The 72089-nt window shown below is 39.8% G+C and overlaps 1 protein-coding gene across 29 annotated transcripts; it reads left to right on the forward strand.

Moving 5' to 3' along the window:
• The first annotated feature begins 32473 nt into the window (after positions 1-32473).
• LOC107774044 (uncharacterized) lies at positions 32474-41905 on the forward strand. 29 transcript variants are annotated; one of them, XM_075254972.1, is made up of 10 exons: positions 32474-33048; positions 36070-36151; positions 36810-36955; positions 37044-37329; positions 37490-37580; positions 38139-38281; positions 38398-38514; positions 38620-38743; positions 39144-39430; positions 41694-41905. In XM_075254972.1, the coding sequence occupies exons 3-7, from the start codon at positions 36815-36817 to the stop codon at positions 38505-38507; spliced, it is 771 nt and encodes a 256-aa protein (XP_075111073.1). In that variant the 5' UTR covers positions 32474-33048; positions 36070-36151; positions 36810-36814; the 3' UTR covers positions 38508-38514; positions 38620-38743; positions 39144-39430; positions 41694-41905. The 29 variants fall into 29 exon arrangements, 26 of the variants coding, with proteins under 26 accessions (XP_075111073.1, XP_075111076.1, XP_075111081.1 ...); XR_012710498.1 differs by lacking the exons at positions 32474-33048; positions 36070-36151 and adding exons at positions 34703-35098; positions 37694-37838; positions 37979-38057 and having other exon boundaries at positions 36810-37329; positions 38139-38277; positions 38633-38743; XM_075254980.1 differs by lacking the exon at positions 32474-33048 and adding exons at positions 37694-37838; positions 37979-38057 and having other exon boundaries at positions 34703-36955; positions 38139-38277.
• The last annotated feature ends 30184 nt before the right edge of the window (positions 41906-72089 follow it).

Raw genomic sequence — 72089 nt, forward strand, 5'->3', positions numbered from 1 at the left:
ACATATTTAAAACATCTTTTAGCAGTTTAAATGAGTGAATGAAAATAGGGAGAAAAGATAGATACATAAATCAGCCCCTCAGGCAAGATACCAACAGAATCAGCCCCTCGGGCTATCTTACAATCACTCGTATCAGCCCCTCAGGCAATAACATGGAACAACATTAGCCCCTCGAGCTATAGCATATCTCACACGGGCTCACTGGGGGTGTACAGACTCCGGGACGAGCTCTTTACAGCCCAAGCGCAATAACAAGTCATCTCGTGGCATAACAAATCAGGCACTCGGCCTTATAACAAGCCACCTCGTGGCGTAACAAATCAGGCCCTCGGCCTCATAGTCATGAATCAGTACAATACCATTGCGGTGCATAACCCGATCCTATAATAACCTCACAACACAGGCCCTTGGCCTTACTCAGTCAGAATCTCACAAGCCACTCGGGTAGCAGTAAAACATGATGCTCAGCCCCAAAATATTATTAAAAATATCAAAAACGAGTAATGATGGTTGAGTTGTGAAAACAGTAGAGTGTAGCACGACTAAGTAAAAATACAAAGTCAAAACAGTAAGGAATAGTAGTAAAAATCCCATAAGGGTCCAAAATAGTCGGCACGAGGCACAAATATGGCATTCGGCCCAAAACATGATGATAGCAAATAGTTTTCAATTAAATATACGATTAAACAGTCGTACGGGACGGACTAAGTCACTATCCCCAATGGTGCACGACCCCACACTCGTCATCAAGCATGTGCGCCACCTCAAAGTAGCACAACGATGTGAAATCCGGGGTTTCATACCCTCAGGACAGCATTTACAATCATTACTTACCTCTATCCGGTCCAGACTCTAGCCTGCGATGCCCTTGCCTCTCGCTTCGGCCTCAACTCACGTCGAATCTATCCAAAATCAGAATCATGACATCAAAATATGCTAAGGGAACGAAGCCCATGCACAAAAAATCAATTACAACACAAATCCCGAAATTTATCAAACTCGACCCCCGGGCCCATGTCTCGGAATTTGATAAAAATTATATCAATAAACTTCTTATCCTTCCAAGAGTCCATACATATCAAGAATGCCAAAATCTGACAACAAATGACCCCTCAAATCCCTAATCAAAGGTCTCCAATCTCAAGCCCTAGTTTCTTCAATATTTATCCACAAATTCCCATATATTTCAAGCCTAATCAAAGAAATAACACCATAGAACGAGTTTTATGTTCAAAAATCTTACCTCAATGAAGTTCCCTTAGATTCCCTCTTCAAAATCCCCCAAAAAGCTCCAAAATCGATTTTAAAATGGTGAAGAAAGCTGAAAATCACGAAGGAGGGTATATATACTTTCTGGACCAGGGTTTCCGCACCGGTGGTCCATTTTCCGCACCTGCGGAGCTGCTTCTGCGTTCAACCAAACCGCTCCTGCGGTTTTCACTTAAACCTTGGGACTGCACCTGTGCATACCCTTCCGCACATGCGGTCTTGCAGGTGCGTTGAAACTTCCACACCTACGCCTCCAGACCATCTCGCCCATTACCGCATCTGTGATCCGTTGGGCGCTTCTGCAAGCCCACACCTGCGGTCCCCAAGCCGCAGGTGCGGTTATGACATACTTCATGAGCTTCAGCTGCAACTCCCCAACTCCAACTTTTCCGTCAACCATCCAAAATCACCCCGAGGCCCCCTGGGCCCCAACCAAAAGCACGAACAAGTCATATACCACTATCCAAACTTATACCAATCTTCAAAACACCTCAAACAACATCGAATCAACCAAATAACATCGGATTCAAGCCCAAGGTTCCAAAATCTTGCACCTATTTTAAGTTTTCAAACAAAGAACAATTGTTAGTTTGAAATGGTGGTTGATTTTATGGCCTTGGTTGTTTTTGGTTACTTGATCTCGGCCCAACTCTTTTGATGAGAACCTCTGCTGCTTGCTGGATTTCTGAAGCTTGATCTCTCTTCTGAAACCGAGGAACTCAACTTTCCAAAATTTCATATGACGGTTCACCCCTGTGGGATTTTGGCCTTTTCATCTTATTCTGCCTCTAGGGGCGTTTGAATTTGGATTTCTTCCACTTTTGATAATTTTGACTTCGGAGCATCGGCCATCATAGCCAGTCGTGATCGACCTGATGCACCCGCTGAGGCTGGGTGCTTTCTTTGGATTTGGCCTTTATTAAGCATAACCCTGTAAAACCAGTCTTGCCACCTTTTCTTTATATTAGTTTCGGAATAGAGTTAGATCGAAAGGGATTCAAAGAAAAGTAAACAAAGGACAAGAAAGTGAATTTAAGGAAAAAGTCCCTTTCGGGGAAGAAAGGAGGACTTATCTGGATTGCATGCAGACTTCAATAGACATGACATGCTTCTTGGACTGGATATCCGATCTGCACAACTATCCAACTTCTCATAAACCCATTACGACCCGTGTTTTAAAACCGTGAAACCTTGCCAGGACTCTTTCAGTGCCAATGGTGGTGAGGGATTTCTTCTTTTCGATCAACGACACCCTTTGCGGGTTTTCGCCAGTCGACAATTCCGTTTTTGATCAAAAAGTCTATCAAACATCGTCCGAATGACCTGAAATTTTGCACACACGTCACAAATGACATAACGGACCTACTTCAACTTCTGGAATCCCATTCCGACCCCTATATAAAAATCTCACATATCAACTAGAAAACGCCAAAATTCCAATTTCGCCAATTCAAGCCTAAATCTACTCCGAACCTCAAAAACATACTCCGATCACGCTCCTAAGTCCCAAATAACCTCTTGAAGCTATCCAAATAATTAAAACCAAATTCTGGGATCGAATGATCGCAAGTCAACTTTCGGTTGACTTTCCAACTCAATGGCCAACTTTAGAGACTAATAGCCTCTTTGGCTAAGCTTCTCAAGAGGTCAAAAGTGTTTTTTTTTTTCAAAAGCACTTTTTTTTTCTAATTTGAGGTGTTTGGCCAAGCTTATTTGGGGAAAAAAAGTTCTTTTGGAAAGAAGTAGAAGGAGTTTCAGAGAAGCAGAAAAAAGTAGTTTCTTTCCAATAGCAGAAGCAGAAGCAGTTTTGGCTTTTCTTCTTACCTAAAATACCCTTAATAAAATATAGTATATACCAAAATTACCCTTAAACCTAATACTTAGGAAATTAATTTATAAATATTTCTTTTTATTTTCGTAAAACTTTCTAATATATAGTGACTTTAGGGGTTAATGCTTTTATATTTGTTGAAGGAATTTTAATATATTTAACTTATATTAAAAGAATTAAGTACTTTTTAATTTTATTTTCATATTTTACATAAATAAAATGAATTTTTTTAATTATTTCATGTAATAACAAAATTTTGAGATTATTTATTTACTTATAATATTAATTATTAAGTACATCTATTCATATCCTTATTCGTAATTTGACACTGAAAAGCACTTTCTAAAAAGCTTGGCCAAACACAAATTATTTCTCAAAAGTGCTTTTCAGACTGATTAGCCAAACACAAACTGCTTCTCTCCAAAAGTAATTTTTTCAAAAGCACTTTTGAAAAAAGTACTTCTCAAAATAAGCTGATTTCTCTAGCTTGGCCAAACAGGCTATAAGTGTCTCAAACCTTACCAAAACCTCTCTGAACCCGAGACAACCAACCCGACAACACATAATACAGCTGAGCAAGACAATAAGAAGCAGAAATGTGGGAAACAGAGCGATAACTCATGAAACGACTGGTCGGGTCGTTACATCCTCCTCCTCTTAAACAAACTCCGTCCTCGAATGAGTCAAGAAACATACCTGAAGCCTCAAATAGGTGAGGATATCTGCTCCGCATCTCCCGCTCGGTCTCCCAGGTCGCCTCCTCCACGGGCCGACCTCTCCATTGCACTTTCACTAAAGCAATATCCTTTGACCTCAACTTTCGAACGTGACACTCCAAAATAGCTACTGGATCCACATCATAAGTCAAATCATCATCTAACTAAACCGTGCTGAAGTCCAAAACATGAGACGGATCACCAATGCACTTTCGAAGCATAGAAACATGAAATACCTGATGCACACTCGATAAGCTGGGTGGCAAAGCAAGCTCATAAGCCACCTCCCCAATCCTCTGAAGTACCTCAAAAGGCCCAATGAACCGAGGACTCAATTTACCCTTCTTCCCAAATCTCATAACATCCTTCATCGGTGAAACCTTCAACAGAACCTTCTCACCAACCATGTAGGACACATCCCGAACCTTCTTGTTAGAATAACTCTTTTGTCTCGACTGCGCCGTACGAAGCCTCTTCTGAATCACCTTCACTTTGTCTAAAGCATCCTGCACCACGTCTGTACCCAATAGCCTAACCTCACACATCTCAAACCAACCAACTAGAGATCTACATCGCCTCCCTCACAAAGCCTCATATGGAGCCATCTGAATACTCGAACGGTAACTGTTGTTATAAGCAAACTCTGTGAGCGGTAGAAACTAATCCCATGACCCTCCAAAATCAATGACACAAGCACGCAACATGTCCTCCAGTATCTGAATAGTGCACTCGTACTGCCCGTCCGTCTGAGGGTGGAAAGTTGTGCTCAACTCAACCTGAGTACCCAGCTCTCGCTGCACAGACCTCCAAAACTATGAAGTAAACTGAGTGCCCCTATCAGAAATGATGGAAACTGGGACACCATGCAAACGAATAATCTCCAGAATATAGATCTCTGCCAAACGCTCTAAAGAATAGGTAATACACACAGGAATGAAGTGCGCGAACTTTGTCAGCCGATCCACAATCATCCAAATAGAATCGAACTTCTTCAAAGTCTGTGGGAGCCCAACTACAAAGTCCATGGTGATCCGCTCCCACTTCCACTCTAGAATATCCATCTGCTGAAGCAAGCCACCCGGTCTCTGATGCTCATATTTCACCTTCTGACAATTGAGACACCGAGCTACAAATCCCACAATATCCTTCTTCATTCTCCTCCATCGATAATGCTATCTCAGATCCAGATACATCTTCGCGGCACCCGGGTAAATGGAATACCGCGAGCTATGAGCCTTCTCTAGAATCAACTCCCAAAACCCATCTACATTGGGCACACATATCCGACCCTACATCCTCAACACCCCATTATCACCAATGGTCACATCTCTGGCATCATCGTGCTGAACTCTGTCCTTAAGGACAAGCCAATGAAAATCATCATACTGGTGCTCTCTGATGCGATCGAATAAGGAATACCGAGAAATCACACAAGCCAATACCCGACTGGGCTCCGAAAAATCTAACCTCACGAACCGATTGGACAAGGCCTGAACATCAACTGTAAGAGGTCTCTCCCCAACTGGGATATATGCCAAACTCCTTATACTCACCGCCTTTCTACTCAAGGCATCAGCCACCACATTGGCCTTCCCCGAATGGTACAAAATAGTGATATCATAGTCCTTTAGTAGCTCCAACCGTCTTCGCTGCCTCAAATTGAGATCCTTATGCTTGAACAAGTGCTGGAGGCTAAGATGATCAGTAAACACCTCACAAAACACACCATACAAATAATGCCTCCAAATATTCAACGCGTGAACAATGGAAGCCAAATCCAAATCATGAATAGGGTAGTTCTTCTCACGGGCTTAAACTGACGAGAAGCATAAGAAATAACTCTACCCTTCTGCATCAATACACACCAAATAACGACTCTCGAAGCATCACAATACACGGTATATGAACCTGAGTCTAATGGCAAAACTAACACTGGAGCTGTGGTCAAGGCATTCTTGAGCTTCTGAAAGCTCTCCTCACACTCATCCGACCACCTGAATGGAGCACCCTTTTGAGTCAACTTGGTCAAGGGCGATGCGATAGATGAAAATTCCTTAACAAACCGATGGTAATAACCCGCCAAACCAAGAAAGCTGCGAATCTTTGTGGCTGAGGACGGTCTAGGCCAACTCTGAACCGCCTCTATCTTCTTTGGATCAACCTGAATACCCTCGCTGGACACCATGTGACCCAAGAAAGCTACTGAACTAAGCCAAACTCACACTTGGAGAAGTTTGCATAAAGCTTCTCCTCCCTCAATCTCTGCAACACAACTCTCAAATGCTCTACGTGCTCCTCCTGACTGCGCGAATACACCAGAATATCATCAATGAAAACTATGACAAATAAGTCAATATAAGACCGAAACACGATATTCATAAAATACATGAATGCTACTGGGGCATTGGTCAGCCCAAAAGACATCACCAGGAACACATACTGACTATATCGGGTCCTAAAAACTGTCTTAAGAATGTCCGAGTCCCTGATCTTCAACTGGTGATAACCTGAATAAAGATCAATCTTGGAGAACACTCTCACTCCCTGAAGCTGGTCAAACAGATCATTGATACGAGGTGAAGGATACTTGTTCTTGATTGTTACTTTGTTCAACTGCCTGTAATCAATGCACATCCTCATCGTGCCATCCTTCTTCTTCACAAATAGAACAGGTGCACCCTAAGGCAACACACTAGGACGAATAAACCCTTTATCAAGGAGTTCCTGAAGTTGCTCATTTAACTCTTTCAACTCCGCTGGTGCCATATGATACGGTGGAATAGAAATGGGCTAAGTGCCCAGTACCAGGTCAATACCAAAATCAATATCCATGTTCGATGGCATGCCCGACAGGTCTATAGGAAACACATTGGGAAAATAGCACACAACAAGAACCGAATCAATACTAGGAGTCTATGCACCGACATTCCTCACAAAGGCTAAGTTTGAAAGACAACCCTTCCCAACTATCCGCTAGGCCTTCAAGAACGAAATCACCCTACTGGGGATAAAATTAGTCAAACCTCGCCACTCAATCCATGGCACACCCGGCATAGCCAACGTCACTGTCTTACCATGACAGTTCAAAATAGCACGACACAAAGATAGCCAATCCATGCCTAATATCACATCAAAGTCCACCATACAAAGTAATAACAGGTCCACTCGGGTCTCCAAACCCCTAATAGTCACCACACACGAACGGTACACATGGTCCACAATAATAGTATCGCCCACCAGAGTAGATACCCGAATAGATGAAACAAGAGACTCACGGGGAGTATCCAAATAACGAGCAAAATATGATGACACATATAAAAAGGTGGAACTTGGATCAAATAATACAGAGGCATCTCTGTGGCAAACTGAGACAACACCTGTAATCACAACATCTGAGCAATAACATCGAGTCTAGCTAGGATTGCATAGAAATGGGCCTGACCACCACCTGATCGACCTCCCCGTCTAGGGCGACCCCTAGCTGACTGTTCTCCACCCCTAGCTGGCTAGGCAGGTGGTGGTGAAGTAACTGGCACTGAAGCCGATGGCTAACTCCTCTGCTTAGATGAACCCCCAAGACGACGAGGACACTACCTCCACATATGACCCAACTCTCCACACTCATAGCAACTCTCGAGTGCTGGAGACGGGGACTAAAGGGAACCCCTAGCACCGGAATGACTAGTAGATGCATCCGGCATAGAAGAGCCCTGAACTGATGGAGCACGGGACGAAATTTGGGCTGGAAGGGTACTGAGTGATGAATGGCCCTAATGAGAATTGTGAAAACCATGACCTGATGAAGCTCCACGATAACTTGGGCGAGCTGACTAAGCATGCATGAATGGACGGTCTCTGCCGTACTAAAACTGACCTCTCGAAGGAGCTCCACCATAATACCAGATCCCCGAGGCCTCTTGGCCTCCCTCTCATCTCACTCCTAGTGACGAAATAACTCAATCTCGCGAGCAATGTCAATAACCTCCTCAAAAGTAGCACCAGACACCCTCTCCCTGGTCACGACAATCTAAAGCTGATACGTGAGGCCATCAACGCACCTCTTAATCCTCTCTCTCTCCGTAGGAACCAACCAAATAGCATGATGAGCGAACTCTAAGAACCTCATCTCATACTGTGTTACCGTTATATCTCCCTAATGTAACCACTCGAACTGCCTGCGCACCTCCTCTCTGCGAGAATGTGGCACATACTTCTCCAAAAAGAGAACGGAGAACTACTGCCATGTAAAGGGTGCTGCACCAACAAGCCTACGCCTCTCATAAGCCTCCCACCAAGTGAAGGCAGCTCTAGAAAACTAAAAAGTAGTGAATGCGACCCCGCTGGTCTCCAAAATACCCGTTGTGCAAAGAATCCTCTAACACTTGTCCAAGAAACCCTGGGCATCCTTACCCTCTATACCACTGAAGGTTGGAGGCTGAAGTCTACCAAACCTCTCCAACCTGCGCTGCTCATCCTCTGGCATAGCAGAAGATACATAGTCCTGAACAACTGCAACCGACTGGGCTGGAGGTGCCCCCAACGTCTGAAGTCCCTGCACGACCTGCTCAGGTGTGCGAGCGGCGAGAGTCTAAGTGCCTCTCCAGGCTTGAGAAGTAGCTGCGGCTGTAGTGACTGAGGCCGCCTAAGCTAGGCCAGGGCATACTGATAGAATCTGGGATAGGGCCTCCTAAAGACCCGAAATCACAATCGACAGAGCTGGTGCCTGAGCTAGTGCAGCTGGAGCGTCCACAACTGGGACCTGATCATTAACTAAGGCGAAACCCCTGCCCCTACCACGGCCTCGACCGTGTCCTCAGCCTCTAGTAGCCCTAGCTAGTGGTACTAGTGATCGTCCATCCTGGCCGGTAGCACGTGTCCTCACCATCTGTGAGAGAATAGAATAACAGAACTTTAGTACTCGGATCAACAAATTTGCATGGTAGGAATTTCAAGGAAATGAAGTCTTTACTAAAGGTTTTGCAGCCTCCCGAGGATAAATACAGAAGTCTCCGTACCGATCCGCGAGACTCTACTAAATCTGCTCATGACTCGTGAGACCTATGTAACCCAGGCTCTGATACCAACTTGTCACGACCCCAAATCGAACCCGATCGTGATGCGCCTCTCGTGAAGCAAGGCCAGCTGACACAAACCGTCAAATTATTTAAGACAGTTATAATAATTGATTTTAAGTCATAAATACACTATAAATCCCAAAATAAAGAGTTAAATAGAACAATTGCAGAAACATTATAGCCCGACATCGTGGTGTCACCAGTTATAAGCATCTAAAAATCCATCTGAGAGTATGAAAAAACTACATAGTCTAATACAAAGGAAAAATAATGATACGAAGGAGAAGCACTGGGCTGCGAACGCCGAGCAACTACCTAGTCAACTTCGAATAGCCTGTTAGAAGGCAATCAACCCTCGCTATCGTGGCCCAAGACCACTGAATCTGTACGTAGGGTGCAGGGAGTAATGTGAGTAAGCCAACTCAGTAAGTAATAAAAGTAAAGGCAGCTGAGCGATAAGAAAATACGTAAAATACAGCAAAATGCTACAACGAGGCAGTATAAAACCAGAACAATGCAATAAAATAGTAAAAGCTCGTAGAAACACCTTATTTTAGTAAAACCCTATTTAAAACCTCTTTTACCAGTTTAAACAAGTGAATGAAAACAGGGAGAAAAGATAGATACATAAATTAGCCCCTCGGGCTATCTTACAATCACTCGTATCAGCCCCTCGGCCAATAACATGGAACAACATCAGCCCCTCGGGCTATAGCACATCTCACACTAGTTACCCGTGCTCACTGGAGGTGTACAGACTTTGGGAGGGGCTCCTTACAGCCCAAGCGTAATAACAAGCCATCTCGTGGCATAATCAAATCAGGCACTTGGCCTTATAATAAGCCACCCCATGGCGTAACAAATCAGGCCCTCGGCCTCATAGTCATGAATCAGTACAATACCACTATGACGTGCAACCCGATCCCAAAATAACCTCACAACACAGACCCTCAGCCTTACTCAGTCAGAATCTCACAAGCCACTCGGGCAACAGTAAAACATGATACTTAGCCCCAAAATATCATTTAAAATATCAAAAGCGGTTAATGATGGTTGAGTTATGAAAATAGTAGAGTATAGCATGATTGAGTATAAATATGAAGTCAAAATAGTGAGAAATAGTAGTAAATATGCCCTAAGGGTCCAAAACAGTTGGCACGAGGCCTAAATATGGCATTCAGCCCAAAACATGATGATAGCAAATAGTTTTCAATCAAATACGTAGTTAAACAGTCATACAGGATGAACTAAGTTATAATCCCCAACGGTGCACGACCCTACGCTCGTCATCTAGCATGTGCGTCACATCAAAGTAGCACAACGATGTGAAATTCGGGGATTCATACCCTCAGGACAACATTTACAATCATTGCTTACCTCTATCTGGTCCAGACTCTAGCCTGCGATGCCCTTGCCTCTCGCCTCGGCCTCAACTCGTGTCGAATCTATCCAAAATCAAAATCATGACGTCAAAATATGCTAAGGGAATGAAGCCCATGTGAAAATAATCAAATTACAACACAAATACTGAAATTTACAAAACCCGACCCCTAGGCCCACGTCTCGAAATCCGATGAAAATTACATCGATAAACTCCTTATCCTCCCAAGGGTCCATACATACCAAGAATGCCAAAGTCCTACAACAAATGACCCCTCAAATCCCTAATCAACGGTCTCCATTCTCAAGCCTTAGTTTCTTCAATATTTACCCACAAAGTCCCATAAATTTCAACCCTAATCAACAAAATAACACCATAGGAATGAGTTTTATGTTCAAGATTCTTACCTCAATGAAGTTCCCTTGGATTCCCTCTTCAAAATCCCCAAAAACGCTCCAGAATCAATTTAAAAATGGTGAAGAAAGGCTAAAAATTGCGAAGGAGGGTTTATATGCTTTCTGGCCCAGGGTTGAGGCACCTGCGGTCCATTTTCCGCACTTGCGGAGCCGCTTCTGTGTTCAACCAAACCGCTCCTAAGGTTTTCACTTAAACCCTGGGACCGCACCTGCGGTCTCACAGGTGCATTGAAACTTTTGCACTTGCGCCTCCAGACCATCTCGCCCAATACTGCATCTATGACCCACTGGGCATTTCTGCGAGCCCTCAACTGCGGTCCCCAAGCCGCATGTGCAGTTATGACAGACTTCAGCAACTTCAGCTGCAACTCCTCAACTCCAACTTTTCTGTCAACCATCCAAAATCACCCCAAGGCCCCCAGGGCCCCAACCAAAAGCACGAACAAGTCATATACCACTATCCAAACTTATACCAATCTTCAAAACACCTCAAATAACATCGAATCAACCAAATAACATCGGATTCAAGCCTAAGGTTCCAAAATCTTCTAAATTCCGCTTTTGATCAAAAGTGCATCAAACCTCGTCTGAAAGACCTGAAATTTTGCACACACGTCAAAAATGACACAAAGGACCTACTCCACTTTTTGGAATCCGACTCTGACCCCTATATCAAAATCTCACCTATCAACCGAAAAATGCCAAAATTCCAATTTCGCCAATTCATGGCTAAATCTACTCCGGACCTCCAAAACACATTCAGATCATGCTCCTAAGTCCCAAATCACCTCCCGAAGCTATCCGAATCATAAAACCAAATTCTGAGATCAAATTCTCACAAGTCAACTTCCAGTTGACTTTCCAACTCGAAGGCCAACTTTAGAGTCTAAGTGTCTCAAACCTTACCAAAACCTCTCCGAACCCAAGCCAACCAACCCGACAACAGATAATACATTTGAACAAGACACTAAGAAGAAAAAATAGGGGAAATGGAGTGGTAACTCATGAAACGACCGGCCGGGTCGTTATGGTATGTTGCACGTTTATCTCATTACTGTATAATAAATTTTGTATTGCAATATCCTGAACTTTTATAAGGTGTATATTTTAAGAATGTAACGACCCCGCCGATCGATTTAAGAATTAATGCCATAATTCCTTGTTAACTATTTTCTCTGTGTCTTTTTCTACTATTATGATTTGCCGACATGTTTCATTTTAAATTTCGGAGTGTTTTGGGACACATTTTCCCTAAATGAGAGTTTTAGTCTTAGAATTTGGACTGTAGTCAAAAAGTGTGAAGACAACTCCGGAATAGAATTTCGTCAAGTCCATTAGCTCCGTTGGGTGATTTCGGGCTTTGGAGCATGTCCCGATTGTGTTTATGAGGTCCGTAGCTCATTTAAGCATGAAATGGCGAAAGTCGAATTTTTGGAGTTTCGGGCCAATAGTGGAATTTTTTATATCGAGGTCAGAATTCAATTCCAGAAGTTGGAGTAGGTTTGTAGTAGTGAATATGACTTGTGTTCAAAATTTGGGGTCAATCGGACATGGTTTGGTTGGTGTCGGCATCGGTTGTAGAATTTTGAGATTTCAAGTTCATTAAGTTTGGATTGGAGGGCGATTTATGGTTTTAGCATTGTTTGATGTGATTTGAGGGCTTGACTAAGTTCTGATGATGTTTTAGGATTGGTTGGTATGTTTGGTTGAGGTCCCGGGAGCATCGGGTTAGTGTCGGATGCTTAACGGATTGGTTTGGGACTTAGGCATTTTGCTGAAATTTGTTGCACCTGTTGTTTTCGTACTTGCGGATTTTGGACCACAGGCGCGGTACCGTAGAAGCGTCTGGGGGCACCGCAGAAGCGAAGATGGAACTTGGAAGCTGAGACCGCAGGTGTGGCTGGGGGGACCGCAGAAGCGGGCTCGCAAATGCGGCCCAATGCCTGCAGATGTGTCCCCAACCAAGTTAAGTGGCTTTCGTACCTACGATGATTTTTTCGCAGGTGAGGAATTTGAGGGTGGAAGTTTAGGAATGGGTGAAAAGTGTCTTCAATTGAAAATCTGATGGTTGAATGGGAAGTAGACGTCGGATTTGGATGATTTTTGTACGAGTAAACTCGTAAGTGAATGGGTGTTCATAATTTGTGACTTTTACCTGATTCCGAGACGTGGGACCGGGGAGGATTTTTGGGCGTTTTCCTATTTTCTTGTCGTAGCTTTAAATTCATTAGCTAAATTAGTTTCTTGTAGCTATATTTACGTTGTGTAATTGATTGGATTAGATTTGGGCCACTCTGAGTTGGATACTCGTGGCAAGAGCGTGATTTCGGATTGATTTGAGCTTGGTTCGATGTAAGTGGCTTGCCTAACCTTGTGTGGGGGAACTCCCCTTAGGATTTGGTACTGCTTTTGATATATGAGCGCCGTGTACATGAGGTGACGAGTGCGTACACGGGCTATTGTTTCAAAACTCTGTTTTCATTAAGTAAAATCTATGTTTTCCTTTAATTGAGCAATACTAGAACATATAGCCATCCTATTTAGCTAGGAAGCATGCTTACATGCCTTAAATGTCTTAACTACTTTAACTGCCTACTTAGACTCTATGTAGCATGTTTAGAGTAAGAATTACCTATCTTCTTGATATAAACTTAATCAAAACTGTAGATTTCCTATTGAAACTGTTGTTTATATTGAATGAGTTGCGTATTTACTTTGGGACTACAGAACGATATTCTAGGAGATTCCCTTGCATGTTTATGTTTTGGACTACATGATAATATCCCGGGAGATCCCCATGTACTGGATATTTACTTTGGGACTACAGAACGGTACTCTGGGAGATTCCCCCTACACATTTACGATTTGGACTACAGGACGGTGTCCTGGGAGATCCTCTGTACATTTACGTTTGGGACTACGGGACAGTATCCCGAGAGATCCTCTGTTGCTATCTTTGTGTACTAAATTGATGCTTTCTGTGATTTCATTTTTCATTGACTGTTAGTATTTATCTTTACTATGATATTTAATATTGTTTTACCTTATGATATATATAAACTAGTAGGGCCCTAACCTGATCTCGTCAGTACTCGACCGAAGGCTTGGCACTTACTGGGTACTGCTGTGCTGTACTCATTCCCTTTCCTGCACATATTTTTCGTGTACAGATCCAGGTACATTTTCCCAGCCATATTTACAGTGAGGCATGGAGATCATAGAGACTTCGAGGTATATCTGCCGCATCCGCAGATCTTGAAGTCCCTCTCTATTCTTCCTTATGTTATAGACTTCCTGTATTTTTCTCCGTTGATAGTTTTCTGGAGTTTAGAAACACTATGTACTTCTGTAGCTTGTGAATCATGATATTCCGGGTTTTGGGAGTACTCATGTTTAGTTCAAGAGTGTTTATTGTATATACCGAGCGTCATTTTAAACTTCTTTATTAGACTTACCTGTTAAATTTTTAGTTTTCATGTTCTTTGTTCTATTTCCACAAATTGTTAGGTTACCTAGTCGTAGAGACTAGATGCCGTCACGACACTTCACGGAGGAAGAACTTGGGTCATGACAAGTTGGTATTAGAGCTCTAGGTTCATAGGAGTCGTGATCACAAGCCGGTTTATTAGAGTCTTGCGGATCGGTACAGAGACGTCTGTACTTATCTTCGAGAGGCTATCGAACTGTTAGGAAAATTCCACTTCATTTGATTCCTTGTCGTGCGAGATTATTGACTTCGAAATTCTAAATTTCTATCTTTCTATTCTCTCACATATAGTGAGGACACGTACTACCGTAGATGACCAGGCACCCGCGCCCCCTGCTAGAGCCGCTAAAGGCCAGGCCGGGGTAGAGTCTAAGGACGCGCTTATGGTGCAGCCAGAGCACCCCCGCGAGCTTCTACATAGGAGCCACCAGCAGCTCCAGCTAGAGCCTAGGCACCTGATAAGCCTACTGCAACTACTGCTCCATCTCTCCAGGAGACCCTTGCATAGTTCATGAGCATATACAACACTTTAGCTCAGGCAAGGTTGATTCCCCTTGCTGCAGCCACATCTCAGGTCGGGCTAGGAGCAACGACTCCCGCCGCCCGCACTCCAAGCAGCGGGTTCAGGTTGATCTGATCCCAGAGGTTATACCGGTACTGCCTGTAACCTCACCTCAGCTCGAGGGTAGGGCAGCAGTTTCAGAGGAGGAGCAATAGAGGCTTGAGAGGTACAAGAAGTACGACCCTCCTACATTCAGTGGTCTAGCATCAGAGGATGCCCATGGATTTCTGGAGGAGTGCCACTATATCTGTCACGACCTGGATTTCCCACCGTCGGGACCATGATGGCGCCTAACATCGCACTCACTAGGCAAGCCCACGTTAGAGTTATATTCACCTTTTCCATTGCATTTTCATAATTTAAAATTAACAAAACTAATTCGAATAGAAATAAATGCGGAAGTACATATTTAAGTGATTATCCTTTATACTCTCAGCAAAACCGAAATAGTTACCACCCAAAAACTGGTGTCACAACCCACAAACATTCTAGGAATATCTACAAGTAATGGTCTGAGAGAAAAGTACATCTATCTCGTAAGAAAATAAAACTGAAATGCAAAACATAGGAGGGGACGCTAGGGCCTGCGGACGCCTGCACGACTACCTTGGGTCTCCTAGGTGAATGCTTGCAACCGACCTCTCGATCAGCCATAATCATCTCCAAAATCTGCACAGAAAATGCAGAGTGTAGTATCAACACAACCGACCCCATGTACTGGTAATTGCGAGCCTAAACTCGACGAGGTAGTGACGAGGCTAAGGCGGGACATTTACAACATAAACTGCATACAGTATATAATAAAGCAAAAGAAAGTACGGAACGAAATGGAACAGTAAATTGCAATAAGTTAATTACAGAACTCAATTATCTTGCTAGTACTCAGTTATAACAAATCCTTAAGAGAGTTATAGTGCTACAAAATAGAATCACATCAGAGGAAAAATACATAAATAACAAAATGATGTAGCGCACATCCTGATCCCACCATATAATCATTAACAATATGAACATTCACCCTTATTACTCCTTGTTGCGGCGTGCAACCCGGTCTGGTCCCCTTATTACTCCTCAATATATCACCCTTATTCCTCATGTTGCGGCATGCAACCCGATCCCACCTGTCTACCCTTATTACTCCTTGTTACGGCGCGCAACCCGATCCCCCCAGACAATTACACTTCACCCTAATTCCTCCTATTTCGGCATGTTACCCGATCCCACCATGTCAGTACCAATCACACAATAAGAACAAATATTTCACAATTTAGCTTAAACCCTCCACAACATTTAGGCCTCAACCAAATCAAACAAAAATCTATACAATTATGAGATCTCCTCAATTATTACTACACAGCGAGACCAAACAAAAGGTATCATGAAGCACCAATAAACCAACTTAAGCAAATAACGTAATACAATGAAACGACAGAACATTTAATACCTTCAATAAAGAAAACAACATCTAACAAGAAGCAAATTGACATAGAAGCATTAATAAGCACATAACAGTTAAGATAGGAAGATAATATATTAGAAACGGGGAATGGGAACAGGGTAGACAAATAATTTGGTGGCACATAGGTACTCATCACCACTCCTATACGCCACGCACATGAAATTTCACATAGCAATTAAGCCAGGGATCCCTAATCCCACGAGTCAAGGTTAGACCAAACACTTACCTCAATCCAACGGCCAACTAAAAGCTCAAATACTGCTTTTCCTCCAGATTCCACCTCCAATACACTCGTATCTAGTCATAATTTACTTAATAACATCAATGATCGCTAAAGAAATCAATTCCAATGCATAATTATAGGTTTCCCAACATTTTCCCCAAAATGTTAAAAATAGACCCCAGGCTAGCTTTGTCAAAATCCAAAATTCGGACTAAAACCCGGGTACCCATTCACCCCCGAGCCCGGATATACAATTGGTTTTGGAATCTGACCTCAATTTGAGGTCTAAATCCCCAAATATTGAAATTCCTAAGTTCTACCCAAAAATCCCCAATTCCACCATGAAAAACCCTAGATTTTAGGATGAAATCTTTTGAAAAGAAGTAAAAGGTTGAAATCAATGAGTTAAGAATCATTTACCTATGATTTGGGGAAGAACTAGCCTTTTGAAAATCGCCTTTTGAAGTTTAGGTTTTGAAAAATGGGAGAATGAATGAAAAATCTCATGTAAGTCCAAACTTATCAGCTGCAAACAGTGCAAATGCGAAATAGCCATCGCAAGTGTGAAGCCCTTCACAGTCATGCTCCCTTCGGTAATGCGAAGGAAAGTTCGCAATTGCGAACACAGGCTGGCCCAGCTTCTCTTCACATTGGCGATGAGAAGTTTTCAAATGCAACCTCACTCGGTAGCCTATCCAAAACTCACCCGAGCCCTCGGGGCTCCAAATCGAACATGCACACAAGTCTTAAAATATCATACGAACTTTCTCGTGCGATCAAATCGCCAAAATAACACCTAAAACTTTGAATTTGACAACAAATTGCATGAAATCCTCAAGAGAGTTTGAAAACTTCTATTTTCTCAACCTAAGGTCCGAATCACGTCTAATAAAATCCGTTTTTCAACAAATTTCATAGACATGACTTATATATTATATTAAACCTGTACTGTGCTCCAGAACCAAAATACGAGTCTGATACCAACGAGATCAATCATTAATCAATTTTGTTAATTCCTTAGATTTTCAGTATTACCATTTTCATCACAAATTTATTTATTGGGCTTGGGACCTTGGAATTCGATTCCGGGCATACGCCCAGTCCCATATTTTACTACGGATCATCCGGGACCGTCAAAACACGGGTCCGAGTCCATTTATCCCAAATGTTGATCGAAGTAAACCAAATCAACTTTCTAGGCCAAAAATCACTGTTTCATAAATTTTTCACATAAGGGCTTTTTGGATACACGTCCGAACTGTACATGCAAGTCGAGGAGAGATAAAATAAGGTTTTTAAGGCCTCGGAACACGGATTCGAGTTCTAAAATAGAAGATGACCCTTTGCGTCATCACATTCTCCACCTCTAAAACAACTATTTGTCCTCGATTGGACATAGAAAGTACCTGAGCCGGTGAAAAGATAGGGATATCTGCTCCGCATATCGGACTCGGACTCCCATGTAGCTGCCTCAACAGGCTGACCTCTCCACTTCACACAAATCGAAGGATAACTCTTCGATCTCAACTGTCGAACCTGACAATCTAGAATAGCTACCGGCTCCTCCTCGTAGGTCAAATCCTTTTCCAACTGGGCAGTGCTGAAGTCTAACTCGTGGGATGCATCGCCGTGATACTTTCGAAACATGCACACATGAAACACTAGATGTACTGCTAATAAACCTGGCGGAAATGCAAGTCTGTAGGACACCTTTCCCACTCGATCAAGGATCTCAAAAGGCCCGATGAACCTAGGGCTTAACTTGCCCTTTTTCCTAAATCGCATCACACCCTTCATGGGTGACACCCGAACCGTACGGTCGGCATAACTCATTTCCCTGGACTGAGCTGTACGATGTCTCTCTTGAATGATCTTAACCTTATCCAAGGCATCCTGCACTAAATCTGTACTTAATAACCGAGCCTCCCCCGGCTCAAACCACCCAACCAGAGATCGACACTATCTACCATACAACGCCTCATAGGGAACCATTTGGATGCTCAACTGATAACTGTTGTTGTAGAAAAACTCTACTAACGGCAAGAACTGATCCCAAGAACCTCCAAAGACAATAACACAAGCGCGAAGCATATCTTCCAAGAACTCAATAGTACGCTCAGACTGTCCGTCCTTCTGAGGATGAAATATTGTGCTCAACTCATCCCGCGTACCCAACTCACGTTGTACTGTCCTCTAGAAATGCGAGGTAAACTGCGTACCTCAATCAGAAATGATAAACACGGGCACAACATGAATACGAACAATCTCACGGATATATCTCTCTGCCAACCGCTCCGAAGAATAGGGAACTACCACAGGAATGAAATGCGCTAACTTAGTCAGCCTATCCACAATAACCCATACTGCATCGAACTTCCTCTGAGTCCGTGGGAGTCCGACAATGAAATCCATAGTGATATGCTCCCACTTCCACTCAGGAATCTCAATCTTCTAAAGCAAACCACCAGGTCTCTGATGCTTGTACTTTACCTGCTGACAATTCAAATACCGAGCTACATATGCAACAATATCCTTCTTAGCAGTGCCCGGATGAATAGAATATCGGGAACTATGGGCCTTCTCTAGAATTAACTCCCGAAGCCCATCCACATTAAGCACACAAACACATCCATGCATCCTCAAAACTCAATCATCTCTAACTGTAACCTGCTTGGCATCACCGTGCCGCACTGTGTCCTTAAGGACAAGCCAATAAGGATCATCATACTGTCGATCTCTGATATTCTCAAACAAGGAATACCGAGCGACTGTGCAAGATAGAACATGACTGGGCTCAGAAACATCCAACCTCACGAACTAATTGGCCAAAGCCTGAACATCTAATGCAAGCGGTCTCTCACTGACTGGAATATACCCAAGGCTACCCATACTAGCAGACTTCCTACTCTTTTTTGTTACAGCCCATGTTTTCATGTGTGGACTTACGCCACAAATAAATTGATGGAAGCTCGGACAATGACATATTACATCCCGCATTTTCGTACATTAAAGTTTCGTCATAAGTTAATCGACATAATTTTGGGAATGAGATTATTTTTAGATTGTAAGTATTATGCTATTTCAAGCAAGTGATAAGTAAATTCGTGAAGGTGAGAAGGTAAGCAAATCGATGAAAATGAATTTCATCGAAGTTTGGCATTTTGAGGTAAAATACGGTCCGGGCTATAAATACCTAGTATTTATGGACTAGTGTCATACAAGGTACCACATGATCATGATAGTAAGGTATATAAGGTGTGTTAAAAGTAAGTAGTATTCTAAGTAATTTGGGATAATTCTTAATTATATGGGTAATTGGTTAATTATTGATTAGTGGGAGATTAATAAGTTAATCAAGAGATTAGTGAATAATTAATTAAATTGTGGATAAGCTTAAATGCCAAAACGTGGCAGCCACTTAATTTACGGTTGATGACTCTTACAAGCCACTTGATAAGGCTTTGGCTTAGTCATCACATTGAAAAAGGCTTAGTCATTGATCAATAACGTGAAGATCCTAGCAATTCTGCAATTTATGGAACGTAGCTATCAGCATATGTTAAAAGCAACAAAAAAACTTCATCTCCAACTTCTGGAGAGAGTTATAGAAGCTTAGTTGTATCACTTATGGCAGCAAAAAATGCTCAGATGTCATAAATGACATTGTATGATAAGATTAATAACATTACTTCTCTCATTCATTTTTTAAGAATGAGATCAATAACGATTGTCATTGGCTTAGTCATCACCTTTGCAAAGTAATGTTATTAGCTCAAAATTTTGCAATGGTAACATGAGATTTCTCTGAAATACTATACGGTTCAACATGAAATGCTAATTCAAAGAAGGCCAGAGTTTGTAGTTGCTCATGACTGGTGACACCCCGATGTCGGGCTTGTGTTATATTTTTGGACTGCTTGTTTAAACTTATATTATGGGATTGTAGTTAATTAATGGTTTTAAATGACTTCTTATGACTTTCTGGTTGGTTTTGGATTTGTGTAGGCTGGCTTAGTTTTACGATAGGCGCCATCACGACTGAGGCAGTATTAGGGTCGTGACATAGGGCTTCTTGCATAGACATCCATCTCACATGCTCAGCATGGTCCTTGTTTAGCTTTGTTCTGGAATGTTCAATAATGGTGGCTAAATTCAGTGCCTCAAGTCTACTCACCTCTAATTCCCATTTGGTATCTTTCTGAAATTCATCACTAATATTCTCCCTGGGCCACCTACTTATAGTCCCTTCTCTACAATTTTCTACTTCTGTTGTACAGTCCATATATGGTTGACAGTTACTTGCATGTCTGATACTTTGCTAAGTAGCTCATAGAAGCCTAGTTGGTTCACCCAAGAATCCAGAAAATTGAAGTATTTGAAGGCATATACCTGATCTCTATCACATTTAACCAGCAGAGGCCTATGATCTAATCATGTTCTTCCAAGATGTTTGATCATAATCTTCTGGAATAGATGAATCCAACTACCATTTGTGAAGCATTTATCCAACCTCTTCCATATTGATTTCCTTGAACACCAGTTGTTGCATCATGTGAATATGGATCTCTGATGAGCTTATAATTACTCCACATTTAGACCCTATTTGTGTCCTTGATTTGGTTGATTTAATAGGGACTTAGCATGCTTCCGCATCCTCTCGCCCATATGATCAAAACAAGTTTGTCTCTTGGGATACCCAAGACTAGTTCCATAGCAAGGCGGACAAAAAGCCCGCACCAGAAAGGGGAATATACATCGGATCTCTCCTCAATGAGTGTCCCAAGGTTCATAATGAATTATTCCGGTGAAGATTGGAAGTGTTCTTCGAAGAACCTAACGATGCCAATTTGGCTGTTAATAAGGAATCCTATGTGAATTGCCCGGAACATAAGGACCACATGTGTACAATTAGAAAGAAAAAGGTACATTTCTCCAAGGAAGCTATACAAAGGACCTACAACTTACCAGAGTATGTGGACCAAATTTGTGAAACCAATCACTTTGTGGTGCACAAGAAAAAACTGCACCTATGGGCTATGTTCTTTCAGACTATCTGTGTGCCCGGGAAGGAGGTGGCATGGTTAATCAGGGATCATAAATTTCACTTTGCCCCACTAACCTTTGAAGGAAATTGTTGGTTATACATCATTTACAATCGTTTGATGCCTTCCGGCAGCAGAACTGAGGTGAATGGTCCCTAGGCTACTCAGATATAGTGTTTTAATCAATGAACACGACTTTGATGTAGCTAACATCATTCAAGATGAGATGGCACTTCCCCATCTGGTGTAGAGGTATGGGTTCTTTTTTCCATCATTAGTCACTCAATTGTGCCGTGAGGCAAAGGTACCAGAAAACAAGGCTACGGATGAAAAGGTGAAGAGAGAGAAGAAATTTCGAATTGATAAAGTTAACATTTGGAAGGAACATGGTGTTGTTGCTGAAGCTAAGAGTGAGGAATCAGATGCACCCATAGAGGAAAGGGACGTGCATGGGGAAGATGTTGGTGCTAGTGCCCCGTGTGAGCTGGTTGTCAGAGGAATTTCAGACAGTTTGTGGGAAACAAGGATGGTTGCTTTGGAACAGTAGATGGCGGGGATGCACACTTCTGTTTGCGATTTGGGCACGCGAGTGGAGTCACATGCTGGGGAAAATGCAAAATCCGAGCGGAAGATCATGGCATGGCTACGCGCACTTGGCCGGGCTTGTCACCTGGACCCCCGCACTGTCTCCGTCATAGATTGGCCTAGTCAGGAGAGTTTTCTTAACCTTTGCATTTTAATTTTGTGACATGGGACATGGAACTAGTTAAGTGTGGGGGTGGGGGTTTGCAAATAGTTGCTGTTTAAATTGCTCCATTTTATAAAAAATCCCAAAAATATTTTCTTATCATTTTAGGATAACTTCTTCACTTGTGCTTCCATGGGTTTTTTGTTTGGTTCTTTACTATGGTCGTAAGATTTTGAACCAAAAACTTTCTAGAGTAAATTTTTTGTTTCTTTTAGATAAGTTTTTAAAAAGTTGCTGGTTGTGGGAAAAATTAATTGTGCCTGACTTGTGGGATGTATGATCTTGTCCTTGTGAGTCAGAACGATCATTGGTGACTGCGGTCTGAATTGAGGGCCTATCCAAAATACTATGTGTGGTGAGATGAATGCTTGCTTGGTAGTCATGCCTGAGAGGGTCTAGAACTTGGCTTGGTTGTGACTCAAGGCGAAATCATAAGTAATAGTTGAGTTTGGAGATGACCGTAGGCCTTCTTTTATAACCCTTTTTCTGTTGGTTTGACCCCTCTAAAGAATTGACAAAGTTATCCGTAGTTAGTCCAGTTGAGCCTAATTCCCTCTTTTTTGGCAACCACATTACAACCTGAATCCATAGCCGTCCCTGAGCATTTTAATGCCTTGTGCTTGATTCTAAAAGATGAGAAGAGATAAGTATAGGGTGGGGGTTAGTTTTGAGTGGAACCAATTAAAAGTGAAAAAAGGATAAACACCAAACAATACTAATAGCGCTCATCAAATTTTGGGGTTGTTGCCGGGAGTTGGCGATTAATAGTGTTTAAAATAATCTTCGGTGCTAATTCAAGAACAATTTTTTTTTACGTTCTTTTTATCTGTGTGCAGGTTAAGTACGATGGTATATGACTCGATGATCCTCTAAGGAATTGGTGTCATACAATCCGGTATTAGACAAGTACCTGCGGCTATTTAGAAGGGATAAAGTGTCAAGTGGATCCTTTATGGATCAAACATCAACTCAAAATACAATGGTGAACAATAAAACGAAAGTGGAATTAGCTGCAAGAGAGGCAGCGCAACAACAGGCTACACGAGTAGTAGCTAATGCAGCCCTTAAAGCTGCTGAGGAAACGGTTGAAAAGGGTCGAAGATTCAATATCAACCGACCTCTAGTTGAAGACGAGTTTGAAAATGCAGCTCTCGGGCCTGGGAGGTCTCTAAGAGATTATGTCAGGCCGGTCTACAACAAGCGACAATCCAGTGTGCGGCCCCCACCCATTGATGCTAAAAATTATGAACTCAAATAGGGAGTCATCCAAACCATTCAGAACAATTAAATCTTCAGAGGCAAACCCAATGAAGATCCTAACAATCATCTGATGGAATTCGATGAAATCATGAACACATTCTGCTATAATGGAGTATCACATGATGCTATTTACCTCAGAGCATTCCCTTTCTCACTAAAGGATGATGCAAGGCAATGGCTAAGGAGTCTACCCACAGGGTCTATCCGTACGTGGGAGGAGATGACTAGGGGTGGCAAAAGGGTTGTTTGGGCTAAATTTGGGCAGGTCAAAATGGGATGAACCAATTAATGGGTCATTGCCCAACCCAGTCCAAAACTTGCTTAGGCTAAAATGGATTGAGCCAAGATAGGCTAAACAATAGGTCAATGCCCAACCCGCCCAATTTCACCCACCTACTTCATTCTTTTGAGAAGAAACTATAAAATTGAAAGTACATCATTTATCTCATTTTCTGAAATAGATAATTATTTAGGAAGTTAAGAACCAATCTCAGAAATCATTATTTAGAAAGTCAAAATATCTTGTTAATTGATTAAAATTTTCAAAACATTTTATAGAAATCTTCATCTATTGAATATTGCGAGTATAATATATTTTATGTAGAGTATATAGATGTCACTACAATATAACACATTTATAGCTACAAAACACAGCGTAGCAAATGATGAAAATTTTCGTGGCTAAACACTTTAGCTACAATATTTTTTTTCATAGCATTCGTAGTAAAATGTAGCGTAGCTAAAAGTTAGCTACAAACTTTACATGGTCTGTGACTAAGGATTAATACCTAGCGCTACAAAAATTTTTGTATTGTAACTATATATATAGCAAATAATGTTATACTTTTGCCACGACAAATACATTTATAGCAAATGATTTTATACACTTGCCACGACAAATAAATTTGTAGCTATCTTTATATGGTAGCCAGAAAGTGTTACAGCGTGGCAAAAGATTTAAATTTATTTGCCACAGAAATTTAGATATGTAACTACTTTAGTATAGTAGTCCGTGGCAAAAATATCTTTATTTAGCTACGGACTAAAAATTCCATGACTACAAATCAAACAGAAGTCGTGATTAGATTATTTTATTATATTTTAATTTTTTGACAAAAAAGTTAATTTATTATAGTGACAGTTCCTCTCACAAATCCCATGTTTCTTAGCTATTTGATTTTTTTGTAATTTTTTTAATTATTCTGTGGATGTGCATAATATATTAAAACTAATAACATATTAAGCTTAAATAATAACTTATTCTGCACAAATTGACATTTAAAATTTTTCACAAAATACACTTTTGTACTAATCAATTAATAGCATCTGCAATAAATAAGTCTTCTACAATAACTAAAATTTGTAGAAAAGAACTAGCTAATGTGAGGCTTGATTGTAACAACGACAAAAAATAATGTACAGAATTTCACATTAACTAAACATAAGTATTTGCTTGATGATTCATGTGGCCACCCTCATTGCACCCTTGATCTTCATGCATCCAAGAATGTATGAAGCACTTTCCGTAATCATTATATTGAAATAATGAAATAACATGATCTTGTGAGAAATTTATATTTGAATTATCAAAATATATACCGATTTAAATACATGTACAGTTACTAATTAAAAAAATTCAATAAATTATGGAATAAGAAAATACTTAGCCATGAATCGTGAAAAAATTTTGAACTCTTTTCAACACAAAAGACAAAAGAAAAAGCATTTAAATAAATATCATAAACTTAAGGAGATGTAGAAAGAAGTAAAGCTCACAATTTGGCATTAGAAGAGATTGAAATTTGTCAAAGGCACATTTCTATTGAGCACTCTATAAATCAAAAACAAACAATTGAAGCAAAAACCCAAGTTAATTAGGTGTAAGGCACAAAACCTATCAGATCTTCAATATCGCACTCACCACTTATAAAAAATAAGGCATAATATTTATCAATTGCTGGAATAATTCGTAAAATTAAACTTAAAAATTCAAACCCAAGTAAGTGTAAGGAGATTCAAAGGCCTTATGATATAGAGACATGAGCTTAATTGGGAAGAGACAAACCAATAAGTTAATTTTTTTGTCCTTAAATGAAAAGCAGTGGAGATACCTTCTTACTCCTCTTTGTCTTTCTCACAGATTTAAATTAACACCCACTAGTATGGATGAAAGAAATAAGAAAATGGAGAGGGGGAGTAGCGGTTGGGGAAGAAGGAAAAGTTTAGGTTTTGGTACGGTTTGGTGGTTTAGGTGTATTTCGTCCCCTTTCTTATATATTTTGCTTTGTTTTACCTTCTTTTTTTTTTTTTGGTTCAAGCTATATACAAGAAAAAAATTCAAATACCATATATTCAAATAAAAGTAAGAAAATTACATATAAACAAAAGTGTTACGCCCCGCAATATTACGTCGATATTACGTTCGGCAGTATTATATTACGATAATGTTTTGATCTGTAGGAATATATTGCGATGATGTTACCCTCTGCAGTAATATATTACGATTGATGTTGCGTCCTGCAGTATTAAGTTATGACAGTGTTGTACCAAGCATTATTACATGACGGTGATGTTACGCTTCGCAGTAATAAGTTACGATAATGTTGCACCCTACAGTAATGTACGTTGAATTTGTCGTAAGGTAATTGACATCAGTCCAAGGAAAAGATTATTTGGGGATTATAAGGATTATAAGTGATGAGTAAATTCGTAAAGATAAGAGGGTAAGTAATATCGAAGAAAATGAATTTTTGTCGAAGTTTGGCATGTTGGGATAAAATACAGCTCGAGCTAAAATACTCGGTATTTATAGACTAGTACCATACAAGATACCATATGACCATAATAGTAAGGTGTATAAGGTATGCGAAAAGTGAATAATATTTTAAGTAAGTGGAAATAATTCTCAATTTTGCGGGTAATTGATTAATTATCGGATAGCGGGACACTACCTATTATCTAATAAATGGATAAAGATTAACATTTTCCACTCCTCCCCAACATGGCAGCACCCCATAAAGCATGTGAATGACTCTTGAGTCATATTATATTAGGTGGCAACCAAAAGATACTTGCCTTCCAACATAAGGGACTAGTGTTGTCATTTTTTTGTTGCCATATGATGTTTATATCTGTACATCTTAATAGTTGCTGAAGTGGAGGACCATACTTGAGAAGGACTTGCAGAATGAAACATATAAATATTTTACAGTTGCATTAACTTCTGCTTTACATAAGAATAGTTTGGTAGTTTTGAGAATGACGCATGGTACCTGAGGTGACTTGTAATGTTTAATGGCATCATATTTACCTTGCATTGTAATCTTCATGGCACATCTGTAGACTATTTTGGTCAATATCCTATCAAAATGTGATATAGTTATTATAAGTGATGGATATGCTGTTGTAGAAGAATTCCATCATACATCTCAATTATGCTGGCTGAATGGGAGATGTCTAGTTCCAACCCTCAAATAAGTGTTTCGGTCTTTCAGCTTTTCCTATTTGTGACCCTATACTCATCTTTCAGTATTAAAGAATAGCAACGCAATCTGAAGCAACGTAGTAACGTGCGGATATTCAATAATTCAAATCAGAGATTTCGTAGCATCTTAAGCAACATAAGATTTTGCAAGTACGGTGCAATCCTTCTCAAAAGTATCACACGGATTTTTCCTTATTCCAGGTATGTTAAGGTTATCCCTTCTTTCTTTTGGCATGGTCCAAATTATACTGAACGAAACGGGCAAATGCACAAATTCCATGAATGACTCTATTCATAGAAGTATTAGAGATATTTATGTTCTTGAATTTATGTGTGTCATAATATTTTATCATATGTTCATGGGTTTTAGAAAAATATGAAAGTTGAAAAGAGTTTATTTTATGATATTACTCAAACGTGAATGGTCTTATGAAGCTCCGAAGATTTTATTAATGTACTTTTCATGCATTGCATTCATGTGCATTGACCCATGACCAGATGGCGTTATATACGCGTATATATGTATGTATATGTATATGGGATATGGGAAAAGGTTACGGCGTTATATACGCACCACCACCTGATCAGCTGGTATATGATGATGATGTTGCTCACAGTGACTGAAATATGATTCAAACGGCGTTATATACGCGTATATATATAAATATGATTCAGACGGCGTTATATACGCATATATATGTATGTATATATATGTATATGGGATATGAGAAAGGTTATGGCGTTATATATGCACCACCACCTGATCAGTTGGTATACGATGATGATTTTGCCCACATTGGCCGATATGATATGATGGGATGTCCTCAGAGGCTGATGATATTATGAAACATGTACATATGCACGACATGACATTCATACACATATGCATGACGGTAAAAGTAATTTATGATTTACAAAGTTAATCAGACTTACAGGTTGAGTCATGTACTCTATATGTCTTCCATGTCTCTCATATATTTATTTATATGCCTTACATACTCGGTACATTATTCGTACTGACATCCCTTTTACCTGGGGGCACTGTGTTTCATGCCCGGAGGTCCCGATAGACAGGTCGAGAGCCCTCTAAGTAGGCTATCAGCTTAGCAAAAGATGTTGGTGCGCTCCATTTGCTTTGGAGTTGCTCGTTTGGTTAGTATAATTTAGACGTGTATTGTTTGGTATGGCGGGACTCTGTCCCGACCCTTATGACATTTATGTATTCTTAGAGGCTTGTAGATATATGTCATGTACATAAAAGATTGTTCGGCCTTGTCGGCCTATGTTTTGAGTTTATAAAGGATCATGTTGTCCTATTAGGCCCGTATGCATATGTATATGATGATGTATTAAGAAAGATACGTTATGTTGGTACTCAGTTGAGTAAGGTACCGGGTACCTGTCCCGGCCCATCGGTTTGGGTCGTGACAAAAATGGTATCAGAGCAGTTCTGTCCCAGGGAGTCTACAAGCCATGTCTAGTAGAGTCTTGTTTATGGGTGTGTCGTGCACCACACTTATAAGCAGGAGGTTACTGGGCATTTAGGATTGTCACTCTTTCTTCTTAATCTAGATTGTGTGGCAGAGCTCACTTATAAAATTTCAAGTCCCGAGCTTCTATTTTTATTCGTAATAAGATGATGCCTTCGTTCAGAAAGATGATCGATAAGAGATATAGTTGTGGAAATGTTTAATTAGAGGAACTCGACTTTGTATCATGCTTATGATAAGTAAATATGAGGTCTTCAGCAGATCATGGGTGTACTGAAAGGTGTAACCTTTATGATAAGAAGTCTTAAGGCAAGAATGCCTATCCACCTTTATGGTAAAGGACAATGAGAGAATAAGAAGATAAGTACAAGTTTCAGCAAGTAAAAGGAGCAAGGTGAAAAGGGTACGAGGTACCCAGTTAATGAAGGTTAACAACGTTTTTAATTGAGGCAGAGGAACATAAGCTTTTTGAGTTATATTCAATAGTAACAGAGGTATGTACAACTGGCCGCACCCATTCCAGATATTCCCTATGGGGGTTAACAGAAGTAGTATAAGAAGATATGATGGATGAATTGTTTGCGGCAGTTGACATTTTCGAAGGGTATTACGAATATGCCAATAGATCTTCTTGTGAGACACCCAGATGGTGCACTCTAGAATATTACGATTAGATATGAATACTAGCATGAAAAAAAATCAGAAGATAGGCACTGAAAACCTGGATGGGATAAATATTACCTTAGTGTGACTCTCGTCCATAGTAAAGTGAGGACGTTGAGCAACCCAAAGAGCCGATGAATGAAGCAAGGAGAGTTAAAAGCAAAAGAATGTCGTATTGAAGTTTTCACAAGAAAATGGATACGCAGAAATATTACTAGAGTAATGAGAAGAGAGATAAGGAAGCATTATGAATAAGGTGTGATACATGGATGAAAATGGTAGAGTGTTACAGAACTTATAGTCAAATGAAGGAACAGACGAAAGGTGATGGGTCTTAAGACAACAAAAGAGTATAGGCGATAAGGTTATATCCTCATTTCGAGAAATAAGTCTGTGACTCCAACGCGACTACCAGAGGGGAGAGTTAATTCCCAGAGTAACAGAGATCAGTATGGACTGGTAAACAAGATAAACTAAATATGAATTAGGGACTGAATGATTGGAAAGTACTCGGCATCATGGTAATTTCTGATTCTTTCCGGTGATAATAGAATGGACCACAGAAGAAAATTCATGATGAATTCAGAGAATGGTCATTCAGGGAGACGTTTCCCTAGAGCAAGCAATGTGAGCAAAGTTAATCTTAAGAGATTGTATGTGCCAGTTACGCTAAGTGTCACCCTCGCTAGTAAGGGAATTTGTCACCCTTGGTACAGAAGGATTGCCACAAGGCGAGTAAGGATCATTGATGTTGAGAAACGACGCCAAAAATGAAGAGGTAAAACATCTATAGATAGATCCTTGTGGCTTCAGCTTTTAGTACACCCCTAAAGGGGGGAATATGGAGTGATGTGATATTAAGTCAGAATTAAGTGGTTCTAGTGACTATGGAATGATAAAGAAAGAACGCGATAAGAATGAGAAAGGAATGAGAGGGCACTTATCCAAATCTTACAGATACGCTGCGATTCAAAAATATTGTGTAAGCACGACATCAAGGAGAGGAAGTAAAGGTTCCTGCCCGAGTTGTTATTAATAAATAAGGAGCTAGTGCGAGACGTAAGTTAAGACAAAGGAAGTAACCCAAGAAATATTATGCGGAATATTGATATGAGAATGGGCCAACGCGTAGTTAGTAATTGGTCAGAAAGATCCCAGTTATGGCTAAACAAGAGGTTACAAACGAATAATCAGATCGTGTGAGATAAATATAGGAGAACCCAACATGGAGAGTTCAGCCTGGAAGAATATCATTATAATACTTGAGATATATTCAGACAAGAGTCGGGGTAGTTAAAAGTACCGTATGAGTGTTACGGGGATAAAAGAAAGTGCCACTGGGAAGGCAGAAGTGGTGAATAGTCCATATTTTGGATAGAAGGCTACATTCCAGAATAATATAAGAAAATTTATGGTGCAAGCAAGTTGAAGGAAAGTTGCGAGTATTATAAATGGATATTTATAGGTCGCAAGCTAAAGTATGGTAGAGCGACAAAGTTTTAAGAAAACATGAGAAAGAATGAGGAAAGGCAAGTGAAAAAGTGACGAGAATGGATAAGACCTCAGGATTAAGTCCATGAAAACAAGAGAGATAATGGTTTCTCTAAGTTATTGAAAGTTCAGTATAGCCTGGATGAACTCAAAGTAATCTAAGAATAATAGCATTTAGAAAAAATGAAATGCTGGCCTAGTAATAAAATGAAGGGATAATTGTGACAGATAAAGGATGACGTTTGGGCCTTCGTTTGAATAATGATTTGAAAAATAAAAGAAGAAACAAATAGAAGAAGAGAAGGAGAAAAAGATTTCGCTGGCGGCACAAAATCAAGATACCCCCATAAGGTGAATCACATTGAGACACTATGAAATATGATTATAGAAATTACTTCAAATATTCCTCAATACAACGTAAGCCTTAGCGATAATGAATTACGTAAGAAGTTTCAAGTCTTCAAGAAAAGGATTATCGGTCAACATTGAGGCGAATCAACAATGGTCAGACACAAGTTACAAAGTATGACATGAGGCTAGGCCATGATTCTTAAGACGAACGGTAATGAAGGGGCATTGAAGGACTGAGATTTATACCTAAAGTGTAGGCAACAAAAGTAACTGGGAACTTGGTAAGCACACCTCAATAAAAGGTAGATTGAAGCAAAAATTATGGTATAGTATAACCCACGTAAATGCAGTAAAGTCATGTGAATGGGTAACCAGATCTATGAAATAAGATATGGTCATATTCGCAAGTTCTACAAAGTATCGAGACAAGGACTTCAGTATACCTATAGAGGCCCAGAGAGGTATCCTATTAAGCCTTGTATATACAAAGTAAGGCCTAAAGATTGACTAAAAGATAAAAGGAAAAAGAAAAGATGAATCGCATAAGTGCACCTATAACGCCAGGGTCATGCACGCTGCATGACAGAAGGTAACAGAAGTTGCAAGATTAGGAAGATTTTGACCACAGGTCATGATATGAGCCAAAAAGACTAAAGGGGGGGGGGGGGGGATACCCTAGACTTTGGATTTATTCACAGAGCAACTGATTAAATGGGAAGAAGAGTATTAAGGTATTCACAAGAGTTATAAGTTACGAAAATAATAAAAACATCAGTCAATATTCGAGGACGAATGTTCCAAAGGGGGAATAATGTTACGCCCCGCAATATTACGTCGATATTATGTTCGGCAGTATTATATTATGACAATGTTATGCTCTGCAAGAATATATTACGATGATGTTACCCTCTGCAGTAATATATTACGATTGATGTTGCATCCTGCAGTATTAAGTTACGACAGTGTTGTACCTAGCAGTATTACATTACGGTGATGTTACGCTTCGCAGTAATAAGTTACGACAATGTTGCACCCTGCAGTAATGTACGTTGAATTTGTCGTAAGGTAATTGACATCAGTCCAAGGAAAAGATTATTTGGGGATTATAAGGATTATAAGTGATGAGTAAATTCGTGAAGGTAAGAGGGTAAGTAATATCGAAGAAAACGAATTTTTGTCGAAGTTTGGCATGTTGGGATAAAATACGACTCGAGCTAAAATACTCGGTATTTATGGACTAGTACCATACAAGATACCACATGACCATAATAGTAAGGTGTATCAGGTATGCAAAAATTGAGTAATATTTTAAGTAAGTGAGATAATTCTCAATTTTGCAGGTAATTGATTAATTACCGGATAGCGGGACACTACCTATTATCCAATAAATGGATAAAGATTAACATTTTCCACCTCTCCCCCACGTGGCAGCACCCCTTAAATCATGTGAATGACTCTTAAGTCATATCTACAAGAAAAATATCTGCCATATGATGTTTCACATCTTAATAGTTGATAGTGTTGTCATTTTTCTGTTGCCATATGATGTTTCACATCTTAATAGTTGCTGAAGTGGAGGACCACACTTGAGAAGGACTTGCAGAATGAAACATATAAATATTTTACAGTTGCATAAATTTTTGCTCTACATAAGAATAGTTTGGCAGTTTTGAGAATGACGCATGGTACCTGAGGTGACTTGTAATGTTTAATGGCATCATATTTCACCTTGCATTATAATCTTCATGGCACATCTGTAGACTATTTTGGTCAATATCCTATCAAAATGTGATATAGTCATTATAAGTGATGGATATGCTGTTGTAGAAGAATTCCATCATACATCCCAATTATGCTGGTTGAATGAGAGATGTCTAGTTCCAAATCTCAAATAAGTGTTTTGGTCTTTCAGTTTTTCCTATTTTACCCTATACTCATCTTTCAATATTAAAGAATAGCAACGCAATCTGAAGCAACGTAGTAAGGTGCGGATATTCAATAATTCAAACCGAGATTTCGTAGCATCTTAAGCAACATAAGATTTTGCAAGTACGGTGCAATCCTTCTCAAAAGTATCACACGGATTTTTCCTTATTCCAGGTATGTTAAGGCTATCCCTTCTTTCTTTTGGCATGGTCCAAATTATACTGAACGAAACGTGCAAATGCACAAATTTCATGAATGACTCTATTCATAGACGTATTAGAGATATTTATGTTCTTGAATTTACGTGTGTTATAATATTTTATCATATGTTCATGGGTCTCAGAAAAATATGAAAGTTGAAAAGAGTTTATTTTATGATATTACTCAAAGGCGAAATGGTCTTATGAAGCTCCGAAGATTTTATTAATGTACTTTTCATGCATTGCATTCATGTGCATTGATCCATGACCAGATGACGTTATATACGCATATATATGTATGTATATGTATATGGGATATGAGAAAGGGTTACAACGTTATATACGCACCACCACCTAATCAGCTGGTATATGATGATGATGTTGCTCACAGTGACTGAAATATGATTCAAACGGTGTTATATATGCGTATATATGTAAATATGATTCAGACGATGTTATATATGCGTATATATGTATGTATATATATGTATATGAGATATATATTGTTAATCAGACTTACAGGTTGAGACATGGAGATCATGAAAAAATATCTACAAGAAAAATATCTGCCATATGATGTTTCACATCTTAATAGTTGATAGTGTTGTCATTTTTCTGTTGCCATATGATGTTTCACATCTTAATAGTTGCTGAAGTGGAGGACCACACTTGAGAAGGACTTGCAGAATGAAACATATAAATATTTTACAGTTGCATAAATTTTTGCTCTACATAAGAATAGTTTGGCAGTTTTGAGAATGACGCATGGTACCTGAGGTGACTTGTAATGTTTAATGGCATCATATTTCACCTTGCATTATAATCTTCATGGCACATCTGTAGACTATTTTGGTCAATATCCTATCAAAATGTGATATAGTCATTATAAGTGATGGATATGCTGTTGTAGAAGAATTCCATCATACATCCCAATTATGCTGGTTGAATGAGAGATGTCTAGTTCCAAATCTCAAATAAGTGTTTTGGTCTTTCAGTTTTTCCTATTTTACCCTATACTCATCTTTCAATATTAAAGAATAGCAACGCAATCTGAAGCAACGTAGTAAGGTGCGGATATTCAATAATTCAAACCGAGATTTCGTAGCATCTTAAGCAACATAAGATGCTATGATATTAACAATATATGTCAGCTTCTTGCTCTCTTCTGTGATTTCGAAGTGTGCTTCTCTTCCGTGAGTTTCTCAGCCTTCCTTCTATTTTTTACTCTTTCAGTATTGATCACTATGGTATTTCTATTGATAGTAATAAAATTCCCCTTTCTCCTTTATTCTTTCAATGTCGGATCTCTTTAATTTTTGTATGGTGGTTTCTAATATATATAAGAGGCTAAGGGTGGACGAACAGTGCTGTATTAGTTGTACTGAAAGCACTAAAAATTATACTATATTTTTTAATTAATACTCCCTTCGTTTCAATTTATGTGAACCTATTTTTTTTTTGGTCCGTGCCAAAAAGAATGACCCCTTTCCTTATTTGGAAATAATTTACCTTTATGCAATGATTTATAGCCACACAAAATATATGTGCCTTATTTTATACCACAAGTTCAAAAGTCTTCTCTCTTTTCTTAAACTCCGTGCCCAGTCAAATGAGTTCACATTAATTGATAAAACGGAGGGAGTATTTTCTTGGACACTTAACACGTGGACCTAATTGTCTTTGCCAGCAAACCACATGTAACCCACTTCATATATATTATCTAACTCTAAATTCTAAAAGCTAATAATACAAAGCAAAAAAATTGGTGTCTCTCCTGATAGCAACCATTCTCAGTTTGAGTCAGCTTCTTGCTCTCTTCTGTGATTTCGAAGTGTGCTTCTCTTCCGCGAGTTTCTCAGCCTTCCTTCTATTTTTTACTCTTTCAGTATTGATCACTATGGTATTTCTATTGATAGTGATAAAATTCCCCTTTCTCCTTTATTCTTTCAATGTCAGATCTCTTTAATTTTTGTATGGTGGTTGTGATGGTGTTCTGCTCTATGTCAATTTTTGGGTTTGCATAGGTAATTTTATTTATGAATCTAAGACTTTGATCTCTAAAAATTAGGTTTTTATATTTTCTTTTATTTCACAATCTTTCTCTTTGGTGAGTATATGTTCAAACTTTTTCCTGGGTTATTTAATGTTGGATTTTCAACTTGCATGTTCATATTTATTGTTTAATTTGCATGTTTGGAAATTGATACCTAGGTGCATGATTAGGATTTATTTTTTTACTCTACAAGATTCTAATTCGTGAATGAAGCTCAAATCAACTTTTTCGCATTTAAAGGGTCAAATTCCTGTTTGCAAAAGGGTGTAATACTAATTTCCCTTACTAGTTGATCTTATTGTTTATTTTGTTTCCCTTTTTTCTTTCTGTCACTTATTTTTTCCCACTTTTCGTCTCTGTTGGCTGCTTCTCGTAACTATTCTTTTTTATTTTGGGCATAATTTTGGAATTTCATAGTTCTTGATCTTTGAACTAATGTTTTTGAAGTATCTTAGGACTTTTCAGGGTTTCCTGATGTTTGTTTGATTCTTTTATTATTCTTTTTTTCCTGCGTTCATATCCAAATATTCAAGTAATAAAATAATTAAAATTGTGGATTATTTGCCATTTGAGAAGTTGAAAGCACATGTACATAGAAGTTGTTGCATGTGTGGTTCTAATGAGCTTACTGTCTTTGTTGCTAATTTTATTTCTGTTCTGATTCTTTTAATGTTTGTACTATGTGCTTCTCTTGAGAATTGTTACCTCATTTTTTAGGAGAATTCTTACAGGTTTCCTGCGTTCTTCTTTCTTCTTTTTTCCTTCTTTCTTTATTTTTTTTTCTAATTTACGCACTCAAGGGACAGGAAAATGTTATTGTATATGAACTTGGCCATCTAAGTGTAGTAGTGTATAGTGTTGCCTCTTTCGTAATTTGTCCCATCTCTTTTTCTTACTTTTTATCTTTGTTGGTTGCATCTCACTACTGTTTTCCTCTTGCAGAGGGGTTTTAGCAGAAATTAGGATTTCGGTTGTTCTTGGTCTTTGAACTGATCCTTTTAAAGAGTCTTTGGGACTTTCCAAGGTTTTCTACTGTTCTGATTTTTTTTATAACTTCTGTAATGAGGTTGGTTGAACTTCTTCGCTTTGACTTTTAATGAGTTTCTATTATGTGCTTCCCTTTTGCATAGGATTATTTACATTGTACAACAACTTCTAATCTTGAGATTAGTTGGACTAAACTCCATAGTGAAAATTGCCTACTTCCCAGTTAAATTACATAAAAGTAGCGGAAAAGGAGATAGTTATAGTTTGTTTAAAGAAAAGTGTTAGACCTTTTGTCTTAGACTGAGAGTATTTCACTGCCTTCCCAAAATGCAAATAAAGAAGTTAATTTCTAGAGTTGATTTTGTGTTTTGCTATTTTGACTTGATATATGTATTTGGTTGTTTGTTCTGTTACTATTGTAGTGTATGTGGACTTCTTCTTTTTATCTTCTTTTTTCTTTTTTAATTTATGCACTCAAAAGACATGGAGGTGTAGTTGTTTATGTACTTGACCGTATGTTAACTTGAGCTATCTGTTTTTTGAGTTATTTGTGCAATTTCTATTTTCCATTGCACTTTTATTTGTAGTCAGATTTTTTGTTCTTTTTGAATAATAACTTGCTAAAAATTTTACTTGATGTTCCACATTTTTGCAATTCTTATGATTTTCTGATGAATTTTGTCGTTGTTACCAAGATATCATGGCATTAAGAGGAAATATCAATCAAATAACACCTGATACACCCGATTGGACATGTAAAGTCCAAATTGTGGAAATAGGTCGAGAAAGAGAAACTGAGAAAAAATTTAGATATCAGAATCTGATTCTAGAAGATGAAGAGGTAATTTTGTCTATCTTTTATATAATATAATCAACTTCTTATAATTATAATATTCTAACTGCTTCTACGACAAAGTGACACTTTACAGGAACAACAAATTAGAGGAGTCGTGTGGGGAGATGACATTCAATATTATGCAGACAAGCTTAAGCTCTTCCACACATATCTCATCTCCACTGCAAGAGTTAAAATTTCATCCACACAGTATGGAAGACCCTTACATAAATTTTATTGGGTGCTTGACAAAGAAACTATAGTAGAACTGGTCGAAAAAAATGGTGAGAGAGAGATACCAAAGCCACCACCCCGCAAGCCGAATCTCACTGATTTTGACCATATTGCTCATATAACCCCTGATCCTGCTACAGAAATTGGTAAGTGACTTCTACCCAACATTAGTTGATGAAATATATATGATTCTACATAATATACACACCTCATTATACTTCATTTTTTACAAAAATATTTTTATACACACCTCATTATACTTCATTTTTTTCAAAAATATTCTCTGAAAAAACCTTTTATTAGCAGATATACTAGCAGTCGTTGTCCATTGTGGCCCTCCAAAATATGCAGGTCGAGTTCCAAATAGGTGTCGCGAGATTATTGTCACCGACAATCAGTAAGTACACTATATTACGGCTAATTGCAATTTGACTTTTCAAAAACGTACATGTATCCTTATAAATAGATTATATTCGCTAATTTATTTATACACTCCCTGCATTTTTCAAGAAAAAACGACTTCTACTAACCTTATGGGAGGACTTCTCAGAAGTTGAAGGAACCAAAATCCAGCAAAAAATCGAGTCGAAAGTGAACGGCGATGAAAGATATCCGGTAATCCTTGGGAGGAGTATCGGAATATCTCCGTATAACGGTATCAGTGTGCCCAAATATCTTCCTTTATATATATATATATATATATACATATATATATATATATATATATATATATATATATATATATATATATATATATTTTAAAAGAAAATAAAGTTACATAAATACTTTATACAGGTTTATCATTGCAAACTAGATTCAACTCAACAATACAAATAGATCCTGCTTATCCTCAAGCATTGCAGTTGATCAAGTGGTATAGGATCTTTAATGTTATTGTCTGACTTCATCATATACGTGTACAACTTATTGAATTTCTTATATGTTGTGACGATAGGGCAAAAGAAAACAACGACATGCTCGGCGGTTGTGCATCAGACAACTTCTCAAGGTCACCAAGGTCATCCACCTCTCTCATGGTGATTCCTACCCAACAACAAATTATTCCCATTGCAGAAATTCAGTCACAAACTTCCGTAAGTATGTAGATATCTAAATGTGTGGTAGTTTACTTATAAAATCCGGATGAACATGTGATTTTCTTTTGGTTGGCAAACTGGGATTTTTTATGTTGAGGCCGAAATATCAATATCAAGTGACTTGCAGAAGTTTTGTGTGCTTGAATGCTCGGGTTGCAAATAAAAGTTGCGAACAAAGGAAAGAAGAGATTTTGACTGCACCAAGTGTAAACAACGGACAACTTTAGTTCCTCGGTATTATCGTTTTGCCATATTTATAAGTGTCATTTTAGCAAAATATATTATTTTCTTACATGTATTAAACCACCTTTGCAACATGTAAACCTTCTTTGATTGTAGATGTATGTTCCAGATTGATCTTATTGATGGTAGCGGTTCAACAGCTGCAATAATTTCTGGTGATGTCGCTGAAAAGATGCTCTCAATGACAGCAGAAGACATATTTGACACAACCTGTGTCAAGGTATAAACTTAGACAAATTATTTATTTTTATTACTGCACATTCCAAGATATTATTCAAGTCGAGCTCGGTGTGCAATACCAACTTGCAGCACTTGGAACTTAATAAGAATCAAATTTGAGCAACTGTTGAGTCTTGCTTAAACAAGAGGCAGAGCTCAAAAAGATGCATTAACCGAAACTCTAGATTGGTTGTCGGAAGTTTTCTTCTGTCTTTTTTTTCTTTATCTTTTTGTTTCTATGGAGGTATCATACGAATAAAGCTCATATAAATACCCATGTTGTAAAGGAAACTATTTGATTATAGTTTTCCCTACTTTTGATTCCAATGAGGGGCACTTTGTATTCTGTTTTCACCTCAATTGGAAAAGAGTACCTGATATGTTGACTTTCATCATTGCAGAAACAACTCTTGTACCATGTCCTGGACACATTTTCAGACAGAATTTTCCGAATCCAATTAAGAAAATCATCTTGGAAAAGTTCTTGACTTTGTGCGTACAAGTCTATCGGTTTTGTCATTCGTGGAAAAGGAGCATATCTTTGCACCAATAATTAGTGAGAGAAGCCAAAAAAAGATAAAGCCTCTATGTACAGATGAGATAGAAATGGAAACAGCAGATGTGATCACTAAATATTCAAGCGCAGGGCTGAAACTATAACCACCAACACCATAAAAAAGTGTAAAAGGTGAGTCTTTTTAAGTATTTATAGTTGAGATTTGCTTCTTTTCTCTGACTTTTGAATCGATATAATTATAATATAATGCAGTTCGATTTGTTTATTTCTTTATTACAATTCGGATTGTCTTTTTTATGCAATAATTTATGCTTTCAAACTGTAGGAAGTATTAACCTTTTTTGGGATCTTTTGCTACTGAAAAGAAAACCTTTTTTGGGCTCTTACATGAATGGTACAGTCTCACTCCACCTTTCCTACAAAGGAATTTAGTCGTGGTGGTAATCGAATATTAAAAACTAGGGAAGACGATTGTGCTGGTTGTGAAAGTTTTTGACTGCCTCAATGTTCCACAAATACAGGTAAAACATGCACCATTTTTTAAAGTCACTTCAAACCAATTTTGCTTTAACCACATCAGATTAGTTAACCTTAGTAGATATTTACATCAATTTAAATTTGATGTTCGTCTCTGCTTTCCTGGCTCTAAATAAGAGACATAGCTCCACACAAGCGCACAAAACAATATTAGATAAAATAGGTCAATGTGAAGAGGGGGAGAATAAACTTGGGATATTTTGTTTCAATCACAATCTTTTTCTCTTTCGCTACTCTTAATAGGAAACAATCTTAAGATATCAAGGATTGATTTTTCTTTTTATTATTATTTTTCCATCCCAAAGATCATATATTTTAGTATGTATTTTGTTTTACCAAATAAAAGGCTCAGCAATTAGTGCTATCTAAATTACTCTACTTGCATTGTGGCTTTAAAATTTAACAAAACAATACGCAATGCTACTTTAAGTAAATAAAAGATGATGAATATATATATGATTTACTTAAAAGATGATGAATATATATATGATGAAGTACATGAACTCTCAAACTCAAGCTCCATTTCTCTCCTTTCATCTAGATTACTACATTTGAGATTTCTAATTCCAATATATCTCAATCAAAACTAACTTTAAGATAAATTACATATAGAATATAAGAAATTAAAATAGGTTTGATCTAAATCCATAGATCAACAAAACTGAGAACTATAATAAAACATAATTAAAAAAGAAAAACATAAATTATTCTTGATATTCCACATTGTTATACTATATATAAAAGGTCCAAAATTTAGTTGTCACAACATCAACTGTTATAAAACTTTATGAAAGTCAAAAGTTATCATAATGAGCAACCTTCATATTGGAAGGGAATCTTTCATTATTTTTTTTGTGGTTTGAAGAATTGAGAATGAAAGATGAGTTGAGACATGGACATATATTGTTAATAACTAATGGGATGAATTATTTGCTTAATTTTATGTTGAATATCCGCACCTTACTACGTTGAATATCCCATTAATAACTAATGGGATGAATTAAGCATCATAACCTTAATTAACCGAAAATATAAAAAAAATATCTGCCACTGTAAGGCAAAGACAACTAATTTCTACAAGAAAATATTTGCTTAATTTGAAACTATCAACAAGTAGTCAATTAGCAATATGATATTATTTCTGTTGAAATTCTCATCAATGTCTTCTGCCCTAGCCTAAATACTTTTATGTGGAATTTTCCCGCTATATTTCTTCATATATTTCTAATGTGTTCTAGCTATGACATAGAGTATTAATGGACTTCATATTTTGGTCTCTATGAACATAGTATTGTTGTTTTGATTATTATCTTTGATTGAACAAGGACATGGACATCATGAAACCTGACAATATATTTTTGCCCATATATTGTTTGTTGCCTTTACCCAGTCGCTTCACCATAAACCACCCATAGCTTTATTTTGTAATAAGTGCAATCGAGTCTACCCTTTCTTGATTTTCTTTCTTAATGTTGTGATTTTTCTTTGGACTTTGGATATGAGCATGGCTCTTTTTGGGGGAGAAAAAAAAGGGTGGTAGTTGACTATATGCTACAAATCTCCCCTGTATATACATACACACACTGAAGTTCGTACTTATAGTGTTATGAAGGTATAGGGAGAACAGTTGAATGACAGATTTACAGATTTAATTATGTTTTTGCATATGTTATTATTAATACTACAGTATTACTTTGTAGAGGAACTTAAGTTCTATACCCTAATTGTACTGTAAGAATATTCACACGATCAAGTAACTTATATTTGTAATTACATGTAATTTTTTATGATAAGTATTATGTTTGCCATTCTACTTTATCACTCACTAATATTTATTTTTGCACTATACTCGATTCCTTTTCTTTTCTTCATTGGAGTTTACCTGCTTTTTCTGCAGGAGCCGCAGAATCTCCCTATGTTGTGATTTTTGGAATGGAAAAAGTTTGAAAAAGTTGGCTACTATGGTTGGGAGCATAGCTCCAGCACATGTTGTACTGAAGATACAAACTATATATGTACTCTTTTGGTGTATGGTGTATATAATATTTAAATATGGATGGTTCCACTAGACAGTGTACTTATGGTATATAAAAGGATGTTTGTTAAGCATGTGCTCTTGTGCTAAGTGTACTTATGGTATATAAAATGATGCTAAATTAGTCTTTCGTGCCCTCTACTTTTCGTGATCTGCAATTGTGGTGATTGCTTTTCCATATCTAGGTTTTGCAGAACATGAAGATAATTGATTAAAGAGTAAACTGTGGTCGCACAATAATCATTATGCACGCATCTGTGAAATTTAGCCATTCCCATGCTAGGCCCCTGCTCAAGCACGAGCTTCACTTTCTAGTATATATGTATATATATATATAGTGTTGTTTAATTCTCAATAGTTAGTTATTTGCACATTAATTAGATATAATTCAATATTTTTAATAAAATTAGAACTTACAACTAATACTGATTTAACCAGACTAACAATATAATTAATTTTTGTATGGACTTAGGTATCTTAGTGTAACTAGATATAAAAAAATATATAAAGTTACTACAAATAATAATGTTATTGATAAAGATCATTTATTGTCACGACCCGGAGTTTCCACTCTCGGGAGTCATGATGATGCCTACTAATGGGAGTTAGGCAAGCCAAACCTTAACTACTTGTTACACTTTCATTTTTGCCTTTTTAACAAAAACAAGCCGATGATATGATAAAAACGGAATTTTAAATAAATAAGCGGAAGTCAACAATTATATATCTTAAGCCTATGTCTATTACAACCTTTAAAACCTCCAATACCCAAAATCTGGTGTCATAGTGTCACAGTGTCGTCTAAGAGTTACTACATACAGGTCTAAAGAAAATACAATACATTGTTTCAGCACAAAGGAAAAAAATACAATACATTGTTTCAGAACAAAGGAAATGAAACAAAAATTAGAGATAGAGGGAGACGCCAGACCCTGCGGACGCCTGCAGGTCTACCTTGGGTCCTAGAGTGGACTGAAGGAAGCCCTCCAACTACTGTCCGAAAGCTGCTCCTGGATCTGCACACAGTGCAGAGTGTAGATCAGCACAATCGACCCCATGTTCTGGTAAGTGTCTAGCCTAACCTCGGCGAAGTAGTAACGAGGCTAGGACCAGACTACCAAATAAACTTGTGCAGTTCATATATAGTTCATATATATATATATATAGCGGAAAAGAAATACAGAAATAACCAGTCAATGTGGGAGGGGGAAACATGCTGTGGGGGAGATAATAGTTCCGAATAGAAAGGCATCAAGTAAGGAAAGAAACAACATAACTAGAATATCAACAAGGAAGCAGAAATCAACAATTTGCACGGCATCACCCTTCGTACTTTTACTCTCATTCTCACCAAAACAATAACGGCATCACCTTTTGTGCTTTACGCTCTTCCTCACCCAAATAACAATCACAAGGCAAATAGGGTAAGGGAATCTATAACCTCGAAGTAAATCAAATAACAACAAGTAATGAAAGAAACAACATAATTCGGATATCAACAAAGAATCACAAATCAACAATGCACGGGATCACCCTTCGTGCTTTTACTCTCGTCCTTACCAAAGCAATCAGATAATAAAAATGTGCACGACATCACCCTTCGTGCTTTTACTCTCTTTCCTCACCATATAATCAATAAAATCAGCACAGAATGGTACATCGTGCGACACAGCATCACCCTTCGTGCTTTACACTCTTTCCTCACAATAACAAACAATGCACGGCATCACCCTTCGTGCTTTAACTCTCTTCCTCACCCAAACAATAATCACAAATACTAGGGTAAGGAAATAAAGAAAATTTGCAATAAGAATCCCAACAAGGGAACAAGTCACCAATTAAATTCCGGCAAGGAAACAACAATTACACAATTAAATCCCGGCAAGGGAACAACAAATAAATCAACAATAGCCCGACAACGGTGACAACATAATGATCTCTTCTCTTTCTCACTTTTACTTCACAATTCACTTCACAACTCAAGCCAATGCTCTATAGTTTCAATTATCACTTATACTTTCACAACTCATTTCACAACTCGAGCCAATGCTCTAAAAGTTCAATTGTCACTTAAACTTTTACAATTTCGCTATACAACTTGAGCCAACGCTCCTCAATGTTCATAGGTCACAATTCTTTCCACAAACTTTATACAACAATTAGAAATCTTCACCAAGGCATGAATAATACAATGAAATCATGAAAATCACAATGTAAGACTCACGGTCATGCTTGACACCAACGTATAGATACTCGTCACCATGCCTATACGTCGTACTCGACAAGAAGCAAATAGCAAATAGGACACAACTCCTAATCCCTCAAGCTAAGGTTAGACCAAACACTTACCTCGATGCAACGAACACAATTCAAGCCTCAATTGCCGTTTTACCTCTTGTTTCCACCACCAACTCCCTTGTATCTAGCCACAATTTGCTTAACAATATCAATAAATGCTAAATGAATCAATTCTAATGCATGAAAATAGGTTTTATAAAGATTTTCCCAAAAAGTAAAAAATTGACCCTGGGCCCGCTTGGTCCAAACCCGAAATTCGGACCAAAACCCGATTACCCATTCCCCCACGAGCTCAAATATGTAATTTGTTTTGAAATCGGACCTCAAATCGAAGTCCAAATCCCCATTTTTGTGAAAACCTAGTTCTACCCAAAACACCTAATTTCCCCCATGAAAATAATTGATTTGAAATTGAAATCATGTTAAAAGATATTAATGATTGAAGAAAACTAGTTAAAAATGACTTACAATTGATTTGGAGAAGAAAGGTTATTTGAAAAATCGCCTCTTATGTTTTTGGGCTTTTGAAAAGTGAAAAATAACTGAAAAGTCCGTTTAAATATACTCCTCTCAGACCCTCTCCGCGGACCGCATAAAATGGACTGCGGCCGCGGAGCTCCACCGCGGACCACATAAAAAGGACTGCGTCCGTGGAGCTTCACCGCGGACCGCAAGAAATCGAGCGCGGCCGCGGAGGCTTGGCCTTGCTCACCGCGGACCGCACAAATCCCACCGCGGGCGCGGAGTCCCCACCGCGGACTGCGAGACCTGGCTTTAGAGACCTGCAATTTCTATGAATCTGCAACTTTTTCCTAAGTTCAAAACTTTCCGAAACACATCCGAAACACACTCGAGCCCTCGGGGCTCCTAACCAAACACATGTACTAACTCGAAAACAACATACGAACTTATCCCTGCAATCAAATCGTCAAAATTCATTTCTCGGGCTCGGGACCTCGGAATTCGATTCCGAGCATACACCCAAGTCCCATATTTTCCTACGAACCTTCCGGGACCGTCAAATCACGGATCCGGGTCCGTTTACTCAAAATATTGACCAAAGTCAAATTTATTCATTTTATAGTGAAAACTTATCATTTTTCACAAAATTTCATATTTAAGCTTTCCGGCAATGCGCCCGGGCTGCACACGAAATCGAGGTGACTCTAAATGAGGTTTCCAAGGCCTCAGAACACGGAAGTTTCGTTTTAAAACAAGTGATGACCTTTTGGGTCATCACATTCTCCACCTCTAAAACAACCGTTCGCCCTCGAACGAACAAAAGAAGGAAGTACCTGAGTCGGGGAAAAGATAGGGATAACGGCTCCGCATATCGGACTCGGACTCCCAGGTCGATGCCTCAGCGGGCTGACCTCTCCACTGAACACGAACATAAGGAAAACTCTTCGACCTCAACTGACGAACCTGCCAGTCTAGAATAGCTACCGGCTCCTCCTCATAAGACAAGTCCTTATCCAACTGGATAGTGCTGAAATCTAACACGTGGGATGGATCGCCGTAATATTTTCGAAGCATGGACACATGAAACACTGGGTGCACGGCTGATAAGCTCAGCGGCAACGCAAGTCTATAAGCCACCTCTCCCACTCGATCAAGAATCTCAAACGGGCCAATGAACCTAGGGCTAAGCTTGCCCCTCTTCCCAAATCTCATCACGCCTTTCATAGGCGACACTCGAAGCAATACCCGCTCTCCCACCATAAAATCCACATCTCGAACCTTGCGGTCTGCATAACTCTTTTGCCTGGACTGAGCTGTACGAAGCCTATCCTGAATAATCCTGACCTTGTCCAAAGCCTCCTGAACCAGATCCGTACCCAACAATCGAGCCTCTTCCGGCTCAAACCATTCTACTGGAGATCGACACTACCTACCATATAAAACCTCATAAGGAGCCATCTGGATACTCGACTGGTAACTATTGTTGTAGGCAAACTCTGCTAAAGGCAAAAACTGATCCCACGAGCCTTCAAAGTCAATGACACAAGCTCAAAGCATATCCTCCAAAATCTGAATAGTCTGCTCGGACTGCCCATCCGTCTAAGGATTAAATGCTGTACTCAACTCAACCTGGGTGCCCAACTCTCGCTGAACTGCTCTCCAGAAATGTGAGGTAAACTGCGTACCTCGGTCCGAAATGATAGATACAGGCACACCATGGAGACGAACAATCTCCCGGATATAGATCTTAGCTAACCTCTCGGATGAATAGGAGACCGCTACAGGAATGAAATGCGCTGACTTGGTCAGCCTATCAACAATGACCCATACTGCGTCGAACTTCCTCCGAGTCTGCGGGAGTCCAACAACGAAAACCATAGTGATCTCCCACTTCCACTCGGGAAGCTCAATCCTCTGAAATAAACCACCAGGCCTCTGATGCTCGTACTTGACCTGCTGACAATTCAAACAACGAGCCACATATGCTACGATATCCTTCTTCATTCTCCGCCACCAATAATGCTGCCGCAAATACTGATACATCTTCGCGGCACCCGGATGAATAGAGTACCGAGAGCTATGGGCCTCCTCTAAAATCAACTCTTGGAGACCATCCACATTTGGCATACACACTCGACCCTGCAATCTCAAAACTCCATCATCATCTAAGGTAACCTGCTTGGCACCTCCGTGCTGCACCGTGTCTCTAAGGACACACAAATAGGGATCATCATACTGCCGATCACGGACACCCTCCAATAATGAAGAACGAGCGATCGTGCAGGCCAATACACGACTAGGCTCAGAAATATTCAACCTCACAAACTGATTGGCCAAAGCCTGAACGTCCAAAGCAAGCGGTCTCTCACCGACAGGAATATAAGCAAGACTGCCCATACTGGCTAACTTCCTACTCAATGCATCGGCCACCACATTGGCCTTTCCCGGATGAAACAAGATAGTGATATCATAATCTTTCAACAACTCCAACCACCTCCTCTGTCTCAAATTCAACTCCTTTTGCTTGAACAAATACTGAAGACTCTTGTGATCCGTGAACACCTCACATGCCATGCCATACAGATAATGCCTCCAAATCTTCAATGCGTGAACAATGGCTGCCAACTCCAAGTCATGAATCAGATAGTTCTTCTCATGAATCTTCAACTGCCGTGAAGCATAGGCAATGACCTTGCCATCCTGCATCAACACTTCACCAAGCCCAATACGAGATGCATCACAATAAACGGATAAGGCCCTGAACCTGTGGGCAAAACCAACACCGGTGCCATAGTCAGAGCTATCTTGAGCTTCTGAAAGCTCGCCTCACACTTGTCCGACCATCTGAACGAGGCACCCTTCTGGGTCAACCTGGTCATCGGGGTTGCGATAGATGAGAACCCCTCCACGAATCGACGGTAGTAACTTGCCAATCCCAAGAAACTCCGAATCTCTGTAGCTGATGCTGGTCTAGGACAGTTCTTGACTGCCTCAATCTTCTTCGGATCAACTTGGATACCCTCTACTAATACAACATGACCCAGAAATGCAACTGAACTCAACAAGAATTCACACTTCGAGAACTTAGCATATAACTAACTATCGCTCAAGGTCTAAAGAACCACTCTAAGATGCTGCTCGTGCTCCTCCCGGTTGCGGGAATATATCAAAATATCATCAATTAAGACTATCACTAACGAGTCCAAATAAGGCCTGAACACTCAGTTCATCAAATCCATAAAAGCTGCTGGGGCATTGGTCAACCCAAATGACATGACCAGGAACTCATAATGCCTGTACTGAGTGCGGAAAGCTGTCTTAGGGACATCGGATGCCCTAATCTTCAACTGATGATAGCCAGATCTCAAATCAATCTTTGAAAACACCTTGGCGCCCTGAAGCTGATCAAACAAATCATCGATTCTCGGCAATGGATACTTATTCTTGATTGTAACCTTGTTCAACTACCGGTAATCAATACACATTCTCATCGATCCGTCCTTCTTCTTAATAAACAACACCGGCGCACCCCAAGACGAAACACTCGGCCTAATGAAACCCTTCTCAAGCAAGTCTTGTAACTGTTCCTTCAACTCTTTTAACTCAGGCAGGGCCATACGATACGGCGGGATAGAATGGGCTGAGTACCCGGAGCCAAATTAATGCAAAAGTCAATATCCCTGTCGGGTGGCATACCCGGTAGGTCTGAAGGGAAAACATCAGGAAACTCTCGAACAACGGGCACAAAATCAATAGAAGGGACCTCAACACTAGAATCACGAACATATGCCAAATAGGCCAAACACCCCTTCTCGACCATACGCCGAGCCTTCACATATGAGATAACACTACGAGTAGAATGACCGGTTGTTCCTATCCACTCTAAACGGGGCAAATCCGGTAAGGCTAAGGTCACAGTCTTGGCATGACAGTCCAAGATAGCGTGGTAAGGTGATAGCCAGTCCATCCCCAATATAATATCGAAATCGACCATGTCTAGAAGCAACAAATCCACACGAGTCTCAAGACCCCCAATCACCATAATACAAGAACGATGGACTCGATCAACCACAATAGAATCATCCACCGGTGTAGACACATAAACAGGAATACTCAATGCATCACTAGGCATGACCAGATACGGTGCAAAATAAGATGACACATACGAGTAGGTAGACCCTGGGTCAAATAACACTGAAGAATCTCTATCACAAACCAGAATAGCACCTGTAATGGCTGCATCTGAAGCCTCAGCCTCGGGCCTGGATGGAAGGGCGTAACATCGGGGCTGGGCCCCACCACCCTGAACTATATCTCTGGGACGGCCTGCAGCTGGCTGGACTCCACCTCTAGTGGCCTGAGCTCCACCTCTAGTACCTCTACCTCCACCTCTAGCACCTCTACCCCCACATCTAGCTGGTTGGGCGGGCTGTGGAACACCTGGTGCCTGTACCATAACACAAGAACCCTGATGCTGAGAGCTACTCGGTGCTCGAGGGCAAAACTTGGCAATGTGACCCATATCACCACAAGTGTAACAAGCCCTCGGCTGCTGAGACTGCTGGCCCTGACGGCCTGAATGACCACCCCGAAAACTCTAAAGCGGCGGTGCACTAATAGGAGTAGGTGGTGCACTGTAGGACTACTGATTGGGATACTGCATCTGGGGACCACGACCACCTAAAGTACCGTGAGAAAACCTAGAGCGTTGACTTAAAGGGCCTAGGAGGATGGCCTCTACCATACAAATCTCGACCTCCGGATGAGGTACCAGTTAATTGGCCTGAATGACGGGGCCTCTTGTCTGACCCATGTCTGCCTCCCTGTGACAGAACCATCTCAACTCTACGGGCCACATTGGACGCCTCCTAAAAAGTAATCTCACTCCCAGCCTCTCTAGCCATTTGAAGATGAATCGGCTAGATAAGACCGTCAATAAACCTCCTCGCCCTCTCTATCTCGGTGGGGAGTATAATGAGATCATGGCGAGCTAAGTCATTGAACCTGGTCTCATACTGGGTAACAGTCATGGAACCCTGCTAGAGGCGCTCGAATTGCCTCCGATAAGCCTCTCGTTGAGTAACGGGGAGAAACTTCTCCAGGAATAGTTGTGTGAACTGCTCCCAAGTCAAGGCTGGCGATCTGGCTGGTCTCGCTAAGCAATAATCCCTCCACCAAGTCTTGGCGGATCCAGACAAGCGAAATGTAGCAAAATCGACCCCGTTGGTCTCAAAAATGCCCATGTTTCTAAGAACCTCGTGGCAGCTGTCTAGATAATCCTAGGATCCTTAGTAGATGCACCGCTGAAAGTAGAAGTGAATAGCTTGGTGAACCTATCCAGTCTCCACAAAGCATCGGCGGACATAGCCGCTCCATTACCGGTCTGAGTTACCATGCCCGGCTATATTGCTCCAACTGGCTAAACCGCTGGAGTCTGAATCTGAGGAGCTACCTGCTCCGGAGTGCGAGTAGCGGGAGTCTGAGCCCCTCCTCCAGCCTGAGAAGTGGCTGGTGCTACAGGAAGCAAGCTCCTCGGGTGTCACTCTCCATGAGGCCCACTAATCGGACCAAAGTATCCTGAAGAACTGGGATAGCAATAAAACCCTCTAGGACCTGAGCTGGGCCTACCGGAACTGCTGGAGCCGGAACCTTCTCATCAAAATCAACCTGAGGCTCTGTCATTGGGGCTACTACTCAGGGCTGAGATCTGCCCCTACCTCGGCCTCTAACACGGCCTCGGCCTCGCCCTCTGCCCCTCATGGGAGCGGCTGCTGAGGGCTTGGGCTGCTGAGCGGAGGATGAGGAAGTGCGTGTTCTCACCGTCTGCGAAAGAACAGAGTATAAGTTCAATTAGCATTGAGAAACAAAACCGCACGATAGGAAAGAATAAATGTGAAGTTTTTTCCTAACTCTGTAGCCTCTGGGGGATAAATACAGACGTCTCCGTACCGATCCCTCAGACTCTACTAAGCTTGTCTGTGAATTGTGAGACCTATGCAACCTAGAGCTCTGATATCAACTTGTCACGACCCGGATTTTCCACCCTCGGGAGTCGTGATGGCGCCTACTAATGGGAGTTTGGCAAGCCAAACCTTAACTACTTGTTACACTTTCATTTTTGCCTTTTTTAACAAACATAAGCCAATGATATGATGAAAACGGAATTTTAAATAAATAAGCGGAAGTCAACAATTATATATCTTAAGGCTATGTCTATTACAACCTTTAAAACCTTCAATACCCAAAACCTGGTGTCACAGTATCGCAGATTGTCTAAGAGTTACTACATACAAGGTTTGAAGAAAATACAATACACTGTTTTTGAACAAAGGAAATGAAACAGAAATTAGAGATAGAGGGAGATGCCAGGGCCTGCGGACGCCTGCAGGTCTACCTTGGGTCCCCGAGTGGACAGAAGGAAGCCCTCCAACTACTGTCCAAAAGTTGCTCCTGGATCTGCACACACTGCAGAGTGTAGTATTAGCACAACCGACCCCATATGCTGGTAAGTGTCTAGCCTAACCTCGGCGAAGTAGTGACGAGGCTAGGACCAGACTACCAAATAAACCTGTGCAGTTCATATATATATATATATATATATATACACACACACACATCGGAAAAGAAATACAGAAATAACTAGTCAATGTGGGAGGAGGAAACTTGCTATGGGGGAGATAATAGTTCCGAATAGAAAAGCATCAAGTAAGGAAAGAAACAACATAACTAGAATATCAACAAGGAAGCAGAAATCAACAATTTGCACGGCATCACCCTTCGTGCTTTTACTCTCGTTCTCACCAAAACAATACACGACATCACCCTTCGTGCTTTATGCTCTTCCTCACCCAAACAACAATCACAAGGCAAATAGGGTAAGGGAATCTATAACTTTGAAGTAAATCAAATAACAACAAGTAATGAAAGAAACAACATAACTCGGATATCAACAAAGAATCAGAAATCAACAAATGCACGACATCACCCTTCGTGCTTTTACTCTCGTCCTCACCAAAGCAATCGGATAATAAAAATGTGCACGGCATCACCCTTCATGCTTTTACTCTCTTTCCTCACCATATAATCAATAAAATCGGCACGAAATGGTACATCGTGCGGCACGACATCACCCTTTGTGCTTTACACTCTTTCCTCACAATAACAAACAATGCACGACATCACCCTTCGTGCTTTAACTCTCTTCCTCACCCAAACAATAATCACAAACAATAGGGTAAGGAAATAAAGGAAATTTGCAATAAGAATCCCAGCAAGGGAACAACAAGTCACCAATTAAATCTCGACAAGGGAAATAATTACACAATTAAATCCCGACAAGGGAACAATAAATAAATCAACAATATCCCGATAAGGGTGACAACATATTGATCTCTTCTCTTTCTCAATTTCACTTCACAACTTGAGCCAATGCTCTAGAGGTTCGATTATCACTTATACTTTCACAACTCATTTCACAACTCGAGCCAATGCTCTAAAAGTTCAATTGCCACTTATACTTTCACAATTTAGCTATACAACTTGAGCCAACGCTGCTCAATGTTCATAGGTCACAATTCTTTCCACAAACTTTATACAACAATTAGAAATCTTCACCAAGGCATGAATAATACAATGAAATCATGAAAATCACAATGTAAGACTCACGGTCATGCTTGACACCAACGTATAGATACTCGTCACCATGCCTATACGTCGTACTCAACAAGAAGCAAATAGTAAATATGACACAACTCCTAATCCCTCAAGCTAAGGTTAGATCAAACACTTACCTTGATGCAACGAACACAAGTCAAGCCTCAATTACCGCTTTACCTCTTGTTTCCACCACCAACTCGCTTGTATCTAGTCACAATTTGCTTAACGATATCAATAAATGCCAAATGAATCCATTCTAATGCATGAAAATAGGTTTTATAAAGATTTCCCCAAAAAGTAAAAAATTGACCCCGGGCCCGCTTGGTCCAAACCCGAATTCGGACCAAAAGCCCGATTACCCATTCCCCCACGAGCTCAAATATGTAGTTTGTTTTGAAATCGGACCTCAAATCGAGGTCCAAATCTCCATTTTTGTGAAAACCTAATTCTACCCAAAACACCCAATTTCCCCCATGAAAATAATTGATTTGAAGTTGAAATCATGTTAAAAGATGTTAATGATTGAAGAAAACTAGTTAAAAATGATTTACAATTGATTTGGAGAAGAAAGGTTATTTGAAAAATCGCCTCTTATGTTTTTAGGCTTTTGAAAAGTGAAAAATAACTGAAAAGTCCGTTTAAATATACTCCTCTCAGACCCTCTCCGCGGACCGCATAAAAAGGCTTGCGGCCGCGGAGCTCCACCGCGGACCGCATAAAAAGGACTGCCGCCGTAGAGCTCCACCGCGGACCGCAAGAAATCGAGTGCGGCTGCGGAGGCTCGGCCTTGCTCACCGCGGACCGCACAAATCCCATCGCGGTCGTAGAGTCCCCACCGCAGCCGCGAAGTTTCCACCGCAGACTGCGAGACCTGGCTTCAGAGACCTGCAACTTCTATGAATCTGCAACTTTTTCCTAAGTTCAAAACTTGCCGAAACACATCCGAAACACACTCGAGCCCTCGGAGCTCCTAACCAAACACACGTACTAACTCAATAACATCAAACAAACTTATCAGTGCGATCAAATCGCCAAAATAACCTCAATAATAATGAATCAAACATCAAAATCAAGAACTTTTTCTCAAACTTCATCAAGTATCAAATTTAGCAATTTAGGTCTGAATCACGTCAAAGGACGTCCGTTTTCATCCAAACTTTATAGAAATGACTTAAATCATATATAAGACCTATACCGGGCGGCGGAACCAAAATACGGGACCGATACCATCTCTTTCTAATCAAACTTCATTTCAAATTTCCTTAAAAATTTTCAGAAAACAATTTCCTTTAAAAATTTATTTCTCGGGCTCGGGACCTCGGAATTCTATTTCGGGCATATGCCTAAGTCCCATATTTTCCTACGACCCTCCGGGACCGTCAAATCATAGATCAGGGTCCGTTTATCCAAAATATTGACCGAAGTCAAATTTATTCATTTTACATTCAAAACTTATCATTTTTCACAAAATTTCATATTTAAGCTTTCCGGCTACGCGCCCGGACTGCGCACGCAAATTGAGGTGACTTTAAATGAGGTTTCCAAGGCCTCAGAATACGGAAGTTTCGTTTTAAAATAAGTGATGACCTTTTGGGTCATCACACACACACACACACACAGTATATATATATATATATATATATATATATATATATATATATATATATATATACTCTAAATGAGGTTTTCAAGGCCTCAGAACATGGAAGTTTCGTTTTAAAATAAGTGATGACCTTTTGGGTCATCACGCACACACAAATATATATATATATATATATATATATATATATATATATATATATATATATATATATATATATATATATATATATATATATATATATGACCCAAAAGGTCATCACTTGTGTTGCAAGTAAATTCAGTATTTCGAGGCCTAAAAACCTCATTTTTACCTCATCTTGATTTGCGTGCATGGTCCGGACGCATATCCGGAAAGTCTTCTATGTGAAAAGATGAGAAATAGAAATTTCTAGAGTTAAAAATTGGTTGACTTTGGTCAACATTTTGAGAAAACGGACCCGGATCCGTGTTCCGACGATCCCGGAGGTCCGTAGTAAAATATGGGACTTTGGCGTATGCCCAGAAATGAATTTGACGTCCCAAGCCTTAGAAATCAATTTTTGAAAGAAATTATTGCGGAATTATCTAAGAAATAAAGAAAAGAATTAATGTTTGAAACCATTGGTATCGGGCCTGTATTTTGGTTTCGGAGCCCGGTACAAACTTGTTATAGTATTTAAAAGATAACTGTAAAATTTGGTGAAAACAGAGTTTATTTGACGTGAGCTGGACTTCCGGTTGAAGAGTTATGAACTTTGAGAGTTCTTGATGAAAATGTTGAGTTTTGAGGTTTAATTCATGATTTTACATGTTATTTTGATGATGTGATCGCACGAGTAGGTCCATATTATGTTTTTGAGCTAGTATGCACGTTTGGTTTGAAGTCCCGAGGGCTCGGGTGAGTTTCGGATAGGTTCCCGGATGTTTTAGGCTTAAAACATAGTTGTTACAGGTCCAGAGATGTTGCAGATCTCTAAAACCGCCAGTGCTGACCGCATTGATTTTGTGCTGACCGCGGAGGGGCCTTTGCGGCCACACTCCTTTTTGTGCGGTCCACGGTAAGGAAGAATTTCACTAGTCTGATTTCGGAAGCTTATATCTTTTGATGTACGAGGAAATTTGAGATGATTCAAAAACGAAAGTTGTAGACCTTCGAGTCTAGTTTCCAGAAAGGTAAGGAAATCACAATTTGGACATTTGTAGAGAAAGTTATGGACAAAATACTAAAGCATATCACTGCAGTCAACATTGTGAGCTCCGCGGCCGGTGCGGTCCGAATAGGGGGTCAGAGAGGAGTATATTTAAACGTGATGTTCAGTTATTTATCATTTTTCAAAACCCCCAAAACATAACAGGTGATTTTTCAAACAACCTTTCTTCTCCAAAACATTAGTAAGTGATTTCTAACTCATTTTCTTTACTCCTTAACTACTTTTTACAAGATTTCATCCTAGAATCTAGGGTTTTCATGGTAGAATTGGGGAATTTTGGGTAAAACCTAAGAATATTGAAATTTGGGAATTTAGACCTTAAATTGAGGCCGGATTCCAAAACCAATTATATATCCGGGCTCGGGAGTGAATGGGTAATCAGGTTTTGGTTCGAATTTCGGGTTTGGACCAAGCGGGCCCGAGATAGATTTTTGACTTTTTGGGAAAAACTTTAGAAAACATATTTCCATGCATTAGAAATGTTTCATTTAGCACTTATTAATATTATTAAGTAACTTGTGGCTAGATACGAGCGAGTTGGTGGTGGAATCAAGAGGTAAAGCGATAGTTGAGGCTTGAGTTGTGTTCGTGGCATCGAAGTAAGTGTTTGGTCTACCTTAGCTTGAGAGATTAAGAGTTGTGTCTTATTTGCTATGTGGTCATTGTGGAGTATGACGTATAGGCATGGTGACGAGTATCTATACGTCGGTGTCAAACATGCCCGTGAGTCTTGTATTGTAATTGTTGTGACTCCGTTGAGGTTTATTGTGCTTCATATGAGGATTATCATTATTGTTCCTTTTCTGGGATGTTGTTGTCATATTGTTGTTCCCTTGCTGGGATGTTGTTGTTATATTATTATTTCCTTGTCGGGATGTTGTTGTTATAGTATTATTCCCTTGTCGAGATGTTGTTGTTATATTATTGTTCCCTTGCCGAGATTTTATTATGATTGGTATTGATAAATGAAAAGGGAGCGGGTTGCACGCCTATAACAGTAACATATGAAATGGGAGCGGGATGCACGCCTGCAATGGTAACATATGAAAAGGGAGCGGGTTGCACGCATGCAACGAAAATATATGAAATGGGAGCGGGTTGCATGCCTGCAACAGTAATTATATGAAATGGGAGCAGGTTGCACGCGTGCAATAGTAATTATATGAAATGGGAGCGGATTGCACTCCTGCAATGGTAATATATGAAATGAGAGCGGGTTGCACACTTGCAATGGTACAATATGAAATGGGAGCGGGTTGCACGCCTACAACGGTACTACATGTGCACTTGTTCTACTTATTTCCTTATCTTTGCTGGTAATTGATTTATAACATTCCTTACATTTCTCTACTGTTGTTCTGTTGTCATCTGTTACTCCCCGCAGCATGTTTCCCCCGCCAAACTTTACTCGTAATTATCTGCTTCTATTTTCGCTGTATATGATTTAAATGCACCGGTTTATTTGTCAGTCTGGTCCTAGCCTCGTCACTACTTCGCCGAGGTTAGGCTAGGAACTTACTAGCACATGGGGTCGGTTGTGCTGATACTACACTCTGCACTCTTTTGTGCAGATCCCAGTGCTGTAGATTTCGGACCGCGGTGAGATTGCTTTTTCTTGTTCATCAGGCGACCCAAGGTAGTCCTGCTGGCGTCCGCAGGCCTTAACGTCTCCTTCTATCTACTATTCATGTTTCTTTCATGTATTTCCAGAGACAATGTTGTATTTATTTCTTTTAGACCTTTATTTGTAGTACTCCTAGATAGTCTGTGAAGTTGTGACACCAGTCTTGGGTAGATTTGTTATGAAATGGTATTTGTAGTATTATTAAACTTGAAATTTAATCTTCCGCTTAGTAAATTTTGTTGATTGATAATTGTTGGTTCTTAATTGTTAATGGATTTAGAATGGAAACAAGGTAAATAATTCAATTGGTTGGCTTGCCTAGCTTTCACTAGTAGACGTCATCACAACTCCCATGGGTAGAAAGTCTGGATCATGACAGTAAACAAATGATCTATTATTTGAGAATAAGGATTAATTTATCATTTTAATAATTATTTAATCTCATATACAATTACTATTTTCTTCCTTAATCATATACAATTACTATTTTTCAATCTTATAAGAAAAATACAACAGTTACATTTGACAAAAATATTTTATTACCTAATAGCATTAGACAACTCTTGTCATAATTTTTATAATCCAGCAAAGTTATTCATTATTTTTGTCATGGAAAATATTTTCATTTTTAAGCCAACTATTTAATTTTCTTTATAGTTTAAAGCAAAAATACTCATTAGCTACAAGATTTTGTTTCGAGTAGTTTCATAGGCCTTTAAGGTTATTATTACTATAGCAATTAGCAAGTTTCAACTTGTGGAAAAAGCTAATGATTAACTATGAAAGTTTATCAGAGCAATAAATTTGTGGCTAGATCAGTCTGTAATGAAAACTAATTATAGCTATTAAGTCAATTATTGCCATCATTTTTAGAACTTGAAGCAAAAATATTTATCTAACTATAATATTTTATTTTAAATAATTTATATGTTTAAAAGGTTACTTTTGCTATAATAACTTTCAGTGTGTAGCAAAAACTAACAATTAGCTATAATATTATGTCATAACAATATAATCGTGGCTATATCATTTACCTACTGCCACAATTTTTATAACTTGAAGGAAATGTATTTCTTTAGCTACAATATTTTATTTCAAATAATTTATTGTGGCTAAAAAGTTACTATTGCTAAAATAAATTTTAATACATCGCTAAAATGTATGAATTAGCTACGATTGATAGCAATTATAGTAAAAATAAGGAATTAGCTTTACCAATTTAATTTTTCTGGCTAGCAAATTTTACGAATTTGTAAATAGCCAGGAAATTCTAATTTTTGTGGCTATTGTTAGGTATTAGCCATAATTTTTAAATTCGTAGCCGAGATTTCGTAGCTATAAATACTTTATGTTGTAGTGTGCACAACTATAAAACTATAATTCTTTTGCTTAGTCGGCATTTAGTAAGTGCATTTTATTTTAGAATAAACACTATTAGCATTTAAAATGAGTTCATAAATTATACTCACAGTTTTTTTTATAAGTTAATAAATATAGCACAAAAAAGTAAGCACATTTTTATTACATAATTACGTTAATTTATCATTCTTCTATATGAGTCAATATAGTCAATTTGCCTAATGATATCAGTCATTCTTAAATTCTAGTAAACATGTCACGACCCGGATTTTTCACATTCGGGAGTCGTGATGGCGCCTACTAATGTGAGCTAGGCAAGCCAATTATTGAACGAACAACCTTTTTACCCTTTCTATACTCTTTAACAATTATAAAGCAATAATGTGTAAACAGCGAAAGTTTTAAAATAAGCGGAAGAAAAACAATAAAATATCTGAACATGTATCTAATACAACCGTTTAAGCCTTAACTACCCAGAACTGGTGTCACAGTACTACAGACGATCTAAGATTTACTACATACAGAGTTCGAAAAAATAAACGATACACTGTTTCTGAATTAAGGAAATGAAACAGGGATAAAGGGATAGATAGAAGGTGACGCCAAGGACCGCGGACGCCTGCAGGACTACCTTGGGTCGCCTGTTGGACTGAAGGCAGCAACCTCACTGCAGTCCGAAGTCTACAACACTGGGATCTGCACAAAAGAGTGCAGAGTGTAGTATTAGCACAACCAACCCCATGTGCTGGTAAGTGTCTAGCCTAACCTCGGCGAAGTAGTGACGAGTCTAGGACCAGACTACCAAATAAACCTGTGCAGTTATATCATAAACAGGGGAAATAGAAGCAGATAATTACAGCTAAAATAGGGCAGGGGAAACATGCTTTGGGGAATAACAACAGAATATAGAGAAACCAATTTCCAACTACTAAAAAGGATAAGGAAAGCAAATGCAGAATTCACTTTCATTTCACATCTTGTTGCAGGCGTGCAACCTGATCCCACTTCATATATCTCGTTGCAGGCGTGCAACCCGATCCCATTTCATATATCTCGTTGCAGGCGTGCAACCCGATCCTATTTCACATATCTCGTTGCAGGCGTGCAACCCGCTCCCATTCACATATCTCGTTGCACGCGTACAACCCGATCCCATTTCATGTACCTCGTTGCAGGCGTGCAACCCGCTCCCATTTCACATATCTTGTTGCAGGCGTGCAACCCGCTCCCATTTCTTTTATCAACACCAAACACAAAAGGGTCCCGGCAAGGGAACAATAATATCAAAACAAATATCCCGGCATGAGAACAATAGTATGACAATAACATCCCGGCAAGGGAACAATAATGATAATAATATCCCGGCAAGGGAACAATAATGATAATAATATCCCGGCAAGGGAACAATAATGATAATAACATGTGAAGCACAATAAACCACAACGGAGTCATAACAATTACAATACAAGACTCACGAGCATGCTTGACACCAACGTATATGTCACGACCCGGATTTTCCACCCTCGGGTGTCGTGATGGCGCCTACTAATGTGAGCTAGGCAAGCCAATTATGTGAACAATTTACTTTTTTTACCCATTTTATATTTATTAGCAATTCTGAAGTAATAACATTAAACAACGGAAGTTAACATAAGCGGAAGAAAAAAAAACAATAAGCTATCTGAACTTGAATATCTAATACAATTGTTTGGATTTCGACTACCTAGAACTGGTGTCACAGTTTCACAGACGGTCTATGAATACTACAAATAGAGGTCTGAAAGAATTAAATACAACACTGTGTCTAAAAATAAATGTAAGAAATAGGAAAGTAGATAGAAGGAGACGCCAAGGCCCACGAACGCCTGCAGTGCTACCTCGGGTCGCCTGATGAACAAGATTCAACAATCTCACTGCGGTCCGAAGTCTACAACACTGGGGTTTGCACAAAAGAGTGCAGAGTGTAGTATCAGCACAACCGACCCCATGTGCTGGTAAGTGTCTAGCCTAACCTCGGCGAAGTAGTGACGAGTCTAGGACCAGACTACCAAATAAACCTATGCAATTTAACTATATACAACAGAAAAGAAGTACAGAAAGAAACAGTCATATACAGTCAAGTATGGGAGGGGGAAAACATGCTGCGGGGAAACATCGAATAGCAACAGAAGAGCAACAAATAAATATGATGATCGCCACTGTTCAATTGAAAATAGGAAGGGAAAATCATGTTGTGGGGTACAACAAGTATCAACAGGAAATCAACAAATTTAGTGTAGAGAAACCATAACACAGTTATAAATAAAAATTAAGAAATCAAAGACAAGTCACAGCATCACCCTTCGTGCTTTTAGTCTCTCTCACAAAAACAATACACGACATCACCTTTCGTGCTTTAACACTCTCTCACCAAAACAATACACGGCATCACCCTTCGTGCTTTACGCTCTTCCTCACCCAAACAACAATCACAAGGGAAATAGGGTAAGGGAATCTATAACATCGAAATAAAATCAAGTAACAACAGAAAAATCAATAAATAAATGTAAAGGACAACATAACTCAATTATCAGTAAGAATCAGGTAAATCAAAGACAAGTGCACGACATCACCCTTTGTGCTTTACGCTCTTCCTCACCCAAACAACAATCACAAGGCAAATAGGGTAAGAGAATCTATAACATCGAAATAAAATCAAGTAAGAACAGAAAATCAGTAAATAAACGTAAAGGACAACATAACTCAATTATCAGTAAGAATTAGGTAAATCAAAGACAAGTGCACGACATCACCCTTCGTGCTTTTTCTCTCATCCTCACCATAAGAATCAATATAAATTGCACGGCATCACCGTTCGTGTTTTTACTCTCATCCTCACCATGAAATCAATATAATAGGCACATAATGGTACATCGTGCGGCATGGCATCACCCTTCGTGCTTTACACTCTTTCCTCACAAAACAAACAATGCACGACATCACCCTTCGTGCTTTAACTCTCTTCCTCACCCAAACAACAATCACAAATAATAGGGAAAGGAAATAAGGGAAATTTGCAATAAGAATCCCGGCAAGGGAGCAATAAGTCAACAATTAAATCCTGGCAAGGGAACAACATCAATAATATCCACATCCCGGCAAGGGAGATAACAAATCAATCAACAATAGCCCGGCAAGGGTGACAACATAATAATCTCTTCTCTTTCTCACTTTTACTTCATAATTCACTTCATAACTCGAGCCAATTCTCTAGAGGTTCAATTATCACTTATACCTTCACAACTCATTTCACAACTCGAGCCAATGCTCTAAAAGTTCAATTGTCACTTATACGTTCACAATTCGTTATACAATTTGAGCTAACGCTCCTCGATGTTCATAGGTCACAATTCTTTCCACAAACTCTATACAATAATTAGAAACCATCACCAAGGCATGAAAGATACAACGAAGTCATGATAATCACAATATAAAGACTCACAGGCATGCTAGACACCAACATATAGATACTCGTCACCATGCCTATACGTCGTACTCAACAATTACCACATAGAAAATAAGACTCAACTTCTAATCTCTCAAGCTAAGGTTAGACCAAGCACTTATCTCGATGCCACAAACACAACTCAAGATTCAATTATAGCTTTACCCCTTGATTCCACCGCCAATTCGCTCATATCTAGTCACAAGTTACTTAATTACATCAATAAGCACTAAATGAATCAATTTGAATACATGAAAATGAATTTCCCAAAGTTTTGCCCAATACTCAAAAATCGCCCCCGGGCCCACATGGTCAAAACCCGAGGTTCGAACCAAAACACGATTATCCATTCCCCCACGAACCCAAATATATGATTTGTTTTGAAATCGGACCTCAAATCGAGGTCCAAATCCCCAATTTTTGAAAAACCTAGGTTATACCCAAAACACCCAATTTCCCCCATGCAGATCTTTGATTTTAAGTTGAAATCATGTTAAAAGATGTTAATGATTGAAAAAAACTAGTTAAAAATGACTTACAATTGATTTGGAGAAGAAAGAATCCTTGAGAAATCGCCTAAGTGTGTTTATGTTTGAGGGAATATGAAAAATGGGTTTTAAAATCGGTTAAGTATAGAAGTTGCAGGTTGCATATATGGGAATTACGAACAGGGGTTCGCAATTGCGAACCGACCTCTGCTGGCTTGGGAATTGCGAAAAAAGTTTGGGAAATGCGAAGCCTGCAGGCCTGTAATTCCTTAAATTCAAAATTTCACCTCGTGGCCTATCCAAAACTCACCCGAGCCCTCAGGGCTTCAAACCAAATATACACACAACCTCAAAAACATCCTACAGACTTATTCGTGTACTCAAATCACCAAAATAACATCATGAACATCGAATTAAACCTCAAGATCAATGAAATTTCTCAAAACTTCTTTAAACATCAAATTTGCATCTAAGGTCCGAATCACGTCAAATGGATTCCGTTTCTTACCAAACTTCATAGAATTATCTTAAATCATATATAAGACCTGCATCGGGCGCCGGAACCAAAATACGGGTCTGATACCAGCATGTTCTAATCAAAATTCATTTCCAAACCTTATAAACAATTTCTTTCAAAAATTTATTTTTCGGGCTTGGGACCTCGGAATTCGATTCCGGGCATACTCCCAAGTCCCATATTTTCCTACGGACCCTCCGAAACCATCAAATCATGGGTCCGGGTCCGTTTATACAAAATGTTGACCGAAGTCAAATTAATTCATTTATAGTCAAATTTGTCATTTTTCACAAATTTCACATATAGGCTTTCCGGCTACACGCTCGGTCTACGCATGCAAATCGAGGTGATGCTAAAAGATGTTTTTAAGGCCTCAGAAAACTAAATTTCGTTTTAAAACTCTCCACCTCTAAAACAACCGTTCGTCCTCGAACGGACAGAAGAAGGAAGTACCTGAGTCGGGGAAAAGATGGGGGTAATGGCTCCGCATATCAGTCTCGGACTCCCAGGTCGATGCCTCCGAAGGCTGACCTATCCACTGAACAAGAACAGAAGGAAAACTCTTCGATCTCAAATGATGAACCTGCCGGTCTAGAATAGCTATCGGCTCCTCCTCATAAGACAAGTGTTGAAATCTAACATGTGAGATGGATCGCAGTGATATTTCCGAAGCATGGACACATGAAACACTGGATGCACGGCTGATAAGTTCGGCATGCAAGTCTATAAGACACCACTCCAACTCGATCAAGAATCTCAAACGGGCCAATGAACCTAGGGCTGAGCTTGCCCTTCTTCCCAAATTTCATCACGCCCTTCAAAGGCGACACTCGAAGTAATACCCGCTCACCGACCATGAAAGCCAAATCTCGAACCTTGCGGTCGACATAACTCTTTTGCCTGGATTGAGATGTACGAAGCCTATCCTGAATGATCCTGACCTTGTCCAAGGCATCCTGAACCAAATCTGTACCTAACAACCGAGCCTCTCCCGGCTCAAACCATCCAACCGGAGACCGACACCGCCTACCATATAAAGCCTCATAAGGAGCCATCTGGATACTCGACTGGTAGCTATTGTTGTAGGCAAACTCTGTTAAAGGCAAAAACTGGTCCCACGAGCCTCCAAAGTCAATAACACAAGCTCAGAGCATATCCTCTAAAATCTGAATAGTCGCTCAGACTACCCGTCCGTCTAAGGATGAAATGTTGTGCTCAACTCAACCTGAGTGCCCAACTCTCGCTGAACCGCTCTCCAGAAATGTGAGGTAAACTGCGTACCTCGGTCCAAAATGATAGACACGGACACACCATGAAGACGAACAATATCCCGGGTATAGATCTCAGCTAACCTATCGGAAGAATAGGAGACTGTCACAAGAATGAAATGCGCTGACTTGGTCAGCCTATCAACAATGAACCATACTGCGTCGAACTTCCTCTGAGTCTGCGGGAGTCCAACAATAAAATCCATAGTGATCCGCTCCCACTTCCACTCGGGAAGCTCAATATTCTGAAACAAACCACCAGGCCTTTAACGTTTATATTTAATATGTTGACAATTCAAATACCGAGCCACATATGCAACAATATCCTTCTTCATCCTACGCCACCAATAATGCTGCCGCAAATCTTGATACATCTTTCCGGCCCTCAGATGAATAGAGTACCGGGAGCTATGAGCCTCCTGTAAAATCAACTCCCGAAGCCCATCTACATTAGGCACACAAACTCGACCCTGCAATCTCAAAACTCCATCATCATCTAAGGTAACCTTCTTAGCACCTCCGCGCTGCACCGTGTCTCTGAGGACACACAAATGGGGATCATCATACTGCCGATCTCGGATACGCTCCAATAATGAAGAACGAGCGACTGTGAAAGCTAACATATAGCTGGGCTCAGAAACATCCAACCTCGCGAACTGATTGGCCAAAGCCTGAAAATCCAAAGCAAGCGGTCTCTCACCGACCGAAATATAAGCAAGACTGCTCATGCTGGCTGACTTCCTACTCAAAGCATCGGCCACCACATTGGCCTTTCCCGGATGATATAATATGGTGGTATCATAATCCTTCAACAACTCCAACCACCTCCTCTGTCTTAAATTCAACTCCTTTTGCTTGAACAAATACTGAAGACTCCGGTGATCCGTGAAGACCTCACATGTCATGCCGTACAGATAATGCCTCCAAATCTTCAATGCGTGAACAATGGTTGCCGACTCCAAATCATGAACCGGATAGTTCTTCTCATGAATCTTCAACTGCCGTGAAGCATAGTCAATGACCTTGCAACCTTGCATCAACACCGTGCCAAGTCCAATACGGGAAACATCACATTAAACTGTATAAGGCCCTAAACCTATGGGCAAAACCAATACCAGTGCCATAGTCAGAGCTGTCTTGAGCTTCTAAAAGCTCTCCTCACATTCATCCAACCATCTGAGCTGGGCACCTTTTTGGGTCAACCTGGTCATCGGGGCTGCGATAGATGAAAACTCCTCCACGAACCGACGATAGTAGCCTGCCAATCCCAAGAAACTCCGAATCTCTGTAGCTGATGCTGGTCTAGGACAGTTCTTGACTGCCTCAATCTTCTTCGGATCAACTTAAATACCCTCTACTGATACAACATGACCCAGAAATGCAACTGAACTCAGCCGGAAATCACACTTCGAGAACTTAGCATATAACTAACTATCCCTCAAGGTCTGAAGAACCACTCTAAGATGCTGCTTGTGCTCCTCCCGGCTGTGGGGATAGATCAAAATATCATCAATGATGACTATCACGAATGAATCCAGATAAGGCCTGAACACTCGGTTCATCAAATCCATAAAAGCTGCTGGGGCCTTTGTCAACCCGAATGACATCACCAAGAACTCGTAATGCCCGTACCGAGTGCGAAAATTTGTCTTAGGGACATCGGATGTCCTAATCCTCAACTGATGGTAGTCAGATCCTAAGTCAATCTTTGAAAATACCTTGGCACCTTGAAGCTGATCAAACAAATCATCAATCCTCGGTAATGGATACTTATTCTTGATTGTAACCCTGTTCAATTATCAGTAATCAGTACACATCCTCATCGACCTATCCTTCTTCTTAACAAACAACACCGGCGCACCCCAAGGTGATACACTAGATCTAATAAAACTCTTCTCAAGCAAGTCTTGCAACTGCTCCTTCAACTCTTTCAACTCAGGCGGGATAGAAATGGGCTGAGTGCCCGGAGCCAAATCAATGCAAAAGTCAATATCCCTGTCGGGTGGCATACCCGGCAGACCTGAAGGAAAAACCTCAGGAAACTCACGAACAACGGGCACAAAATCAATAGAAGAGGCCTCAACACTAGAATCACGAACATATGCCAAATAGGCCAAAACCCTTTCTCAACCATACGCCGAGCCTTCACATACGAAATAACACTGCGGGTAGAATGACCAAGAGTCCCTCTCCACTTTAAACGGGGCAAATCCGGTAAGGCTAAGGTCATAGTCTTGGCATGATAGTCCAAGATAGCGTGGTAAGGTGATAACCAGTCCATCCCCATTATAACATCGAAATCGACCATGTATAGAAGCAACAAATCCACACGAGTCTCAAGACCCCCAATCACCACAATACAAGAACGATAGACTCGATCTACCACAATAGAATCACCCACTGGTGTAGACACATAAATAGGAACACTCAATGAATCATTAGGCATGACCATATATGGTGCAAAATAAGATAACACATGTCACACCTCCTTTTTCCGCACCCGACGGGCGCAAGGAGTTTTTTTCCAATTAAAGGACAATCGAAACGGGATTGGTTTAATTATTTCAGAGTCGCCACTTGGGAGATTTAGGGTGTCCCAAGTCACCAATTTTAATCCCGAATCGAGGAAAATAATGACTCTATATTATAGTCTGCGTACCAGAAACCCGGATAAGGAATTCTGTTAACCCGGGAGAAGGTGTTAGGCATTCCCGAGTTTCGTGGTTCTAGCACGGTCGCTCAATTGTTATATTCGGCTTGATTATCTGATTTTATACAAGTATGAACTTATGTGCAAATTTTAACTTTTAACCGCTTTATTATTATTGTTTTTACAAGAATGTGAACATCGCTTAAAACACGTCTTTGGACTGCGTCACATGAAATGCACCCATAATCCGGAACACATTTTATTTGATGTTTTGAGATTTGGCTTTGGGTCGCATGAAATGCACACCCGAGCTTAAGAAAGTAAATTATTAAACACACGCCTAAAGAGACTATCGCGTTATTATTTTGCGGAGGCCGTGAAATTCGCTAAACGACCATCCTGAATTCTAAGTAATTTTAAACAAGTATTTACTGAGGGCCCCGCAATTCGTGTTGTTATTCGGCGAGGCTCATCTCATTCTTATTTTTTAAAAGGAATTTGCAACATCATGGAAATGCATCTCATACCATGTCACAGTCAATGTACCCGTGATTAAAGACATATTTTCGATTTCGTTGAGGTTTGGATTTGGGTCACATAAATGTGCACCCGAGTTTAGGGAGTTAACATTATTAAAGGCGCGCCTAAAGCAACTAGCGCATTATTATTTTTTGGTAGGGCCGCGAAATTTGCTAAACGGCCCGTCCCAGAATCTAAGTATTTAATACACATATTTTTGTGAAGGCTTCGCAAGGTGTACATTTTTATTTGGCGAAGCTAGTCTCGTTTATTTATTTATTTATTTATTTATTTATTATTATTTTTTTTATTTATTATTTTTTAAAAGGATGCCATTTTTACGCCTTTAACAATACTAAACCTTACGGCTTCTTTACAACTAAAATCTCATAACTTGTCAAAAAATTAATAAACTGAGTTTAGCGAATGAGTGTTTCGGGAGTAGTAACAACAAGTACTAATGTTAATTTTGTCCGAACGAACTAAGCAAAGGACCACGAACAAATTAACGTCAAACTCGTGTCATAGAACAACTAGCCTAACTTAATTAAATGACATCAAATAAACAAGAATAACATAACATGAAAATGAACCAAAGTGCAGACAATGAAACATAGGCAGAAAATTTCCATACCAATTTTTATATTGCATCTCAAACATTCCACGTAAAGTTTATTTATCTAATACATCGAGGTTTACTGACCTTTGCACCTCGACAAACTCAGGACGACAAACGCGATTCCGATGGAACTCAAGCCGGACCTCACTCGACGAGGAATAATGATGAAAACCCCGGAACAAACTCGACGAACCGGACCTCGACTCAACTTTTGGACTTTGGACTGGAACTCGACTTCAACTCGACCTCATTGACGGACTGTTTGGTCGACGACTGAGGGATCAACGGGCAGTGTTTAATGGCCGGAGGCGTCGCTGGACATGGGGACGACGAACAGCAGTGGTCGTCGGGGCAGTGGTCGAGGGCTGGATTATGGTGGTTTGGACAGTAGGGTGATGGTGTTTCGACGTGAGGGAGTCGATGGGGGAGCTGGTCGCGACTGGACAGGGATGACGGGGAGCAGCTGTGGGGGGGGGGGGGGCTGGTTGCGATAGTAATGGTCGAGGGCTATGGAGGTCGTGACTGGTTTTGGACGTGAGGGAGTGGTCGTTTGGTGATGGGTGATTGCTGGTTGGAGGTGGGTCACGATGGTTGGACAGTGACGACGAGGGAGTCGGGGAGCTGGTTGTTTGGACGTGGTGTTTGGGTGCGACAGTAGGGGTGGTGGTCGACGATGGCGGAGATGGTAACGACGATGGTGGTCGTTCGGAGGAGTTTGGGTGAGGCTAGAGCTGAGGTTGACGACGAGCAATGGCGGGTGCGTGGGGGTGCGACTGGTTTCAGTCGGTGTTTGGACGTGGGGGGTGGTGGTTATGGCGTTCGTTTGGGTGGTGGTTATGGACGGAGGGAAGCTGGGGGAAGGTGACGAGGTGGTTTTGACGATGGTGGGGCTGGTGGTTATGGCGGAGAGGGAGTTGGGGAAAGTGACGGGGGAAGTCGGGAATGGAGGGTTTTGCGTAAGGGTTTTCTCTTCTTCTTCTTTTTGAAGAAGAAGGTGAACAGTAGAGCTCAAAAAATTTCGTTTTTTTTTTCTCTTTTCTGACCAAAAATCCAAAGTCCCCCCTTTCAAAGTTTTGTCCGTGTATTTGTATAGTCTTTGCCCAGAAAAATGAGCCCCACGCGTGGTGGGGTTCGAGGCTTATGTTCCCCACGCGCGGTGGGGTTCCCCATGTGTCCTGGACACGGTTTATTATGGGCTAGGTCCGAAATTAGGCCTAAAACCGGGTAGTTTGAACCCGAATATTATTCTTTTGCCCGGACCCGAGAAATAAGAAAACGTTGCTTAACTAGTCCTATGTAAGCAAAATAACTACCAAAAATAAGACTAGTATTCAAACAAAACTATATATTTTTTAAATATTTTTTCAAGATTTTAAAATAGCTACAAAAATATTAATAAAACTATTTTTGTAATTTTCGTTTTTTTAAATATTAAGATAAAATATGAAGTAATGTTTTTTTTTGTATTTTTCAAAGTTAAAATGACTATAGAATATTAATAAAACTATTTTTTTTTGTAATTTTCGTTCTTTAATAAAGACAAAAATATGAAGTAATATTTTTGTATTTTTCAAAATTATAATGACTGCAAACATTAATAGAACTATATTTTTTTTTGTAATTTTCGAATTTATATAAAGTACCAAAATAAAGTACAATTTTTTTGTATTTTTCAAAATTATAATGACTGCAAACATTAATAGAACTATATATTTTAGTAATTTTTGAATTTATATAAAGTACCAAAATAAAGTACATTTTTTTTGTATTTTTTCCACGTTTATGAGAAATGCATAAACTAAAATTTATATATATATTTTTTGTGATTTTTCTTTTGCGAGAAAAATAATAGTAAAAATAGTCAAAATAGCTATATTAGTCCTAAATTAAGTATTTAAGCTTAAGAACATAAAATTCCCGGGGAGGGTCAAAAATCACGTGCTTACAGCTGCCCCTCTTTGACTGGAAACACGAAGAGTTTTCCGACAAAGAACGACTAGACGTGTTTTTGACCCGACCATTACTTGGACGGACTACACTACGGAAAGGGAGGGAATGTGACCGAGCCCTGGCATCTGAGCTGCCTACATATCCTTGGTTATACAGGAATCAGGCCACGTGTAGTTCGGAAATGAGAGAGATGGTAGAGGGTACCGAGGTGAGGAGCCGATCGAGGTGCCGTTCTGTTGAGGTTCCGGTCTGCGGTCCTGTCATTACAACAAAAATGAAAACTGAAAAAAAGACTAACTAAGCCTATCAGTTACTAGTTACAGGGATTCCTATCTGTAAGTCTTCTGAAACTTGGTCTTGAGTCTTGAATGGTGCTTCATACCGACTTCAGATTTGAACCTTGATACTGCTAGTTGTAGGTGCTAGTTCTTTGAGCGGACCACATCTGTTCTCCACTTCCGTACCTTGGGTTCTTTTCCCCTCTTGTTTTCTTGTTGTCTTTTTTGACCACCCTTTTGTGAATGCTGGGGATCTTATTGCTTCCTGCTGGAGATTCCTGTTGTATTCCTCCGCTTCATTGATTCTAAGTGTGCTCCTTCCTCATATGAGCGGGCTTTTGACTTCAATACTTCAATCGTATTCCCTTATTCTCCAGGTGGGTGCCTGATTTCTATTTCTTTTATCCTTGTTCTCCAGGTGGACGCCTGATTTCTTCTTTTCTTTATCCTTGTTCTCCAGGTGGACGCCTGATTTCTTCCTTCCTTTGTCCTTATTCTCCAGGTGGACGCCTGATTACTTCTTTTCTTTGTCCTTGTTCTCCAGGTGGACGCCTGATTTCTATTTTTCTTTCTCCTTGTTCTCCAGGTGGACGCCTGATTACTTTTTTTCTTTGTCCTTGTTCTCCAGGTAGACGCCTGATTTCTATTTTTCTTTGTCCTTGTTCTCCAAGTGGACGCCTGATTTCTATTTTTCTTTGTCCTTGTTCTCCAGGTGGACGCCTGATTTCTATTTTTCTTTGTCCTACAACAAACTCCGTTCTACAGGCGGGTCTCCTATTGGTAAGATTAAACTTAGGAAGTGCGTCTCCTATGGTGAAACTAAACTGAGGAAGTGCGTCTCCTATTGGTAATGACATGCCTGCATTTATACTTGTGGGCGACCTAGAATATGGAATGAACAGACAAAATGTATTCCCGCATTATACTGGTGGGCGACCTAGAACTTAAACGTATTCCCGCATTTTACTGGTGGGCGACCTAAAACTTAAAAGTATTCCCGCATTTTACTGGTGGGCGACCTAGAACTTAAACGTATTCCCGCATTTTACTGGTGGGCGACCTAGAACTTAAACGTATTCCCGCATTTTACTGGTGGGCGACCTAGAACTTAAAAGTATTCCCGCATTTTACTGGTGGGCGACCTAGAACTTAAACGTATTCCCGCATTTTACTGGTGGGCGACCTAGAACTTAAAAGTATTCCCGCATTTTACTGGTGGGCGACCTAGAACTTAAAAGTATTCCCGCATTTTACTGGTGGGCGACCTAGAACTTAAAAGTATTCCCGCATTTTACTGGTGGGCGACCTAGAACTTAAAAGTATTCCCGCATTTTACTGGTGGGCGACCTAGAACTTAAAAGTATTCCCGCATTTTACTGGTGGGCGACCTAGAACTTAAACGTATTCCCGCATTATACTGGTGGGCGACCTAGAACTTAAATGTATTTGAAATTGTTTCCCCGTTCTTCCGAGAAAATTTTGACAATCGGTAGAAAATTTTCTGCCCCGGTTTTTGGTGACTTCCCTGGCGTTGCCTCTCGCTGCCATCATCAATCCTTTGTTTTCCTGCAGCAGACAAAAGAATTTAATTAGTTTTAATCGTGGTGGTAGAGGGTGCCTTTCCGGCGGATGATTTCTCCTCTCTTCCCCTTTTCTTGCTCTATGTCCCCATAATTGGTTAGTGGACAAAATTGCCTGCTGGGGGTCTCTAGCCTGCTGGGGATTGGCTTTCAATTAATCCCCTTTTCTGCTTTCTCTTTAAGCACATGCTGTGGGAGTCTGTTTTTAATTCCCGAAACCACTCCCTTTATGAGCTTACTTCCTCCAAGATTGCCTGGCATGATCACTGCATTGCCTGGGATCGGCCTTTAAGACTGTTTGTATTATCCTGCATTGGATGAATTCCCCTCCGGTTTCTGGTAGTAAGCTTTGAAAAATCCTTTCAAGACACATTTTAGGAAAAGAAATAAAAGATAGAAAAAGGAGAAAATCTTTCTGAACCAATATTTTGGTGGGAGAAGAAACTCAAAAGAACTTATTTGGAGGACATGACTGGTCCCCGTGATCATGACACGCACCACCGATTCCTGACCCAGTCTATTTGTATCAATCGATTTGCCCGATGGTTTGATTTGCTGGGGCTGATAAAGGAGTGTCCATTTCGAATGTTGTAGCTTTTGTTGATCTGTCTTGTCGCCTCATAGTGCCCTCCGAGGGGTTTTCACTAATGAGACTCTCTCTTTTCTCTCATCTACCGGCGCCTTATGGTGCCTGTGAAGGTTTTCACCAATAAG

The sequence above is a fragment of the Nicotiana tabacum genome, chromosome 6, assembly GCF_000715075.1.
Source record: "Nicotiana tabacum cultivar K326 chromosome 6, ASM71507v2, whole genome shotgun sequence".
Classification (NCBI taxonomy): Eukaryota; Viridiplantae; Streptophyta; class Magnoliopsida; order Solanales; family Solanaceae; genus Nicotiana; species Nicotiana tabacum.

What these genes read in the sequence shown, in the direction of transcription:
- LOC107774044 (XM_075254972.1), top strand. Translation starts at nt 36,815, where the DNA reads ATGGCATTAAGAGGAAATATCAATCAAATAACACCTGATACACCCGAT. An exon ending in TGATCCTGCTACAGAAATTG is followed by an intron (nt 37,330 to 37,489) that starts GTAAGTGACTTC and finishes TTTTATTAGCAG; the next exon opens with ATATACTAGCAGTCGTTGTC. An exon ending in TCAGTCACAAACTTCCGTAA is followed by an intron (nt 38,282 to 38,397) that starts GTATGTAGATAT and finishes ATCAATATCAAG; the next exon opens with TGACTTGCAGAAGTTTTGTG.